This window comes from Phacochoerus africanus, chromosome X (genome assembly GCF_016906955.1).
Source record: "Phacochoerus africanus isolate WHEZ1 chromosome X, ROS_Pafr_v1, whole genome shotgun sequence".
In the NCBI taxonomy this organism is placed as follows: domain Eukaryota; kingdom Metazoa; phylum Chordata; class Mammalia; order Artiodactyla; family Suidae; genus Phacochoerus; species Phacochoerus africanus.
The window spans coordinates 102,675,124-102,747,083 of NC_062560.1; the positions used below are offsets into that span (position 1 = coordinate 102,675,124).

The following is a 71,960-nucleotide window of genomic DNA, read 5'->3' on the forward strand; positions in this document are numbered from 1 at the left end:
AGTGCTCTGAAATGAAAGCATCTCTCACTGTACAACTGTGCTTGACAGATGGAAACTCTGCTTAGAAATGTGATGTGCTAAGGGTTCTTCCAGGAACCTGGCGAAGGAAGGATCTGGGGTCATTGTCTGGACCATTTAGGTCAAGGAAACCCTCTGGCCTTAGCCAGTGAGCCTGCTGGCCAAGCCTGCTGGCTACTTTGCAGAGGCTAGCTGTTAAGGAGGGGAACTTTGGGCCCTGGGCACCATACTGCCATCATCAAAGTCAAGGAGTAGTTGTTCCTCCGGCTTGAAGGACTGCCCTCCAAGGTCTAGCCCAAACCCCATCTATTCCGGGCTGCCTTCCCTGATCTTCGTAACCCCAAATGAGTTCCTCTTCCTCTGCAAGCTTCAAAGATGACACCCTACACCAGGAAGCATTCATGGGCAGCCTCAGACCCCACATCAGCCTAGAGTTTCCTCATCCACGACCTCAGAGTCCTCAAGGTCAGTAATGCTGGAAGGAACTGGGGTTCTACAGTGCACTCAACAATGCCTGGCAATGGCAAACAACTCAAGCTCCACTGCACATGACCTCCCATAGACTCCCTGAAAACTCAGCCAATCTCTAGGTAGGGAAGTACACAACGGCTCTTCGATGGCTCAGGGGACACCCTCCCCTCTCCCACACACACAGTTGTGTAAATATCCCACAGAAACAGATGCCATAAACTAGCCCCTCCCATGGCAGAAGCAAAGACTACCTCCAGAGTGCTACCTTCTCTTCCTTCCTTTGGGAAAAGGAGGACCCCGTCCACAAGATTGGTTCTGTTCCCTGTCACCAATCCGGCAGTTTTACTGGAGCAGGCAACCAGGAAAGGGAGCTTATAAAAGCAGCTGCTAACATCTGTGCACAAGGACTGGGCATATAGTTTTAGAGACTTGATTCATTTGTCTTTGAACCTGCTATCAAATTCAAAGTCTCTCCTTTCTCCCTCCTCTCCCGCCTCTGTAGCCACTGCTTCATTTGCAGTCCCATTGGCCACTTCTGGCTCCAGTCTGTTGCACTGTTATGCAGATTGGTTTTTCTCCAAAATTGGCAGGAAGGGTTTTCTCCTTTAGTCTCCTTTAGTCTTTTGAGTATGAGTTCATACAGATTTCTGCCTTTGAGATCCTACAGGATTTTGTTATTTTATCCCACCCAACAGCTGGCATTCCAGAAGGCAGCCTGGGCTATGGTCAAAATCCACTGCAAATATATTAAGTATATGGCAAACCGCAAATTACCCAGAATGCTAGGGAATGAGAGAGATTCTGGAGAATGGAATATTTGTTACCTGTGTTTGTATTACTCCAAATCCCTTTTTGTCTTCCACTCTTGGTTTTTCCCCCACCTTTATTGAGATATAATTGACACACAACATTATGTAAGTTTGAAGTTGTACAATGTGATTTATACACGGTATTCATATATCCTGCAAAACGATTACCACCATACTGTTAGCTAACACCTCCCTACATCTCATAATTGCCATTTCTTTTCTATGGTGAGAATACTTAAGATTACTCTCTTAGCAACTTTCAAGTATATAATACAGTGGGTTTTTTGTGGCCACACCTGCAGAATGTGGAAATTCCCCGGCCAGGGATCGAATCTGCACCACAGCAGCAACCCAGGCCACAGCAGTGACAACACTGGATCCTTAACCTGCTAAGCCACCAGAAAACTCCTATAATTCAGTATTATTAACCACACAATTACCATTCCATACATAAGATCCCCAGAATTTATTCATTTCATAACTAGAAGTTTGTGCTCTTTGTCCAACATCTCCCCAATTCCCCCACCCTCCCATCCTCTGGTCACCACCATTCAACTCTCTGTTTCTATGAATTTGGCCTTTTTAGATTCCATATATAAGTGAGCTCATACAGTACTTGTCTTTCTCTGTCTGACTTATTTCACTTCGCATAATGCCCTCTGAGTCCATGCATGTTGTCACTAACGGCAGGATTTCCTTTTTTCTCATGGCTGAATAATATTCCATTGGGTATATATACCATACCTTCCTCATTCATTCATCTGTTGATGGGACACTTCTGTTGTTTCCATATCTTGGCTATTTGAATAATGCTACTCCCTACTCTTGGTTTTTGAAAGCTTGCCAACATGACTATGCCCTCTTTTTGGCCTTAGTAAGACAAGACCAGTTCACCTATTCTTTGTTTGGTTTTTGAGGTTTCCAAGGACTTCAAGATTCTCATACTTAATATCAGGAATCATACAAAAAGCAAGAGTGAAGGAAATGTAAGAGATAAAGCTCAATGGCTACTGAGACCATGTTATTCCCTATATATTATATTTTGCTTTTATTAAAATCCAAAAAGGGAATGAGTTTCTCTTTTCTTTGTCAGTGCTCTCTTTCTCTTCAAATGAGAGTATCAAGGGAGACTCTTTTAAGGGAGAGTCTTGATTAGTACATTCTAGTAAATGAAGTCTTTATTTTAAACTAACCACTATTGAAGCTGTCTTCATCAGAATAGCCTAGGCTTGGAATTATGACTAAATCTATCTATCTAAGCCATTGGGCTGGTTTTCTTGGTTATGAAGATACCCAGAATCTCAGTACCTGCAACATTCTCAGTCACCAGGGTGTCACTGGGGGTAGGGAGCAGATCTGTGTAGGATCACAAATTCCACTTAGGCCTTTGTAGCCACCGAAGGCTCCAGTGGGGTTAACGAAACAGACTAAAAATGCTATACAACATTCTTGGCTGTTTCTACTAATTTTTCTTTTGTTGGATCCCACATTGGCTGCAGGAGTTATATATGTCTGGGAAACTGACACTGCAAAGTTCTGGCTTGTTCTCTGCCCTGATGCTAAGGGATAAATATAGATCTCAACCACTACAGAAATTTGGCCAGGATTCCAAGGGGCGTGTATGTGAGGGGCAGTGCTGATGGGGCCATTCTGACATGTGAGCTAGAAAAAGGCTTCTTTATGTCCAAGACCCTCTTTGGGAGTAGAGGTAAGCAGGAGCTTGGCCTCTAAAATCAGAATGCATAATCCATATTTAAGGGGCTGGTGGACTGACACAAATAAGGAATATTGTAGGTGGCTTGGTCAGGGTTGGGGGGGGCAAAGGGAATCTTTCCTGACACCCTAGAGCCTTTTGCATGACATCAGCCTTATGAAAAAAAGAAAGTTATTCTTGGCCATCTCCCTTCACCCCCAACTCCCACCCACGCCCCACCCCCTGCACACACTAATATCCAACTCTCAATTGAAAAGAACACAACTTAAGATTTCCATTGGGCCCATAGTATCTCAGGCGCTAGAGAAGGGCGGGGGCGGGAAGAGACATGAAGTTGGAGGGGGTGTGAGTCGCTCATCCTCGTGACCAGAATACCTCCCCCTCCCTGTAATGATGAGCTTGCTTTTCCAAAAGGGCTTTCCTTTGATTCAGGGAAGGGGCCAACCAATGAGAGAGGGGCATGTTAGATTATTTTGGGGAAGGGCTCATGCCAGGAGGGTTCACTTTTACTAGGCGCCAAGTATCCCCAGCAACCAGTGTCTCCTGTACCAGCAGAAGCTCCAGAGCTCTCACCCACTCGCCTGCCCCTGCCGCACCTTTGCCCACGGAACAGCCATGAGAAGGCAGCTCCGGTCCAGACGGGCTCCGGCCTTTCCTTACGGTTATGGCTACAGACTTGTGAGTCCCAGGGAGCAGAATATTTTGCTGTCCCTTTTCAGTGGGGTGGGGTGGGCATTGTCTAGGTCTTGACTTAGGGCTGCTTCTCTTTAGGATGGGCAGGCACAGTGAAGTTTAAGGAAGCTCATAGTTTCAAGAACGAGCAGTGATTCCCAGTACCCCATCGCACCCTAAAATGCTGGAGTGAAGGAGGAAGCCCCACTTCCTGTGCAACAAAGATAAGAGAAGGTGAAGCTGCCAGAGAATAAGGGGTTTTCTAAAAAATTTTCTTGGGAGTTTAGAATTTGAACAGACCTTTTGGAGCCTAGGAGTAGAAGTTTCATTCTGACAGCAAGAAATTCAGCCAAGAGAAGGGAAGGGGAAGAGGAAATGAAAGGCTCTGCCTGCCCAGCTGTCTCAGTCCCTTTGGATGGTAGCTTCTTAAGAATCCAGCTGCTCTGTTTCTAAAGCAGAAATTCCAAACTAGAGCTAAAAATCATGGAATCCTAGATAGAAACTGGGAGTAGTCCTAGACATCATCTTTCCAGAACCCCTCATTATGGGGCTCTGGGGCTCAGAGCACAGGAGTGACTTGCAAGTTAGTAGAGGAGCCAAAGTGAGAATGCACGTTTCCCCGCTTCTAATCTTGTGCTTGTTCCATTATACTTGCAGCATGCAGCTCCCTAACCCTCTGATCCTCTACTACCCATTGCCTCCCTGCCGGCCACCCCACCCTGCCTAACATCCCCCCTTCAATGTCACCATTCATCCCCAGGATGCATTACAAATTTCTTTGCAGTCAAAGTTTCTTTGCATTTACTTTGCTATATAAATCATTAATATATGCCACATGTAGTGCCTTTTGGCAGGGAGAAATATTCTGAAATCTCCCCCAGAGAGGGTTGTGATCTGAGCCCCAGGAGGAAACAAAACTTAATCCATTTTTTCTTGGGAAATGGCCACTTGCATAACCAGGGAGCTAAGTGAAGACTGTCAATTGCCAGGAGACAATACCCAAATGCTTCTAACCCCATATCAACCTGCGGAGACCTTCTCTTAACTCTCCAGTCAGAATTGGCAGAATCTCTATTTTGACATTCCCCAAAGTCCCTTTCAGCTCTCAGAGCAGTCACAGTCTGCAGGGTATATATAACTATTCCTTACTTAGTTTCTTTTCTCTCCAATGCCGCTAAAGTGTTGTGTATAATTTCAGTTATTTGTCAACTGGTTTGGATTTTAAATGCATCAAGGGATCTTGAACTTTATATGGAATATGCGATGAAATTTAAAAAGAAATTATTTGATGCAGTGAATAATCGTGTGCTAATGTCTCTTTTAAAATTAACCAACCACTCGAATGTTTACAGGGTGTTACTCAATGCAGGGCACAAATTTATCCTTCGGGTCATACTGCTTGTTTATGTATTTGTTTATATGTTTATATATTTAGAGTGCTCAAAATGGAGCCGCCTTCTGCCCTTCAGACGCTTCCCTTTTAGGGGAACATGACAGCCCCAGCACACACCCACTACCCTACCCCGGCACACACACGCACATACTCAGCCACATGAGGCCACTGCCACTTTAGGAAACTGACCAAAACAGACCCTCGCATGACCAAAGGATTCCCTCCTGGATTCCGCTAAAACAGTCGCTTGCACAAAAATGCCTTTCTTGTTCAATGCAAGGATCTCCTATACCTGGAAGCTGGGAAAAGATATTTGAAGTTCCTGAAGCTCAGGCACTGTGAGAGCCGAGGGGAAATTCGCTCTGAAAAGGTTAATTCTTCCCGGGAGGGTAAAGCTTTAATGACAAGCCATCTTTAATGGGATTATCATGAAAGCTCATATCTACAAATAAAATCAGGCTGAGGCCACAGGCAGCTGTCTCCTCCGTGGAGCAGAGGTGGAGTGCAGGCAAAGAGGCAACAAGGAGAGAAAAGGAAGTTGTTCAGAAAATACAAAGAGAATATAAGTTCCTCCATGTTGAAATACGACACTTCAAATTCTCTGAGACTCTCCAGTTGCAGCAGATTCTCTGGGGGCCGTGATGACTGCCCACCACAGCCCACGTGAGCGCTGAGGCTAGGGCAGCAAGCTCTGTGAGAGCACTCTGCCAGAGTCCTGGTTCAGGAGCTTTAAGTCAGGCAGTTATCGCTGACATTTGTTCCGTACCCACAAGTTACCTAGCTGTGGGCTCCACAGCCACCAAGGAGTTAGAAAATATGCACCCTCTGGAGTTCCCATTGTGGCTCAGCAGTAACGAAACTGACTAATATCCAGGAGGATGCAGGTTCGATCCCTGGCCTCACTCAGCCGGCTAAGGATCCGGCGTTGCTGTGAGCTGTGGTGTAGGTCATGGATGTGGCTCAGATCTGGCGTTGCTGTGACTGTGGTGGAGGCCAACAGCTGTAGCTCCGATTTGACCCCTAGCCTGGGAACTTCCATATGCCGCAGGTGTGGCCCTAAAAACAGAAAGAAAAAGAAAATATGTGCCCTCTCCTCTGGGTGCTCAAATGTGGTTCTGGAGGTCAAATGGGTACATGTGTTCACACACAAGGGAAAGAGATTTAAGAACATTTATTAATCCATTCACCATTGAGTGATGAGATTTATTTTCCTAAGCCTTACCCTCTGAGTCCTTGTCAGAGTTAGAAATCCTCAATTATAAGTGCCTACAATTTTTTGGAAACACAAAATCTAACACATTGTTGTGCTCAGTAAATCTGCTAAACCACCTCTAGGCACTTGTGCTCGGCATGATAGGGGAGACACATCACTGTCCAGGTTACAAAAGGACACGGGTTCCGAGGCTGTCAGCTCTATCATGAACTTACTGCGTGATTCTGGCTAGATCCTGTCCCCTCTCTGGGCCTCACATGGACAAGTGAATCTTCAAGGTCCCTGTCAGTTCTGATATGGTGCATAATATAAAGCTGCACATTTGAACAAATTAGAGAGCAATTCAAGAGTGCTTATAATCAAGAGCTAGACAGCGCTGGGCAGGCTGAATGCTGAGAGTAGAGCCTTGTCATTTTGTATCACTTTTACTGATTCTGAACAATCTAGTTTTCTGACCACCCCACCCCCCTCATGGCAGCACTTTTAGCTGAGTGTCCTCTAAATGGCCTTTGAGGAATCAAGCAGGGAGGGGGCAGCACGGAACCCCTGGCCTCTATCATTTGACACATCCAACCCCAACAGGTGCACAGGCCCTGCCACTCTTCAGATTTGGATAGCAGAGAGCAGGGCGGGTGGCCTCATTTTCTGCTGCTGCAGTGAGCCTTGGCAGGCCCACAAAGAGCAAAGATCCAACTCTCCAGCCCATGGCTGGAAGGCATTGAAATACCATTTGGCGAAGTCTGGGTTTTTCTTTTTCTTTCTTTTTTTTTTCTTTAATTTTCTTAGAACCACTCAGAGAAGATTACAGTTTCAGATCTCAAGTGATGGCTGCAATCAGTCAATCAACAAATATGTGCTGAGCATTTACTACGTGCCCAGATTTTTGCCTAGGGTATGGGGTTGGGGCTAAGGAGTATGTTTCCATCCCAACCCTCGGGTGGTCTGTCCAACCCGGTTAAGGCAGGAAGAGGTTCCAGCGTGGGCAACAGTCAGAGAAACAGCAAATGACCCCTCCACCCAATCTCTTGTTTCTTCTGGGAAGACAGTATAAGTTCTGGGGAGGGGTATGGCAGCCGGCGTTTCCTCCTGATCTGTGTCCCAGGCTATTTTTAGTCACAACTTAGGTTGGTGAGGTTGAGCAGCTGAAAGTGTACAGGATGTCAGGACAAAGCTGGCTGGGACTGAGAATTTGCCATCACCGACACAAGTGTGTGAAACTACTCCTTCCTCCAGTTGAGTTCAGCTCTGCCCTGAGAGGCCAAAGTTAAGCGGGAAGCCAAGGCCTCAAGACAGAGTAGTGACATGAGCAGTCCTGGGGGAAGAGCTCAAATACCTGAAGCTGAGAATAAAACTTTTGCACCTCTATGGAAAGAATATTGGGTCAAAGGGGTCATAGAAAGGATATTTCCTGCAAAAGAACAGAGAGAAAGAAAATCTGCCTCTTGTAACAACAGGTATGTTTATGGGTAAGTGGACATCTGAAGCCTCTCCAAATACTGAGTCGCTTTCCATTTCTTTTTGGCTGGTGGGATGCGCTACTGGAAATTTTCTTTTCCAAAAAGGGGATTGTGTTTTGTCACTGTTTCAGGATGACCAGGATGAAGTGAACCAAAACTACTTAGCAGATGAAGAGGAAGAAGCAGAAGAGGCTCGGGTGATGGTGGTACCCGATTTGGAGGAGGAGGAGAAAGAAGAAGAGGAGGAGAAAGAAGAGGACGAAAAGGAGGAGGAAGAGAGTCACCATCAGGACACACGCAGTGCCTGGTGGCAGAAACTGCAGATCGTGAATGAATACCTGTGGGATCCGGAGAAAAGGATGTCTCTGGCCCGAACAGGTCAGAGTCTGAGTAAGTCCCAGTTGTCCCAATGCCCCAGTCGGGTGTCCTTTGCTTTGGGCTTGGTGTCCAGGACTCCTTTACCATACGCTGGATGGGCTTGTCGGCAAACTTCTCCTAGCATTTCATGTAATGGGATCAATGCCTAAGGAAATAATGGGCAGAGCCCAACAAACTCCAAGTGGGTGAACAAACTTGACTGTATAGCCGAAATCCACTGGGCTGAATATCATTTGCAGTGCAGAGACAGTAAGAATGAATTGAAAAAGTGCAGATTTTTTTTCAGCCCCAGCCCTGATAAAAAAATAAAAAAAAAACCTTTAGGCTCATTATTATCCTCTCTGAGCCTCAGATTCCTCAACCGCTAAATGAGGGAAACAGTATCTGCCTGGCCCCTCTCACAGGATCAGCCTCAGGTTCTAATAAGATGTTAAAATTGCAAAGTCAAAAGTACTCTTCCTGGAATATGAGGCTCAAGTCCCTGCTAATCTGACCAAGGGTTTGTAAACCTCATCATTTCACCTTGTAATGTCAGAGGAGAGCCAGGGTTGCCCCTGGCCCCAGCTTATGGGTGCTTTATGCTCCCGTGGTGTATACAGAGAAACAGGGTAAAGGGATCATTTCCAGAGATTTAAGGCTGAGCCCCCATATTGCATGGTCAATGGCAGAATTGCAGTCCCTAGCATTTCCTCTTTGCAACACATGCTGCCACCACTTTTACCTCACAACTTCCCTAGCACTCCTCTCCCAGGGTCCTACTCACCTCTTGAACTATTAAAATGCTGATCCTTCTCAAGAGATTTAGCTTGGGGTACAATTCACACTCACCACACTCTCTGCACATCCCAGAAAAAGAGCAGCTGCTGATTTGGAACTCAGTGAACTCATAGGAAAAGAGAAAAATAGATAATTCTATGGCTGAAATAAGAGTCCCCCAGTGCCAAGGGTCTAAGTTGCTCAAGTCGATGGTCATCCCTCCTAAAGGCCCCCTTGGCTGAGAATTCTCTCCTTTGCAGTTTCTGTCTCTAACTCAGCTCAGTCCGGGTGAGACAGCCAGCCCTGCTTCCTGGAATTAGGAATAGCAGGTGTGGGGCTCTGAACAACACCCACCTCCTTTCACCCCTCTTCAGTTCCCAGTCCCACCCCTGCCCATCCCTCGAACTCTCAACTGGAACAAATGTACCATTCAAGGAACATTCCGACATTCTGGAAGCTGCAGACAAATGCTGGACACTCACGGGGGCTCCGAAGGGGGCACAGCTGTTTCTCCCTTGCCTAAAGAGGACTGGAAAAACAGGCCTTGTGAAATGCAAGTGTGACTCTGGGACAGGGAGCCCTATGTTAACCCTTAAACAGCCAGCCATTGAAACTTCAAAAGATGAGCTCGTCCAAGCTGTGCCTGTGGAGAACAATCCACAGGCCAGTAAGTGGGGATGAGGGAGGAAGGTTTAAGTGTCCAGGGAAGATATGGCAGTGGGGACACTGCATGGCAGGCCATATCCTGGTCTTTGGGTAGCGGGCCTAAGGAGAGTCCAGAAACTCAGGCTTCTTCTGCTGGCTTGCCCCTACCTAGGCAAAGGGCAAATAGTGATGTTAATGCCCAGGCCACCACATGCCTTGCCACCCTCTTGCCTGAGAACTATGTGCCACGTAAGCTCTCACTAACCCTGTCCCAGCCTGGACCTCAACATAACCAACATAGTCACCCAGCCTATGACTATATTCTGGGCTTTCCCTCTGATAGCTGGGTATTCTTAGGAGCGATACATTATTTTATTGGGTACTGACAAGAACTATACGAGGTAGTAATATTATTATCCCCATTTTACAGATGCAGAAACTGAGGCTTAGAGAGGGTAAGTAACTTATCTAAAGTCACACAGTCAATAAATAGCAGCACTGGGACTCAAATCCAGACTGGATGAACACTGGAGTTCATTCTCTTGCCAGAACACCACCCTGTTTCATGAACTCTAGCAATGAGCAAGGCCCTGATGGGTAGGGCCTCAGGACCTGATGGGGTGTTTAGTGGACAGAGTGAAGAGCTGGGACTGTGGGTACCTAGTCCATGCAAGTTATAATGGTCTATCCAAGCTTGGGTGGGGCATTCAGGAGAGAACCCTGGCTTACCTAGAGGAGCAGCCCAAGTAAAACTTGGACATTCAGAGCAGAAAGGACCGGAGGGATGAGTGGGGTTTTGCCAGGAGGTGGGTGTAGCTGAGATAGTTAGCACATCACAGACTCCAGGGCACAGACTGCTGGGTAAAGCCGAGAGGACTCATTGCTAATGCCATTCTCCTATCTACAGCTTCCTGGCCACACATCCTGGGCAAGAAAGGAGATATGTCTAAGTGAATGTACCTGTCCTCTATTGCTTTCCTTGCATCTATAAAACTGAGCCTTCTGGCCCCCCAGGACGGCTCCAGCTGTTGATCTGTGGCAGGATGGGTATGGGGGTAGAAGAATGGAGGAGGCGGCACAGGGCACATCCCGTCAGGACAGCTGGTGGGCAGCAGCCAAGTATCACAGACACACAAGGTGCTGCTGTTTCTTCTCCAGGGACTCCGACTGAACCAACATGGTCATGTTCCAGTTCTGCTTTAGTTCATCTTATAAAACATAAAGCACCACTTCGTTAGCTTACTAATAATTTTTTTCCTCTTTTCCTGCACTCCTTTTTTTGGTTAATTTTATTTGGTTCATTGTTCAATTAAAAATTAATATTTGGATTTGATCTTTTTACTTTATTTTTTATTTTTGTCTTTTTAGGGCCACACCCGCAGCATATGGAGGTTCCCAGGCTAGGGGTCTAATCGGAGCCGTAGCCACCGGCCTACACCACAGCCACAGCAATGCGGGATCCGAGCCACGTCTGTGACCTACACCACAGCTCACGGCAACGCCAGATCCTTAACCCACTGAGCAAGGCCAGGGATCAAACCTGCAACTTCATGGTTCCTAGTCAGATTCGTTAACCACTGAGCCACAACAGGCACCCCTGATCTTTTTATTTTATTTTTTTATCTTTTTAGGGCCACACTCACAGCATATGGAGGTTTCCAGACTAGGGGTCAAATCGGAGCTGTAGCTGCTGGCCTACACCACAGCCACAGCAATGCCAGATCCAAGCCGCATCTGCGACCTACACTACAGCGCATGGCAATGCCAGATCCTTAACCCACTGAGCAAGGCCAAGGATCGAACATGGGTCCTCATGGATGCTAGTCAGATTCGTTTTAGCTGAGCCACGACAGGAACTCCTGGATTTGATTTTGAGTACAGCAAAGTTATGTGTTTTTTTTCCAGTTTCTGGTTCATGACTCAGTTCAAATCTGTAGTTCCATCATGTCACTGCTGTGAGCCAAACTAGATATTATTTCCCAAGAGGGCCCCAAGGAAGACTAGAAAGAGCTTCTCAGCAGCAATCTTTTGCTCATTCACTCATTCTATGCTGCCTAATTCTGGGGCAAACCTAGTCCTAATCCAGCCCACAGAGGAGGAATTCACAAAACTATGCTTCTGGTCCTATGGCAATATTAATATTAATAATAATAACAATGATGAAGACTGCTATTTATAGACTTCTTGGTACTTGCCAGGCTCTGTGCTATGCTATTTATATGCATTATTCAATGTTAAGAAGTAAGTGCTGTTATTATCCTCATTTTACAGATGAGGAAATTGAGGCCCAGAGAGGTAAGTAGCGTGTTTAAGATTAAAAAGGAAGTGATAGAGTCCAGACAGGATGTAAGGAAAGGCTGAGTTTCAAATATTGTTAGGGATATAGATCAGAATATGAGGTAAGTGCTAAATTTACCCCCATTTTACTCAGGGTGCCAAGAGGTTCTATAAGTTGCCCAAGCTCACAGGGAGCAGGTGTCAGTAACTAAGTACACTTTCTCCCTCCTCCCTCCCCCATCCTGGGTTAGGGTTTTTTTTTGTTTTTTTTTTGTTTTTTTTTTTTTGCCTTTTTGCCTTTTCTAGGGCCGCTCCCGCAGCATACGGAGGTTCCCAGGCTAGGGGTCTAATCAGAGTTGTAGCTGCTGGCCTACGCCACAGCCACAGCAACTCGGGATCCGAGCCACGTCTGCGACCTACACCACAGCTCACGGCAAGACTGGATCCTTAACCCACTGAGCAAGGCCGGGGATCGAACCCGCAACCTCATGGTTCCTAGTTGGATTCGTTAACCACTGCATCACAACAGGAACTCCTGGGTTAGTGTTCTTTTTAAAAGGCAGAGCCACTTGGAGCTCCAGTCCTGACTCAGCAGAAACGAATTTGACTAACATGCATGAGGACACAGGTTCGATCCCTGGCCTGGCTCAGTGGGTTAAGGATCCGGCGTTGCCATGAGCTGTGGTGTAGGTCGCAGACGTGGCTCGGATCCCGCATTGCTGTGGCTGTGGTGTAGGCCGGCGGCTATAGCTCCGATTGGACTCCTAGCCTGAGACCCTCCATATGCCGCAGGTGTGGCCCTAAAAAGACAAACAAATTTTTAAAAATAAAATAAATAAAAGGCAGAGCTACTTAAACTTTTGCCAAAGGTGAATAAGATTTGAAATACATAGGGTGAAACCTCACTTTGCCTTCATTAGAGGCAAGTTTAGTGGAAATGAATCAAAAGTTTGAATTACGGGCTATGTGAAAAGAAATGCTGTTTTCATCACTTACGAATACATATAATCACCGGCACCCAGCTGCTAGGACTCTTTAGGGCACCTGCTTTAATGAATAATGAAGAATTATTTGTACTTAGGACATCAACCGTTGCCCAGAGGACTCCCAAACAATTTGCCCTCTGCGGTAATTTAAACTCCACTCCCCTGTAATCTTCTTCATGGTCATCATTTGCTCAGCAAGCCCTCCATCGGACATGCTGTAAAGGTAAACTGCAATCAGACTTCTGACACAGTTCTCACCAATTCCAAACTTGTGGAATCTGAATAAGCAAGGACATACTGAATCTGGGGACTTAAGAGGGGGAAAAAGTCATGTCACATCTTTGGTTGGACCTGTTCACGAGTTCGAATATGGAGGCAGCGCTTGTTGGCCAGCACTGACCACCCTCATCTCTGATTGTTCTGCAGGCCTGCTCTTAGTCATTTACTTCTTTTTCTATGCCTCCCTGGCTGCTGTGATCACCCTCTGCATGTACACGCTATTTCTGACCATCAGTCCTTACGTGCCGACCTTCACCGAGAGGGTGAAGCCTCCTGGTGAGTGCCCAAATACCCTGTGCTGTCAGAGCTTGCTGGACAGAAATCTGCTTGCACAGCATGTTCAGCCTCAATTAACTGTGGCTCTTCCCGGTAATAACTTAGGGATTCAATTATTAAGAGTAAAAGTAAAATGGTACTTGGCAAATTATGGTCCTTTTCATTTTGATGGCCTGGGGGGAAATGGTTTCATGGGAATCAATACAAAAAAAATTATCCCAAGAATGGGTTAATATATCCAAGACCTGTTTTCATTGCCAGGAGTTATGATCAGACCCTTCGCCCATAGCCTTAACTTCAACTTCAACGTTTCTGAACCTGACACTTGGCAGCATTATGTGATTAGCCTAAATGGCTTTCTCCAGGGTAAGTAAGTTCCTCTCAATGGTGAGAATCTCTTTGGAAAGGTGATGGATGGGAATTCAAAATTTAAAATTCACTTGGCGCAGAAGTCCCAGTCTTACTAACACAGCCCATACTGATTTTTCCTTACCTTGCATTCCCCCTCGGCACCTGCAGATACAATTAAAACTGTTCTGGTTTGTATTGTATGTTGCCTTGAAAGCATGTAAGTCAACTCTCCAGCAAAATAAGTTCACTGGAGCAGAGGACTTGTTCTCTCTTCCCGAACACCCTATAGCACCTAGTTATGTCCTGCGCACATCCAGATGGCTCAATAATGATCAATTGTAAAAGATAATTCTGGGGGGAGGGAGTGGTAAGCAAAGAAGAGAATTCTCCAGAAGTAGAAGATTCCTGCCTCCTATACTTTCTCAAGGTAAGACGACTCATTTATTGAAGATGATCCATCTTATGGGAGGAGAACAAGGGTCTTTATTTACATAGCAGTCCAAAAGGGAGTTGGGAGAAAGAATCTCTGCGTGGCAGTCATTCCAACATTTTGATAGCAAGTGTTTTCAAGATGCTTATCTCTACAGCATCATCAGATACACTTTCAGGGACAAATGAATAGCTTTTGGGGAAGCCCTTACACTAAGGTAGCAGCTTGGTTTTTACACCAGATAAAAACTGAGGTAGCAGCTTGGTTAAGTTTAAACCTAGAGCACACAGGCTCTGTATTTACCCAGCTATCAAAGAGGAGTCCCCGTGGGTTTCCACTGTTGCATCTGTTATTTGTGGGAAAAAGCTAGTTAGACTGGTTTGAGTGTCCCAGCCTGGCTGAAGTGGGGTGATGGGAGTAGCCAGCAGAATGTGCACTGAACTAAGAGGATTCTCTCATGTGATGGGAAGTGTTGTTTAAATGCATAAATGTTGTCACTGAACTTTAACTCTACATAGCAGAGTCTATTGTCCCCATTTTACAAATGGGGGAACTGAGGCTCAGAAGGGGAAGAAACATGATCAAAATCTCTTGGCCACAGAGTGTTTAAACCCTTGTTTTTGTTCTTGACATCCTTGCTACTCCAAGTGTGATCCAGGGACCAGCAGCATCAGCATCACTTGGGAGTTTGTTGGAAAAGCAGAATCTCAGGCCTCACCCAGACCTGCTGAATCAGGATCTGCATTTTAACAAGATCCGCAGGTGATTTGTATGACCTTTAAAGCTTGAGAAGTGCTGCTTTTCATAATTCGTTGCCATATGAGCAGGAGTTAGACACTCAGCTTTGTATTGGTAATGCTCAGGGTTATCTTGTTAAGTCTGAGCTTCAGATTCCTCACCTGTAAAATGAAAGGGGCTGGGTTCTGAGTCCGTGTAGTTCCATTTTGGCTCCCTAAATATTTTGGGTCTCGTATCCAGAACAATACCTTCTTTTCTTTCAAAATGCTTGTGAGCTATTGCAAATGTATTGCCAGAATTTCCACAGAGGACATCCCTCCGAGAAGGTAGTAGATGGAGAAATAGTCATTCTAACCCAGTGATAGAGGTGGGGAACATTAGGACAAGCATTGGGCTTTTTGGTTCCTAAGTGTAGACAATATGCCCTGTTTAAAAGGAACACATCTCTGAAATAGATGTCCCAGAGTATCACTTTCATTCCCACGAGGACAGGGATTTTGCAATAAGGGTCATGCCCATGTCACATTATTTTTAATGGAACTACCTCAAGAAGAACAATGAGCACGTGATTAGAGCTTCTATTTAGAAAGTTATTATTTGAACATAGCTCTTGTTCTAAAAAAAGAGAGAGATTAAAACTAAATCTTGAATGTAGCTTTGTCAAAGGAAAAATAAGGGCTTAGCCATAATGGGAACAGATTTAAAATTCCCTGTTGTTTCCAATATCAAACCCAAGTCACAATCTGTCTACATGAAGATCTAGCAGTACATTTGAAGTTTAATCTCTGGAGGATCATAGGTGCACAATCTCCTCTGAAAAACGGAGCTACTTGGAATATGAATGCATGGGGGCTGGACCTAACAGATTTAACTGGGTTCCATCATTTAGAACCAAATTGGAAATAATGCAGTAACTGCTAAAGCTCAGTACTACAGCATCTAGTAGCCCACAGAGAGCCCTCTTCTCTCCTTGATATGTGTACCTTGGACACATGTCACATTCATTCTATGAAAAGGGCCACTAACCCTGAGTGCCTCATGTCTCAGGAGACAAGATCTCACCCCTCCCCCTCCCAGTGGAGACCCTGGTTGCCACTGCTGCCTCTCTTTCAACGTAAGCTTCTATTTTGCAGAGCTAACTTCCTCCTGTAAAGAATGAGGAGCTGGTTTATCTCCTCCTCTTCTTCCCCCCCCTTCCTCTTGTCCCCCAACACACACTTCTCCCTCTCTTGCATCCAATGTCTCTCATTGACCTCCGAGAGAGATGTCTCCTAGGTTGAACTTAAAGAGACTTAACCTAGGAGCTTTGCCCCCTTCTACATACCATGCCTTGATATGATTTACTCTCTCTCCCAAAATCTGTCTACCATATGCCTATTTCTCTCCCAGAAGTAGAAGAGGCAGCCCTCCAAGTTTACAAGTTACCATATCAGAAAAAAAAAAAAAAATAGAAAACAGAGAAAATTTACAAAGCAACCACATACAATCCTGGAATGGATATCAAAGAAGTTCCAAGGGAATGAGAAGCAAAGGGACAGGCAATCAAAGGAGACAAGGGGACTAGCCCCAAAGGCTTCTTGGAGGGATGTTGCTGACGAATGGCCTTGGGCACCCAATGCCAGGTCTCAGGGCCTAGGACCACCTGAGTGGGCTTTCAGAGGAACACGGGCAAGCTGGAGAAAGAAAACTAGGGAGGAGAATTACTGAAAGCGCTTATCTAATGTGATCCTTTGCCACCCACACATACTTTAGGTTATAATGACAGTCTTCAAGAGGAAATGAATGTAGATTGTCCCCCGGGCCAGTACTTCATCCAAGATGGTGATGAGGATGAGGACAAGAAGGCCTGCCAATTTAAGCGCTCCTTCCTGAAGAACTGCTCTGGCCTAGAGGACCCTACTTTTGGCTACTCTACTGGACAGCCCTGCATCCTTCTAAAGATGAACCGGGTACACTGGCCCTTGACACTCTGGCAATGATAGTGGATGATCTGGGTAGGAGGGCTCTGGCCACACCATTTCTCTTGGACTCCGTCTTCATACACTGAGTTTGGCCATTTTAACCAACAGCATCAGTAATACAAACAACCTGACCAACCTCTCAGGCAATACTTCTCCCTGAATACTTCCTAACTTTTTTTTTTTTCCTGGTCTTTTTGCCATTTCTTGGGCTGCTCCTGCGGCATATGGAGGTTTCCAGGCTAGGGGGTCTAATCGGAGCTGTAGCCACCAGCCTACACCACAGCCACAGCAAGGGGGGATCCCAGCCACATCTGCGACCTACACCACAGTTCACAGCAACGCCGGATCCTTAACCCACTGAGCAAGGCCAGGGATTGAACCCACAACCTCATGGTTCCTAGTCGGATTCATTAACCACTGAGCCACGACAGAACTCCTGAATACTTCCTATCTTGATTCTTCTCTCACACCCCTAAACCTGCCCTTTGATGCCTCTGTCAGGAATGAGATCCTGAGCTGCTTGGAACAAGGGACTGACATGGGGGTGGGGTGGAGGACAATTCTTCTATGACAAATGCATTTTCCTTTTCTCCTGCCATGCCTTAGGTGTGGTAGAGCCTTACCACATACACTCCTCCTGAAACCAGTAAGTTCTTTACATCTTTAGGGTAATCTTGCTGCAGTTACCACTGTATGAATAGCAGGCACAAATACAGTAAGGAGTAGGCTGAGGTGCACAGCTCTAAAGATAATTTGCATTTTCTGCTTTTTGTAACATTTCTGAGAGGGCAAAATAGATCAAGCTTATGCATAAGGATGGGATGACTCAAGGGGAATTAGAAAAGCCCCATTTTTTCTGTCAAATCTGTTTTATTATATTTAAAAACAAAACAACACTGGCTTTCTTTTGCTAGATTGTTGGCTTTCGCCCTGAGCTTGGAGATCCTGTGAAAGTTTCCTGCAAAGTTCAGGTAAAGTACCCTTTTGAGTAAGCACTGTTAACACATCTGTCTCATGCAAAAAGGTGAGTCATCCTTTCCAAGGGCTTTACCGTGAACGGTTGGCTAAGGGTTAGGGAAAGAGTTACTCTTTTCATGACTATACCTTCCTTTATACTTTCGGGCCTCCCTATTTCCAGAAAGCATTGAAATCATGTGTGTGTGTGTGTGTGTGTGTGTGTGTGTGTCGCACGCGCGCGCGCACACACACACACACACACAGGCTGGTTTATACCTGTGAAAGGGAAAGACTGAACCTCAGCTAAGGGCCACAGCAGGGAACAACAATGTGCCAAGTCATTAATTGGGATTCTGTTTACACTTTTGCTTTTAGCTCTAATTACTTGTTTCTTTGAACTAAACAAGCGGCTTTCATTAACGTCATTAGTCCCTGCTTTTGAAACTGAATTTCACTTTTTGCAGCAATGACCAGTGGCACTGGGTGTTGCAATAACAAATGACTACAAGGGAAGCGAAAACAGAACTCCATTAATATGCTAATTAACTGTCCTTCAAGGGACCATTAACTCCTATCTCATCTGTGCCAATTAGCTCCTTTGTAGGAAAAAGCCCTAGATCTTGGGTTTGCTTCTTAAGCCAGCAGTAGCTCCCCCGTGTTTGATAACATAGACTGCACCCCACCCCCACCCCCGGCCCTGGACAGTTGTCTTGCAAATGTGTGAAGCCAGGTAATCCCATTCTCAGTACTAGAAATGTAGCTCAAAACTCCAGCCTTGATGGTGGCATATCAGAAAGCAGCGAAAGGCAGCATTTATTCAGCCAATGGCTCACATTTGGCCGGAATTTATCGATAGCTTATTAAGTACCAGGTATTCTGCTAGGTGTTGGAGATGCCAAGATAAAATATGATTCTGCCTCTGAAAGGTGCTATGAAAGGTGCAGTGGGGACATTAAAGAAGGAAAGTTAGTTCCACATGGGAGGTGGTGACACTTGAAGACGAGCTTCGAAAGGTCAGGTAGTGCTTGCCAGGTGAACAAGGGAGGAAAGACATCCACTCTGTTTGCATGTGTATATATACACACATGGGAGGTGTGACTACAAACTAGAAGAACTGATTCCACAGACCATTCACAAAAAATGAACTTCATTGCTTTTTAGAATATATAAATAAACCATCAGACAGACTCAGTCTTAAACTAGCATATTAATTAGATTGAGTCCTGCTTATAGTTCCCTAGTGGAAGCCATCCATTTTTCAGCTTACATAGAGCTTTGCTAAGAACTGTTCTTTTAAAAAAGTATATTAAGAGTCTGTAGACATTCTATAATAATCAATACAGGTCAAATCCACACCACTTGTGGAAATCAAGCTGGATGAGGTAATTACCAGAATAAATTAAGAAGAGCCCTGTTTATGCTAAGATCAATGATACTATAATGACAGGAGTAATCAAATGACTTCAGTGAGTGATTTGCTGGTAGTGATGCGCTATTTGTCCCTTACTAGCCCCCAGGCCTCTGTGTTACATAGGCAGAATGGGCAGTCCCCTACATGACAAAATATGATGAGGGTAGACTTGTTTATTTAATCATTCCAATCCTGGGCCCCTTGCCTATCCTCCTGACTCCACCTCCCGTAACTAAGTACTTCAGAGAATGTGGTAAGAGACATGCATTTAGGTGAACCAACTAGAGGCTGTGTCCCTACACATCAGGTCCCTGCGCACCTGGTCTAACCTCTACTAGGACTGAGCCCACCACGTGTGCGTTGTTGTGGGGTGGGGTTTACTAACCATGTTCCAGCTGACACCTGCCTCAGCTCCCAAACCCAAGACTGGGTGCCAGGTGCAGGAAGCTTCTTTGGAGAGGAGCGGGCATGGTAGACCCTCTTGCCAGAGCAACACCAGGCACTACAAGCCCTCCTTTGGAGCCCTTCCGTCTGGGTCCCCTAGGAGCCACCACAGAGCCATGCTGAGAACCTTCAGCCTCTGTGGTCTGGGCCTTTTATTCAGTATTCTTTGAACTGAAAAGTCAAAGCACTTTCTCTCCCTAGAAACATTCCTCTGGGAAGAAGTCTGGAATGAGCTATGCCCCGTTCTGGTTTCAAGGTCTTCCTGAGACATTTGGTTGTGGGCCGCACAGTGATTCTTGGGACATAGGCCCCTTTAGCTCAGGCTCCAACTCATCGAGTGACCCAGCACCTGACATGTCCCTGCTTTGACTTACAGAGAGGTGATGAAAACGACATCCGATCCATCAGTTACTACCCAGAGTCAGCTTCTTTTGACCTCCGCTACTACCCTTACTACGGCAAACTAACTCACGTAAGTCTGTAATCCCTTCTGTCTTAGAGACAAAGGAAGGGCTGGCTGGGATCTATGAGAAAATTAGGGAGTAACAGGTAGTAGCAAAAGAATGAATAGCTGCTGACCAAGACTAGGAGTTCCCTCTACCACTTCCTATCCCAACCACTTCTTTTCAAATCTGAAGGAATCTCAGATACAGTCTGGCCTAATTCCTTTAGTTTACAGATGGAGACATTAGAGTTCAGAGAGAGGAAGTGACTTGCCCAAGGTCACATAGCTAATTAGAGGCAGAGCCAGGAGCAGACAAATCACTTGCCATTGCATTCAATTATGCCCAAATAATCACTTTCCTATTTCTCCCACTTGGACACTTGGGGGAGTAGGAAGCCTTCATCTCCAGCATGGAGACTGGATAAACACTAGTCTTGCTTTGATTCATGGTCTGATATCCAGAAAATCATATCACAATGAGTCAAACTGGTTTTCCCCAGAGGACAATCAGACAACGGACACTGACTTATGAAAGAATCTTGTCATTCCCCACTGTTCCGGGACAGAAAGAGTATGTCAGTTGCTTTAGCTATTTGTGACTTGGCATCATGGGATTCATTCAGTTCCTTTCGTGGAGGTTATTCCATCCTGCCCTGAATACGTGATCACTTCCATTCTATTGCCCCCCCAGACATACCCTCCCCTCCTCACATAGAATTCATTGTTTTTCCACCTACAGGTTAACTACACTTCCCCGCTGGTGGCAATGCACTTTACAGATGTAGTGAAGAACCAAGCAGTGCCTGTACAGTGCCAACTGAAGGGCAAAGGCATCATAAATGATGTCATCAATGATCGTTTTGTGGGTAGGGTAATCTTTACCCTGAACATAGAAACCTAATAACTTCAGGGGGCCACTCCTACAAGTTCTGTTTCTGTTTTATTTCATGTTACCTGAATTCTTTTTCTTCAGTCAGGACACAGCCAAATGGACACCTAGGACAGCAGATCATCTTTCCTTGCCTTTGACATATGTACAAAATGATATTGTGGAAGCTATTTGATTTTTAAAGGTAGTCTCTCCTGATGATGAATACATTAATTTCCTTTCCCCTTCCTTAAAACTAAAACCCATTCTTGCTGCTATAAGTCTCACTTCTATGAAGTATAGAAGTAGTCTCTACTTCTATGTAGTGTAAACACAGTATCTGATAAAATTCACAATAGCCATGGAGAATTTCCATAATGATTAGAAATTTATCATGTTTTCTAAAAATTTGTTGTTTTTAGAGGAGAGATCCCTCCCAGCCAGGCTGATGACTCACCCTTTTTGTTAACCTTCCTGGCAAGGTCCTTCCCTGAGAATCACTAACCAGACCAATCCAGAAGACACCTAAGGCCACCATGCCTAGAGAACTCTATATCCAGGGGTGCTTGTGAAACTGGGTGCCTCGAATGGGCGACTAAATACGGATTCAAAGATTAGGTTATCTTCAACTGGGAAATAAGTCAGTGATAACTGGATATTGTTCTGGTATGGACCAGAACAGAGCCCTTCCCTATGACTCTTTTTTGGGAGGTGAGGCCCACTACAGTAGGGGAGAACACCCACCATGTGGGTGTGATTGGTCTTTGATTTCTTGCTTTATGGTCTAATCATCCAAAAGGAAACATTCCTGAAGAAAGGTTTGTCTCGGCTTCAGGCACAGGGAAAAACAAGGAAGACCATCTCCACCAGCTAATAATTCTTCTTGGGCTATTTGTTTAACAGTAGTGTGATGTTCTTTGAGATCACCAGGCATGGGTGTGTTGACACCCTCTCCACTCCCCCCCACCACCACCACCACAGCTCTGGGTCTCCCAAGGGATATGGGGTAAGACAGAAAGCTCCTGCCAGGCCACCCTAAATTCAAGACCCATTAGCCTGCCACCTTTTCATTTGCTTAAAAAATGATATGAGGCAGATGTTTATCCAGGTTGTGGATCAGCCAGGCCGCTTTGTCTTATCTTTTGGCCATGTGACCATTCCACTGCTCCTTAACACCTCCACCAGGGGGAGGGATGGGACAAGGAGAAAAAGAGGGCATCAGCGAAGAGCACAGTGTCTCAGGGTCCAAAGTAAGCTTACAATGCCACCTAGAAGTATCCAGAGTCTGAATTTCCTGTACGATGTTTATCTTCTCCCAAAACAGGGAACTGACAGTCTGGTGGTGAAGACAAACGAGTAAAGAAGTAACTAGAATATAGTGTGACAAGAGTTATAAAATTAGTATGTGGAAATGCTATGGGAACATGAAGAAAAATAACTCAAGCTGAGGAAGTAGCAGAGGAACTTTCACATGCAAAGTCACAATTGTGTAAGACCATGGTGTCTGGGTAACTGTGAGCAGTTCATGCAACTGGACTGTAAAGGGCTCAGGGCAATGGCAGGGAGTGGCAGTGGACTGCATTAGAAAGGCATAGAGGCACTGAAAGAAGACTTTGCATTTTATCCAGTGGGTGAAAAGGAGTCATTAAAGCCTTCTAAGCAGGGAAGCTCTATGATCATATTTACATCTTAGAAAGAGCATTTTGACAGCCACAATGTGAAGGGTGAATTGGAGAGGGGCAAGACTGAAGAATGGGCAGTGAAAGAGAAGAAGGAGTCAAGAGTGACACCAAGGTTTTGAACCTGCCTAGAACCAGTGGGCTGGTGATACTGTTCATTAAGACAGGGAATACACGAGTGAAGCGGGACCGGAGAGGAAGATGTTGAGATCAATTCTGGACATTTTAGGCTTGTGATCTCTATTGGTCAGACATCGATGTGGAAATATAAGTGGGGTTGGGAAGAAGGAAATCTGAGAACAAAAGCAACATTTGCTTAAGTGAACTCTCTTAAGAAAGTCTAAGCTATTTAATCACGGGAATTTGAGCCACTTATGTAAACACGCCACAGCAATCTGGTCTCTCAGGTAGTGCTTCTCTCTTGGCTTATGGTAGAAAGGACTGCTGCTGCTCTTGGAATCTCCTTCCCAAACACCTTCCAACTCTTACTGACAGAGTAGAGGAGGGCTGACTGCTATTAACAAGTGCACAGCAGATCTGTGGAAAATACAAAAAGCAATGAAACTGTCTCCTCCCAACCCCTTATCTTACCAAATTCGATTTTCAAAACTAACCTTTAAAAAGAAACAAACTTAATTATAACAACTTTAAAACAACCTAAAAATGGCCTCAAATAATCAAACTCTCAAGATTTAGTAGTAAAAGAAAAGATCTGGAAAGGATATTAGAGAGCATTTAGTGAAAGCAACCTGCATTGCATCTGACTCCAGGTCCAGTGCTCTTTCTACTCTGAGCTGCTGCTTACCAGGAAGTACCATCTTTTTAAAAATCAATGAATGACACCCCAAATATTTTAAAACATATGTCAAATCTGAGTTAAAATAGTTAATATTTCACAGGAATTCAACTACTGGTGCTATATTTTATACATAATACATTATCCTGTTAAATACATTGACTATTAAATGGACAAGGAATCATGAATTTTTGTCATTCGGTATTTTTCATTCAATAGAATCCATTTTGTCCACAGTTTCAAAGCAGTACTGAATAGTACTATGATAGTTGGGGATGTCAGCTGGGACATTTAAAAATAGCTCTATTATATGGAACTAGATACTATAATACAGTCATTAAAATTGGATTCTAGTGATTCAGTAAACTTCTAATGGATTAATTTAAATAGTCCCCATACTGTGCAGTACCAGGATTTGATTTGTATACCATATGTTGCAATGTACTTGGATTTACTTGACTGTCAATGAGAAGTACTACTTCCGAATGCCTCCATGGTTTTATATATGCTAGACTTAGGATTTTTTACTCTTTACCCTTCTGAAATTATTATCCTAAAGTTACCTTTTTTAGGCATATGTTTGCTGGGAATCTTCATGTAGAAAACATTGTCTTGGGGAGTTGTTGATAACAATAAATTAAAATAAGAAAGAAGTATGATTTCCTCTCTCTAGACTTCACTGATTTTCCCACAGGAGTACTGGGCAGACATATGGGTGGAAAATTTGACAACTGACAGCCTATCTCGGTTTAAGACTTTTTTCTTCTTCTCCCTCCCACCTTCCCCCCCCCCCCCCCCGGACACTTGGGATTTGGCCACAGGAGGATGAAACTAAAAGTTGTCTCATTTCCAAGAATTTTTCCTTTTGCAGCCTTCATGTTCCAGTTTCTCAGACTATTCCTTTCTTCATCAAGGTTGGGCCCTGGTATAAACTGTTCTGTGTGTAGGAGAATAACACTAAGAGAAACTTCGAGATGGCGAGAAGGAAGGAACAAGAATTCAAAGAGAAACTTGATGAAAGTCTAGCTAAGTGACTTCAGGGCACATCTGACCACAAATTTTCTCCCAGAGCAAATCGCTAGCGGTAATTGCAATTAAAGGCAGAAATATTTCCATTCCCTTGTTTGACTAAGCAGCTAGGCTGCAGTAAGAATCCCTTCTTTCCCTGGAAGCTGCCCTGGGCTAAGGTCTACTAGGCTGATATGGTTTGACTCGGGGGTAGGTCCGTGATCCCAATATATTTACCCTATCTAGGTTCTTAGTTAGAGTTGTTTTTCCTTACGGACTTTGAACATGTTAAAGTGGTTTAACCAAATCATACAGAAGTGTGATTTACAAAGTTCGTTGCAGGCTAGGAGGGAAGAAAAACTATAGAGGGATTTAAAAGGTTTAACAAGGATATGACAAACTCTCAGTCTGACAGCACAGTATCCAGGATATACTTCCTTGCAGGCTCCTGTATGGCCATAGCATCAGTTAGGGTGCCAACAAGAAACGCAATGGAATGATTGGAAGCAGACTTATTTACAAAGATATTACTTATAAATATGTAGATATACAGAACCACAAAGAATAGCACAATAGCTCAGGCTAGTATAAGCTAAACTCTTACCATCCCTAGACCCTAAGGAACAGGGATAGGAAGTGGTTCCCAGAACCCAGAAGGACTGAGTCCTATACAGTTGACTGCCTTGAGAAGAGTGGTGACCTTGCTAGAGGACTAAGCTAGCTCAAGGTGACCTTGTAGGTAGGGAAACAGGAAAATAAATACCTTGATTTAATTTTCCTCCTTCCCTCCAATCACCTGCTGATAATTCCCATTGCCCAAACACAACCAAAAGTCAAAGGGCAAAGAAGCCCACCGATGTGGTCCATATAGGTCAGCCTCCCAAGGAAGAAAGTAGGGTGGAGAAGAGTAGAAAGTACATTTGGAGCAGCAAAGAGGAAATATCTAGCACAGCCACCAAATGGAGATTCTGAGGACAGACTCCTTGGAGCCTGGTACAATGCTGGAACCATCTACCGAACTAATTCCAGTGACCGGGGCAAGTTTATCCTCATACATACTCTGCTCTATGGCTGTGAGGTCAGAAGCAGTAAGCTTTTCCATTATAATAATTCTTTTCTCTATTCGTTAATATTCGTTCCCTTTTCAAATCTCCCCCTTCATACTTTCCTAATTTGATATCCTTTAGTATATCATTTAGAACTCCTTTGCTTGTAAGTGACAAACAAACAAACGAATTTTTTAAAAACCCTCAAACTGGAGTTCCCTGGTGGCTCAGCAGGTTAAGGATCCAGTATTATCAATGCTGTGGCTCCAGTTATAGCTGTGGAGAAGGGTTCGATTCCTGGCCAGGGAACCTCTGCATGCCACAGATGCAGCCCCCCCCAAAAAAAAAAATTCTCAAATTGACTTAAGGATAAAAAGGAATTTATTGAATCACATAACTAAAAAGTCCAAGTTACTTTGGTTTCAAGCATAGCCAGGTCCAGGAACTCTAAGATGTCATTAGGAATCGGTCTCTCTCCAACTCTGCTTTCCATCACACCAACTTCATTCTCAGGCTCTTCAAATCGAGATATGCAAGATGGCTGCCAGCATTGCCAGACCTACATCAATAAAGGCTAATTCCCACTTGAAAAGATAGCTTCTCTTTCCTGATAGTTCAAATAAAAATTCTTTCTCTTTAATTTTTTTATGAATTTTTTTTGGCCAAATCTGCAGCATGTGGAAGTTCCCAGGCCAGGGATCAAACCTACGCCACAACAGTGACCAAAGCTGCTGCAGTGACAATGCCAAATCCTTGACCCACTGAGCCACCAGGGAACTCCTAAAATTTTTTTTATTAGAGTTTATTTACAATGTTACGTTAATTTCTGCTATACAGTAAAGTGACCCAGTCATACATATATATACATTCTTCTTCTTTTTCTTTTTTTAATTTTTCTTTTTTATTTTATGGCTGCATTTCACCGCATGCGGAAGTTCTAGGGCTAGAGATTGAATCTGAGCTGTGTGACCTATGCCACAGCTGCACCAATGCCAGATCCTTTAACCCACTGCACCAGACCCAGAACCAAACCCATGCCTCAGCCATGACCTAACCTGCTGCAGTTGGATTCTTAACCCACTGTACCACAGCAGGAACTCCACATTCTTTTTCTTATATTATCTTCTATCATAGTCTATCTCGGGAGACTGGATATAATTCCCTGTGCTATACAGCAGGACCTAACTGCTTATCCGTTCTAAATGTAATAGTTTGCATCTCCTAACCCCAAACTCCCAGTCCATCCCCCCTCCCCCTCGGCAACTTCTTCCCCCTCCCCCTCGGCAACCACAAGTCTGCTCTCCATGTCTGTGAGTCTGTTTCTGTTCTGTAGATAGATTCATTTGTGCTATATTTTAAATTCCACATATAAGTGACATCACATGGTATTCGTCTTTCTCTTTCCGACTTCTTCACTTAGTATGAGAATCTCTAGTTGCAGCTCAAATAAACATTCTGAGTCTCTCATCGGCTTGAATTGCCTGTGTCCATTCATAAACCAATCTCTGCTGCCACAGGGAGAAACTTCTCTAGTTGGCCAGGCTTGAGTCACATGCCCACCTCTGGAGTTTGGGGTGACATCAATACCACTCACCATGCCAGGAATGAAAGTCAGGGAGAAAGTCAAGGAGGAGTGATCCTTCTGAGGAAAACTAGGTTGATGTTACCAAACGAGGGTGTATGGATAGGAAGTGGAAGAACAGACGGCCGCTACATTTTGTTAGTCAGTGTCCTATCAAATCCTATACCTACTTATGGTTGTATCTGAACTTTTAGAATAAAATCTTTTCAAAATTTTAATATCTCCAGGAGTTCCCATTGTGGCTCAGCAATAACGAGCCCAACTAGTATCCATGAGGATGCAGGTTTGATCCCTGGCCCCGTTCAGTGGGTTAAAGATCTGGCATTGCCGTTAGCTGTGCTGTAGGCTGTAGACTCAGCTTGGATCTGGTATTGCTATGGTTGTGGTATAGGCCAGCAGCTGCAGCTCCAATCTGACCCCTAGCCTGGGAATTTCCATATGCTGCAGGTGCAGCCCTAAAAAGACAAAAAAATCTCCAAAGAACAGTCCTTTTACTCTACTCTGGCATTTTGTCAACATCTTTTGCTTGGAAAAAAGGGAAGATGGAAAGAGAGAGAAAGAAACCACCTTGATTTATTCTACTTTGTCTTTACCAAATAAAATTCTTTAATTCAATCTGCATTCAAAGTTTCTTCCCAGATAGAATGATAAAACCTTAATAAAACAGTTAACTTGAATCATAAAAGTATTTGACTTCCATCAGAGCAAACACGTTCACAAACGAGATGCTGGATGAAGGTGACATCCTTTCCCTCCTCTCAATCTTCTGGCTGATGATATCATCTTGTATATAGAAAATCCGAAGGCATCTACTAAAAGACTATTACAGCTAATGAACAAGTTCACCAAAGTTGCAAGATAAAATACCAGTATAAAAAACCAGTTATTTTTCTCAGAGTTCCCACCATGGCGCAATGGAAACGAATCCAACTAGGAACCATGAGGTTGCGGGTTCGATTCCTAACCTTGCTCAGTGGGTTAAGGATCTGGTGTTGCTGTGAGCTGTGGTGTAGGTCGCAGATTCGGCTTGGATCCTGCATTGCTGTGGCTGTGGCGTAGGCCAGTGGCTGTAGCTTCAATTCGACCCCTAGCCTGGGAACTTCCATATGCTGCAGATGCGGCCCTAAAAAGCAAAAGCAAAAAAAAAAAAGTGCCAATTGTTTTTCTCTACACTAGCAGTGAGCAATTCAAAATGAAATTAACAAAACACTTTCATTTAAAATAGCATTAGGAGTTCCCGTCGTGGCGCAGTGGTTAACGAATCCGACTAGGAACCATGAGGTGGCGGGTTCGGTCCCTGCCCTTGCTCAGTGGGTTAACGATCCGGCGTTGCCCTGAGCTGTGGTGTAGGTTGCAGACACGGCTCGGATCCTGCGTTGCTGTGGCTCTGGCGTAGGCCGGTGGCTACAGCTCCAATTCAACCCCTGGCCTGGGAACCTCCATATGCCGCGGGAGCGGCCCAAGAAATAGCAACAACAACAACAACAACAACAAAAGACAAAAGACAAAAAAAAAATTAAAAAATAAAATAAAATAGCATTAAAAAAACAAAATACTTAGGAAAAGATTAACAAAAGAAATATAAGACTTTTAATCTGAAAACTATATAATATTGTTGAAAATTCAATTAAATTAAAGGACTAAATAAATGGAAACACACCAGTGTTCATGGATTAGAAGATTAATAGTGCTAAAACAGTAATACTCCCTAAATTGATCTACATTTTCAATATAATCCTTTCAAAATTCCTGCTTCCTTTTTTCTTCAGACATTAAAAAGTTTAACCTAAAATTCATATGGAAATATAAGGAACCCAGAAAATCCAAAATAATCTTGAAAAAGAAAAACAAATCTGGAAGACTCATACATCCCAATTTCAAAACTTACTAAAAAGTTAGAGTAATTAAAACAGTGTGGTATTGTCATAAGGAGAGGCAATGGGATAGAACTGAGAGTCCAGAAATAAACCCATACATCTATGGCCAAATGATTTTTCAAAAGTGTGCTATATCCATTCAATAGTCAAAGAATAGTCTCTTTATCAAATGGTGCTGGGACAATCCACATGCAAAAGAATGAATTTGGACCCCTACCTCACACCATAAACAAAAATTAACCCTAAATGGATCAAAGATATAAATGTAAGACCTAAAACTATAAATTCTTAGAAGAAAACATAAACTTAAATCTTTGTGATATTGAATTAAACAATGGTTTCTTAAATATAATGCCAAAAGCACAAGTGACAAAATAAAAATAAGATATATATGATGTCATCAAAATTAAAAAATTTTGTGTCTCAAAGGACACTATCAAAAAAGTGAAAATACAACCCATAGAATGGGAGAAGATATTTGTAAATTATGTATCTGATAAGGGACTAGTATCCAGACTATATAAAGTTCTCACACCCAACAATAAAAAAAAAACAATTAAAAATGTGCAAAGAACCTAAATAGATATTTCTCCAAAGGAGGTATACAAACGGCTAATAAGTATATGAAAAGATGTTAAACATCAATAGTCCTGAGGGAAATGCATCAAAACCACAATGAGATAACATTTCACATTCACAACAATGGTTATAATTATTCTTTAAAAAAGAACAATGAGGAAGTTCCTACTGTGGCACAGTGGGTTAAGAATCTGACATCAGTGGCTTGGCTTGCTGGGGAGGTGTGGGTTCCATCCCTGGCCTAGTGCAGTGGGTTTAAAGGATCCAGCATTGCCACAGCTGTGGGGTAGGTCACAGCCTGCAGCTTGGATTCGATCCCTGGACTGGGAACTTCCACATGCCCCAGGCATGGCCATAAAAAAAAAGAATAAGAAATGTTGAGGATTTGGAGAAATTAGAAATTTTATACACTGTTGGAGAGAATACAAAATAGAGATGCCATTCGAAAAATAGTTTGGCAGTTCTTCAAAAGGTTAAACACAGAAGTTCCCCAGTGGTTCAGCAAGTTAAGGATCTGGTGTTGTCACTGCTGTGGCACAGGCTCAATCCCTGGCCCAGGAACCTCCACATGCCATGGGTGTTGCAAAAAAAAAAAAAAAAAAAGGTTAAACATAGAATTTATCAGCAATTCCACTCCTAAATGAACACCAGAGGTAACTGAAGACATGTGTCCACTCAAAAACATGTACACAAATGTTCACAGCAGCATTATTCATAACAAAAAAAATGGGAACAACCCAAATGTACACCAACTAATGAATGGATAAACAAGGTGTGACAAATCCATACAATGAAATATTATTCAGCCATAAAAAGTGAAATACTGATCCATGCTATAGCACGGATGAACCTCAAAACATTAGGCTAAGTGAAAGGAGCCAAACACAAAAAGCCACATGTATTTCACTTATATGACATGTCCAGAATAGGCAAATCCATAAAGACAAAAAACAGACCCATGGTTGCCAGGGGCTGGAAGGAGAGGGAATAGAGAATGACTGTTAATGGGGATGAGAATATCTATCTATCTTCCTATCTACCCATCTCTATATGGAGAGAGGGAGAGAAATTTCTGGGTTATATGATAACTTTATGTTTAACTTTCTGAGGAACTGCCAGACTTTTTTTCAAAGTAGCTGGACCATTTTACAGTCCCACCAACAATGTATGAGGGCTCCAATTTCTTTACATCTTTGCCAATACTTTTACTGTCAATTTTAAAAACTATAGCCATCCCACTGGGAGTGCAGTGGCACCTCATCGTGGTTTTGATTTGCATTTTGCATTTACCAGACGACTAATGATGTAGAGCATTTTTTTTTTTCTTGAGCTCACTGGCCATTTGTATATGTATTTTTTTGAGTGATATCTATTCAGATTCTGTGCCTATTTTTAGTTGGGTTGTCTTTTTACTCTTGATTTTTTAGAGTTATATATTTTGGATACTAGACCTTTATCAAATATAAGATTTGCAAAAATTTTCTCCCATTCCACGGGTTGTCTTTTCAAATTTTTTTTTTTTGGTCTCTTTTTAGGTCCGCACCTGCGGCATATGGAGGTTCCCAGGCTAGGGGTTGAATTGGAGCTGGCTGCCAGCCTACACCACAGCCACAGCAACTCCAGATGCAGGCTGCATCTGCGACCTACACCACAGCTCACAGCAAAGGCCAGATCCTTTAACCCACCAAGTGAGGCCAGGGGTCGAACCCACATCCTCATGGATGCTAGTCAGATTCGTTTCCTCTGCGCGACACCAGAAACTCCCATTTCTTGATAGAATCCTTTGAAATACAAAAGTTTTTAATTTCGATGAAGTCCAATTTATCAATTTTTTGTTGTTACCTCTGTTCTTGGTGTCATAGCTAAGAAAATCTTTCTTAACTAAAGGTCATGAAGACTTACTCGTCTATCTTCTCAGTGTTTATAGTTCTAGCTTTTACATTTAGATCTACGATCATTTGATGCTCTGGTTTCTCTTCAGATAACATTTACATCTATGATCATTTTGAGTTAACACACTTTTTAATTACTATATCTTTGTAGCAAGTTGTGAATTCGGGAAGTGGGAGTCTCCCAACTTTGTTCTTCTTTTTAAAGATTTGGGTTTTTTTGTTTTTCTGCATTCTTTTAATTTCCATATACATTTTTGGATCTGCCTGTCCATATCTGCAAGAAAGTTTCTATTTCTTTTTTTTTTCTTAAAGTTTCTATTTCAATGGTTGCTTTAGAGTTTATACCAGGATTTCTCAATCTCAGCATTATTGACATTTTGGGCCAGGTAATTCTTTGTTTGCGGGACTGTCCTGTGTCTTTTGGAATGTTTGGCAGCATCCCTGGCCTCCATCCAATAGATATCAGTAGTATTCCCTCAGTTTGGGAAACCAAAAATGTCTCCAGACATTGCTAAATGTCTTCTGGAGGTCAAAATCACCCCAAATTGAGAACCATTGGTTAGAGTCTTTATTTTTTTATTTATTTATTTTTTTTTGGACTGTGCCTGAGGTATGCAGAAGTTCCTGGGCCAGGGATACTGATAATCATTGTCTTATTGCATTTTTTTTCTAGAGTCTGGCTGAAAATCATCAATTTCACTGATTTCCTTAAATATCAGCTTTTGATTTCACCGGTTTTCCTCTGTTCTAAATTTATTGTTTCCTACTTCATTGATTTCTGTTCTAATTTTTACTGTTTTTTCCTTATTACCTTAATTTGCTCTTACATTTTTGATTTCTTAAAGTGTATGCTTAGATCACTGAATCAGTAACTTTATTGTTTTTTCATGTAAGCCCTTACGTCTATAAATGTCCAAGTGTATATATATATATATTTTTTTTTTTTGCTTTTTTTGCTTTTTCTGCTTTTTCTAGGGCCACTCCTGCGGCATATGGAGGTTCCCAGGCTAGGGGTGTCATCGGAGCTGTAGCCGCCAGCCTACACCACAGCCACAGCAACGCGGGATCCGAGCCGCATCTTCGACCTACACCACAGCTCACGGCAACCACAGATCCTTAACCCACTGAGCAAGGTCAGGGATCGAACCCGCAACCTCATGGTCCCTAGTCGAATTCTTCTTTAACCACTGTGCCACGACGGGAACTCCTGTCCAAGTATATTTAGATTTAAACATGTTTATATTTCCCTCTTAGTAAGTTTATGCTTTAGCTACACCTCAAAAATTCTAACATATTGCCCTTTTTATTTTATTCCTTCAAAACACTTTCTAATTTCCCTTTTGATTTCTTCCTTGATTCATGAATTATTTAGAAGTGTACAATTTAATTTCCAGATATTTGGGGACTTCCAGATATCTGTTATTGGTTTTTTTTTTCCTTGATCTTTTTAGGGCTGCACCTGAGGCATATGGAGGTTCCCAGGCTAGGGGTCTAATCGGAGCTGCAGCTGCCAACCTACACCACAGCCACAGCAACGCCAGATCCGAGCCGCGTCTTCGACCTACACCACAGCTCACAGCAATGCTGGATCCTTAACCCACTGAGCAAGGCCAGGTATCAAACCTGCATCCTCATGGATGCTGGTCAGATTCGTTTCCACTGAGCCACGAAGGGAACTCCTATTATTGATTTCTAATTTAATTCCATTGTGGTGAGAAAACATACTTCATATTATTTAAATAATTTAAAATATATTAAGACTTGTTTTATAAGTCAGAGTATTGTCTATCTTGACAAATGCTCACTTAAAATTTGTATTCTGATGTTTGTGGTTGTAGTGTTCTATAAATATCAATTAAGTTAATTAATCATACTTTTCAAGTCTACATGTCTACTGATTTTCAGTCTAATTCTTTAACAATTATTCAATTATTAAGAGAGGGGTGTCGAAATCTCCGGCAATAATTTGTTTGGATTTGTCTGTTTTTCCTTTCAGTTCTAAGTTTTAGCTTCATGTATTTTGAACCACTATGATATTAGTTACATAAAGACTTGGGATTGCTATGCCTTTTTGATGAATGGATCCCTTTATCATTATGAAATGACTTCATTTTTTCCTGGTAATATTCTTTGCTATCTACTTTGTCGAAGTTAATGCAGCCATTTGAACTTTATTTTGATTAGTGTTAGCACGGTGTAATTTTTTTCCTATTCTTATACTTTAGCCTATTTGTGTCTTTACATTTTAATTTTTTTTTCTTTTTAGGGCCACACCTGCAGCAATGTGGAAGTCCCCAGGCTATGGGTAGAATCAGAGCCATAGCTGCTAGCCTATGCCACAGCAACGCCAGACCCAAGCCACATCCGCAACCTACACCACAGCTTGCAACAACACCAGATCGAATCGCACCAACTAAGTGAGGCCAGGGATCGAACCGCATCCTCATGGATACTAGTCGGGTTCTTGACGCACTGAACCACAATGGGAACTCCTGTCTTTACATTTTAGGTGGGTTTATTGTTGACCACACATAGTTAGGTCTTTCAACTTTTTATCCTGACAATCTCTACCATTTATTTGCATTATTTAGACCACTTACATACAATTTGATTAGTGATATGGTTGTATTTAAATCTACCATCTTGCTATTTGTTTTCTGTTGGTCCCATCTGTTCACTGTTGCCCCTTTCTACTTTTTCTGTCTTCTATTGGAATTTGTTTAGTTTTTTAACTGATTCTACTTTATCACTTCTATTGACTTATTAGCTATATTGCCTTGTTTATTTCTTACAGGGGGGTTAGACATTACTTTAAGGTTTTGTAGTAGATATCTTTAACTTATTATTCTCTACCTTCAAGTCCTATCACACCAATTCATGTATAGCATAGGAACTTTAGAACAATTACCTTCTATTTCATCTTTGTGCTATTATACATTTTTCTTCTACATGTGTTATAAATACTACACTATCTTGTTATCATGTTTGCTTTAGCTAATTATAACCTTTCTGTTAACATGACTTTAAAAAACAATTTTATTTCATTTTACTCTTGGCCATGCGCACAGCATGTGGAAGTTCCCCAGCCAGGGATGGAACCCACACCACAGCTATAACCAGAGCCACAGCAGTGACAACGCCAGATCCTTAACCCACTGAGCCATGAGGGGACTCTTTAATATGACTTTTTTTTTTGTCTTTTTATCTTTTTAGGGCCGCACCCACAGCATATGGAGGCTCCCAGTCTAGGGGTCTAATCGGAGCTACAGCTGCCGGCCTATGCCAGAGCCATGGCAATGCCAGATCTGAGCCATGTCTGCGGCCTACACCACAGCTCACGGCAACACCGGATCCTTAACCCACTGATCGAGGCTAGGGATGGAACCCAAAACCTCATGGTTCCTAGTTGGATTCGTTTCTGCTGCGCCATGACAGGAACTCCTAATATGACTTTTAATGGCTAAATAGTATTATGTACTACCCAGAATAGGGATGCATCAAAATTTATTTAACCAATTCCAAATTGTGAATTAAGGTTATTATATATCTTTCCTTGATGTTAAAAACTACATAGCAATTAACATTCTTGTGGTAAAATCTCTGCACACTTCTGATTATCTCTTTAGGACAGTTCTCGTGGCAAAAAAAAAATATGGAGTTCCCGTCATGGCTCAGTGGTTAATGAATCCGACTAGGAACCATGAAGTTGCAGGTATGATTCCTGGCCTTGCTCAGTGGGTTAAGGATCCAGCGTTGCAGTGAGCTGTGGTGTGGGTTGCAGACACGGCTCGGATCCCGCGTTGCTGTGGCTCTGGCGCAGGCCGGTGGCTACAGCTCTGATGAGACCCCTAGCCTGGGAACCTCCATATGCCGGGGGAGCAGCTCAAGAAAAACACAAAAAGACAAAAAAAAAATTATTTTGGGAGTTCCCGTCATGGAGCAGAAGAAATAACTCTGACTAGGAACCATGACGTTCCAGGTTTGATCCCTCACCTCGCTCAGTGGGTTGAGGATCCAGCGTTGCCGTGAGCTGTTGTGTAGGTTACAAACACAGCTGGGACCTCGCATTGCTGTGGCGAAGGCTGGCAGCTGTAGCTCCGATTTGACCCCTAGCCTGGGAGCCTCCATATGCCATGGGTAAGGCCCTAAAAAAATAAATAAATTTTTATCTTATTGAATTTTAATTAAAATTTATCTTATTAAAATAGCATACTCGATAAAGTGCGCAATAGCATTATGTCTGAAAACAATGTATAATTGTTCATTAAAAATACTTAATGATAGAGTTCCTTCCTACTGTGATGCAAGAGGAACAGTGGTGTCTCTGTAGCACCAGGACGCAGCATGATCCCAGGCCTAGCACAATGGGTTAAATGATCCAGCATCGCCACACCTAGAGCTCGGATCTGGATCTGATCCCTGGCCTGGGAACCACATATGCTGGCTTATTTCACTTAGTACAGTATCCTCCAGGTTCATCCATGTTACAATATGTGACAAAATTTCCTTTTTAAGGCTGAATAATATTCCATTGTTATGTATGTACCACATTTTGTTTACCCACTCATCTGCTGATGGACATTTGGGTTTTTCCACCTTTTGGCCATTATGAATAATGCTGCTATAAACACAAGTGAACAAATATCTTTTATATTCTTTTGGGTATAAACCCAGAAGTGGGATTGTTGAATCATATGCCAGTTCTATTTTTGATTTTTTAAGGAACTTCCATCTTACTTTCCACAGCAGTTGCACTATTTTACAATCCCACCAACAGTGCAAGAGGGTTCCAATTTCTCCACAGCCTTGCCATCACTTGTTATTTTCCGTTTTTGTGATAGTGGCCATGCTAATGGATGTGACGCAGCTCAGAGATCTGTGCTTTTTTAAGGTTGATGTCTAGAGTTTTACTTTGTTCCTTTAATTGGGCCATGTTTCCCTGTTTCTCTGTATACTTTGTAATTTTTTTGTTAGGGTTTGGGCATTTGAAAAACAATCACTTCTCCCAATCTTTAAGTGCTAGCTTCATGCAAGGGAAGACCTTCACCAATCATCCCTGCTGGAGGTTCTAGGACCAAACCTTTTATGATCTTTTGCTCCCCCTAGTGTCTTCTTGCAGAACTACAGGTTTAACATGCTGTTTCTTCTCAGTGGCTTCCAAACTCTGGTGCTGGTCCCATTAGTGTTCTGATTCAGGCAAAACAGAAACTAATCCCTCTGGCAGTCCTAGACAAGGCAGAATGTACGACATATGGCCCATTTTCATTCCCTCTGGAGGGAATAGCTCCAGAATGGAGAGTTTGCTCCTGCTTACTCTGTACTATGCTGCACAGGGGGAGTGACATGAATGGATTGAACCAAAATGCCACGAATTTTCTTACCCCCTTTCACTGGAAACCCTCTTGGTTTTACAAGGGCCTAATTGCTGTAGCTTCTCAACTGGTCTCTAGCATTCTCACAAGGTATTCTGGTCTGTGTATTATTGTTAACTCAGTGTCTCTGTACAGAAAGGAGGGCCTATAGCTTCCTAGATCACATTTTGCTTCCTTTGCCCATTTTTTAATGAGGTTTTTTAAAACTTATTCAGTTGTAGGAGTTCATTATATACTCTACATATCAACCCCTTATCAGATAGATGACTTATAAATATTTCTCCCTTTCCATGGGGATTCTTTTTCACTATGCTGATTATGTCCTTTCATGCACAGAAGTTTTAAGTCTTGATGTAGTGCAATTTTTCATATATTTTTAAAATTCTGTTACCTGCATTTTGGTGTCAGATCCAAGAAATCATTACTAAACCCATTCTTTCACTTTTAAACTATTTGTGTTTTTATACTTACAGTGTGTTTCTTGCAGGCAACCTGTAGTTCAGCCTTGCTTGCAAATCCACTCTCTGAGAATCTCTGACTTAATCGGGGTGCAACCTCAATGACATATTGCCCCATTTATTCTTTCTTTTTTCTCTTTTGCCTTATTTTTGATTAATTGCATATCATTTATTATTTCATCCTTTTGCCTTTGTTGGTTTTATTAGCATTAGCTCTCTTTTGTTATCTTAGGGGTGTTTTAGAATTTACAGTATACATTTTTAAGTTATCACAGCCCATCTTTATGTGATATTATACCAGCCCACATACTGCATGAGAATCTTATAACAGTACATTTTCATTTCCTCTCTTCTGCCCTTTCTGTTATTATCATGCATTTTATTTTAAATATATTATAAATCCTACACAAGACTATTAATATTATTTTAAAAGTTAATTATATTTTAGAAATTTAAATAAGAAAAAATCAAATATGTGTGTATATATATACATGCATGTATATCCTTGTCATAATCATTTCCAGTGTTCTTTATTCCTCCATATAAATCTACATTTCCATCTATCATTTTCCTTCTGCCTGAAGGAGTTCCTTTAGCACTTCTTATAGTATGGGTCAGCTAATGATAACTTATTTCAGCTTTTGTATAGCTGAATAAATGTTTATTTTACCCTCTTTCTTGATATGAAAAACAAGACAACAGGCCCCTGATGGAGTCACCTATGCTAAGACCCACATCACCAAACCAAGACTTCACTTATAGTTTCAGCTTCCCCAGAAATGGAATCTTAAACCAGTCAATCAAGAATTACCTGATGAGGGAAGTTCCTATTGTAGCTCGGCAGAAACAAATCTGACTAGTATCCATGAGGATGCAGGTTAGATCCTGGCCTCGCTCAGTGGGTTAAGGATCCAGCGTTGCCATGAGCTGTGGTGTAGGCCACAGATGCGGCTCAGATCTTGCATTGCTATAGCTCCAATTCGACCCCTAGCTTGGAACCTCCATGTGCTCCAGGTGTGGCCCTAAAAAAAAAAAAAAGACAAACGAACAAACAAAAAAAGAATTACCTGATCAGCACTAAGGTAATATTCCTGATATACCACTGCCATCCCTAAAAGAAAATGATCTTGCCAAAACCAATCTTCTTTTTGCTAGTATAATTTCCTTGTTCCTGCTACCTTCTGCCTATAAAAGTCTTTCATTTGTACAGATCCTTGTAGGTCCTTTCTATCTACTAGATGGGATGCTGCTTGATTCATGAATCATTGAATAAAGGCAATAAGATCTTTAAGATTTACTCAGTTGAATTTTAACAATATTTTCACTGGGTATAAAATTCTAGGTTGACAATCATTTTTTAATTTCAAGACTTTAAAGATTTTGCTCCTCTGTCATCTCACATTATTTCTGATGAAATTTACAATCATCCTTTTGTGTAATATATATGTCTTGTTCTGGTTGCTTTTTAAAAAAATAGTATTATATTTTAACTCAACATATCCAAAATTTCATTTCAACATGCAATTAATATTTTAAAACTTATTAATGAAATACTTAACCTTCTTTTTTCTTATTAGTCTTCAAAATCCAGCACTTATTAGTCAAGACTAGTCACATTTCAACCATTTAATAGCCATTTGTGGCTAGTGGCTACTGTATTGGACGGCTCAGACCTAGATGGTTTTTGCTAGGCTGAGAACTCATTTTTCAAGAAGAATAAAGAAAAAAAAGATGAATAAAAAAATCTTTTCTTGCCTCCTAATTATTCACAGCTATAATAAAATAACAGCAAAGTTCAGGATCAGAAACTTTTATTATTACAAGATATCGAATATAGTTCCCTGTGCTATATAGTAGGTCCTTGTTGTTTATATATTTCATATATAGTTTGTTCTAGTTGCCTTTAAGATTTTCTCTCCCACTCATTGGGAGTAATTTAATTATATATGCCTTGGTGCAGTGTTCCCCAATTTTCTTCTTTTTTAATTTTTTTTTTTTTTTGTCTTTCTGCCATTTCTTGGGCCGCTCCCTCGGCATATGGAGGTTCCCAGGCTAGGGGTCTCATCGGAGCTGTAGCCACCAGCCTACACCACAGCCACAGCAACACTGGATCCTTTAACCCACTGAGCAAGGCCAGGGATCGAACCTGCAACCTCATGGTTCCTAGTCGGATTCGTTAACCACTGCGCCATGACGGGAACTCCTTTTTTTTTTTTTTTAATTTTCTTAAGGTGTGATTAAGTTTCTTTGAGATTCTTGGATCTGTGGATTTATAGTTTTCATGAAATTTGCAGAAATTTTCAACTATTTTCTGTACTCCCTTCATTTGAAAACTCAAATTACAAAAATACACTTTTCCCACAGCTCACTGATGCTTTGTTCATTTCTTTGGATGTGTTTTCTTCTAAGTGTGTCATTTTGAACAGTTTCCATCCCTACATCTTCAAGTTTACTATTTTTTTTTTCTTTTGCAATATCTAATTTGCTGTTAGTCCCATCCAGTATATTTTTATTCCAAACTGCACAGTTCTCAACTCCAGATATTTTATTTGTCTTTTTATATTACACATGTCAACTTTTGAACATATGGAGTTATAGTTATAACTGTTTCAACAGTTATAATAACTGTTTTAATACCCTTGTCTGCTAATTCCAATATCTGTCTTAATTCGGGGCTGCTTTTGACTGGTTGATTTTTTTCATCTCATTAGGAGTTATGTTTTCTTGATTCTTTGCATGCTTAGCAATTTTTGATTGTATGTCCAACATTAAGAATTTTAAGTTGTTGGGTACTAGTTGTTTCTGGAATCCTACAAATATTATTGAGCTTTTTACCTCAGAAACATTTAGGTTACATGGAAACAGTTGGATCCTTTAGGATCTTGCTTTTATGATACTCTAGTGGATTGAGAGCAGTGTTCAGTCTGAATCTAAGTATCTCTACTACTGAGGCAAGAACCTCAGTATTCTATTCAATGTTCTGTGAATTATAAGGTTTTACTAGTTTGGCTAAAGGAAACAGGTACTAATTCCATGTCTATTTGTGTCCCAATCCTTTTACGTGGTTAATTCCTTAGCTGTGAGTAGTTTCTTCATGTGTATGAGTACATCAGTACTTGAGCGGACTCTTGCAGGAATCGTGTGTGTATGTGTATGTGTGTGTGTGTGTGTGTGTGTGTGTGTGTGTGTGTGTGTGTGTGTTTCTTACTCTGTCTTGCAAACCCTAGCTGCCTTAGTCTCCCCAGTCCATCTCCTCAACAACTCATGGAGTTTTTCAGGTTCCACCCGGGTTCCCCCTCTTTAACTACTCTCCAGACAGTATGCTGACCAAACATGGAACTTACCTCTTTGGTTTTCCATTTCTCAGGAATCACTGTCCTTCAGTACATGGTATCTACTGACTTGAAAACTATTATTCCATATCCATTGTCCATTTGTAAAAGTGTAGTTCTTTGGTGGGAGAGCAAATCTAGTCTCTATTATACCACCTTGGCCAGTAGTGGAAATCTATCTCCTTTTTTGTTAAATTTTACTTCAAAGTACATTAGTCAGACTTCAAAGTAGCAGGATTACTGTGTGTATGTGTGTGTGCGTGTGCGCGCACACGCGCGCATGCACGCATGCACATGCACATGCATGTGAGTGTGCAGGTGAGTATGTGTATGTAATTTTTAAGGGATTTGTTACAGAGATTTTACCTAACGTAATTGTGGGAACTAGTGAAGAAGTCTCTATATGGCTGTTATTCTCACAGCTTATCTGATGCTGGAACTTGAAGTTCACAGTGCAGACAGCCAGGAAGGCAAGATGGCCATAGATGTACAGCAAAAGAAAACAGAAATAAGCTGGAGTGCACAAGCATGAGCTCGCACTCCCAAGGATGAACTGAAACCTCTGCCAGTTCTTGTTTTCTCTGACCCTGATGGAATGGGTATCCTGAGGAGGCCAAGACAGTTTGTCACAGAACTAAACTCACACACCAGACCCAGCAGTCAGAGTAGTTAAAGGAGAATACAGGGGAAGATGGGGCAGTTCCAACCCAGTCACTGTTTTGTGCCAATGAGGTAAGTCAGCAGAAATATAGCAATGTCTTCAAGCTACAAAATAGCTATTCTTCACTTCTGTCCTCGAAGTCTCCTGCAATAATCTCTCCTGTGTTGTACCCTAGCTGGAAGTATAAAGGAAAAGGAATTCTGGGAAATGTAGCTGAACCTAAAGAAATTAACCCATTACATGTGGAGAAAAGGGAACCCTCCTATACTTATGGTGGGAATGTAAGCCAGTACAACCACTATGGAGAACAGCATGGAGGTTCCTTAAAAAACTCAATGTAGAACTACCATATCATTCAGCAATCTCACTCCTGGAAAAATATATCTGGAAAAACCATAATTCAGAAAAGATATATGCACCCCAATGTTCACTGCAGCACTATTTACAATAGCCAAGACTTAGAAGCAACCTAAATGTTCATCAACAGAGGAATGGATAAAGAAGAATGTGGTACATATATAAAATGGAATATTACTCAGCCATAAAAAAGAAGGAAATAATGCCATCTGCAGTAACATGGATGTACCTAGAAATTATACTATTTATACTAAATAGTATATAATTTTGTTGTTGTTGTTGTTGCTATTTCTTGGGCCGCTCCCGCGGCACATGGAGATTCCCAGGCTAGGGGTCGAATCGGAGCTGTAGCCACCGGCCTATGCCAGAGCCACAGCAACGCGCGATCCGAGCCACGTCTGCAATCTACACCACAGCTCGCGGCAACGCCGGATCGTTAACCTACTGAGCAAGGGCAGGGACCGAACCCGCAACCTCATGGTTCCTAGTCGGATTCGTTAACCACTGCGCCACGACGGGAACTCCTATATAGTATATAATTTATACTAAATTATACTAAGTCAAACAGAGAAAGAGACGTTTCATATGAGATCACTAATATTTGGAATCTCACACAAATGATACAATAGAACTTACAAAACAAAAACAGACTCAAAGATTTCAAAACAAAACTTATGGTTACCAAAGGGGAAATGCGGCAGGGTTTGGATTGACATATACAAACTACTGTATATAAAATAGATGGGTAACAAGGACTTAATACATAGCACAGAGAAATTTACTCAATACTGTGTAAAAACCTGACGAAAGAATCTGAAAGGGAATGGACATATGGATATGTATAACTAGTTCACTTTGCTGTACTCCTGAAATTAAGACAACTTTGTAAGTCAACTATATTCCAATAAATTTTTTTTTGTCTTTTTAGGGCGGCACCCGTGGCATATGAAGTTTCCCAGGCTAAGGGTCAAATCGGAGCTATAGATGCGGGCCTAAACCACAGCCACAGCAATGCAGGATCTGAGCTGTGTCTGTTACCCATACCACAGCTCATGGCAATGCTGGATTCTTAACCCACTGAGCGAGGCCAGGGATCAAACCCATGTCCTCATGGATACTCAGCATTTCCGCTGAGCCAGAACGGGAACACCTGATACAATTTTTTAAAAAAAGAAATTAACCTGGAGTTCCCATCATGGCTCAGCGGTAACAAACCCGACCAGTATCCATGAGGATGCAGGTTCGATCCCTGGCCTCACTCAGTGGATTAAGGATCCAGTGTTGCTGTGAGCTGTGGTGTAGGCCTCAGATGTGGCTGGGATCTGGCATTGCTGTGGCTGTGGTGTAGGCCAGCAGCTGTAGCTTCAATTTGACCCCTAGCCTGGGAACTTCCATATGCCGCAAGTGAGACATGAAAAAGCAAAAATAATAATAATAATAATAATAACCCATTATAAACCTACCACATGAAGTACTTTATAATTTAAGTCATTTAGGTGAATGAAGTATTTCCTCCATTTCCATTTATCCCCATTTATTCCTACTTTTTTTTTTTTTGCTTTTTAGGGCCACACCTGCAGCATATGGAGGTTCCCATGCTAGGGGTGTAATCAGAGCTACAGCTGCCAGCCTATGCCACAGCCACAGCAACTCAGGATCAGAGGCACATCTGCGACCTACACCACAGCTCACGGCAACACCAGATCCTCAACCCACTGAGCAAGGCCAGAGACGGAACCCGCAACCTTATGGTTCCTAGCTGGATTCGTTTCCACTGTGCCATGACGGGAACTCCTATTCCTACTTTTTAAAAAATTTTACTTTTTTATGTTTCCTTTGTATCCAGCAACCTTGATGATGTTACTAATTTTATCAGTATTTACTAGCATCTCTTGGATTTTCTGGGCATATATTCATACCAGAAAAAATTATGATTCTTTTTTCAATATTTATTATGCTGAATCATTTTATTCCTTCATTGCATTTATTATAGTATCTAAGAATATATAGAAAAATAATTGTAATAGCATTCCTGTGCAATTCTTGGTTATTTTGGAAATGTTTTTAGTGTTTCATTCTTTAGAGTGATATTTATGTTAGTTTTTAGTAAGGAGCCTTTAGGTCAGTTTTTCTCTTTCTCTTTCACCTTGTGTTTTTTATTAGGGATAGTTACCAGATTTTATGAAAGCATTTAAAGTATACTATTAATGGGCTCTGATACTCCTTTTTTTTTTTTTTTTTCTTTTCCGGAGCCGCTCCCGCAGCATATGGAGGTTCCCAGGCTAGGGGTCTAATCGGAGCTGTAGCCACTGGCCTACACCAGAGCCACAGCAATGCGGGATCCAAGCCGAGCCGTGTCTGCGACCTACACCACAGCTCATGGCAACGCCGGATCGTCAACCCACTGAGCAAGGGCAGGGACCGAACCCGCAACCTCATGGTTCCTAGTCGGATTCGTTAACCACTGCGCCACGACGGGAACTCCTGGGCTCTGATACTCTTAATTCATTTTGTTATTAATCACAAGTATAGATTTATTTATATTGAACTACCTTTGTATTCCCTGAATATATCCAAAATGATAACAAGGGATCATATCTTCAACATTATATTTGAAGCAGGAGATGGATGGGTCCCAGGCTGAACAACTGTAATCTGTTCCCTGCAGACAGATAACTTGAAGATAAAAGCTACATCCTACTTGGATAAAAGATAGAGACCATCTATTTCTCATTCCTGAGGTCAAGGAGACATGGGGAACTACACACTCTCGGAAAGGCTCCTCAGGGTCAGAGAAAGGAGGGGCACTTAGTACATCCTGTCAACTTCCCAGAGACCACCACCACAGGGTGGTCTTCTCTTGCTTTGACTTGTTAACTGACTCATGCCTGCTAGCTAGCTTGCCCTTTGAGTTGTGCTGCATTTGCTGATTCCTACTGAGCCTCTGTTATGGATTTAACTGCTTTAAGTCCAGACATGTCAATAATCAATTGGTATTTAAGGACAGGAGTATGGGAGCTGGGCCCTCCTTAAAGTGACCCTGGGTTGTGTCTTGGCCCAGACTTATCTGTGTGTCTCATAATGAATCATCTGTCTTTTTTTTTTTTTGTCTTTTTGTCTTTTTGCCATTTCTTGGGCCGCTCCCGCGGCATATGGAGGTTTCCAGGCTAGGGGTCTAATCGGAGCTGTAGCCGCCGGTCTACGCCAGAGCCACAGCAACGTGGGATCCGAGCCGCGTCTGCAACCTACACCACAGCTCACGGCAACGGCGGATCGTTAACCCACTGAGCAAGGGCAGGGACCGAACCCGCAACCTCATGGTTCCTAGTCGGATTTGTTAACCACTGCGCCACGATGGGAACTCCTGAATCATCTGTCTTGATTCCAACATAAGCTATGATTAATACTAGGCTCAGGGGAAAGAGACCATTTGGTTGTGTCTCAACCAGGCCGTAGGCTGTTCTACAGAGCACTCATGGGAAAGAGTGCACCCTGTGTAATATATACGTCCATTGGATGGTTGCTCATACGGAGGAAGATCATTCACTATTTGAAAAGGAGTTACTATTTGAATTTTAATTATTAAATTCACATTCTTAAAGGCAGAGGGCTCACTAAGACCTACAAAATACCTTTTTTGCTGTTGCTATTGCTGCTGTCGTCTATGCCATAACAAAGATGCTGATCCTCAGGGTTATAGGAAAAATCACCCATAGCATCCTCATGGCACACAGCAAAAGGGTAAATTCAAACCCAATATTGGGGATGTAATGTACAACATAGGGAATATGGTTTATAATATTGGAATAACTTTGTATGGTGACAGATGGTAACTGGACTTATTGCAGTGATCATTTTGTAATGTATAAAAATATCAAGTCACTGTGTGTATACCTGAAATATAATACCGTAAGTCAATTATACTTTGATAAAAAAATTTTTTAATTAGTAATGTTTCGGTCCAAAAAAATGATAATCATCCCCATCAGTTTGGAGGAAAAAAAGCCCAACTTAAGCCTGAAGTCCTTAAGTTGCATAAAGCAATGATTGCCATGGGAGAGGCCCTAACGTTAATGATGCTTATCGGAGGCTCTCTGGAGGAAGAAATTTATAAATACGAGCAGGCCAGAGAGAACTTCACCAAAGTATATCCTATAGTGAGGGCAAAGATGCACTGACTCAATGGATAATAAGTAAAAACTAAATCTGTAAAAGACAAAAAACTAAAGCTGTGACACTTACAAATTGGCTTTTATTTATTTATGTATTTATTTATTGTATTTTCTAGGGCCGCCCCTGCAGCATATGGAGGTTCCCAGGCTAGGGGTCTAATCGGAGCTACAGCTGCCGGCCTACACCAGAGCCACAGCAATGCGGGATCCGAGCCGAGCCGAGTCTGAGACCTACACCACAGCTCGCGGCAACGCTGGATCCTTAACCCACTGGGCAAGGCCAGGGATCAAACCTGCAACCTCATGGTTCCTAGTCGGATTCGTTAACCACTGAGCCACGATGGGCACTCCACAAATTGGCTTTTAAAAATGGGACCAAGAGTTCCCGTTGTGGCTCAGCAGGTTAAGAACTCGACTATCATCCATGAGGATGCCGATGATCCCTGGTCTTCCATATGCTGCAGGTGCCACCCTTAAAAAAAAAAAAAAAAAAAAGACCACATGGACCTTCTCCCCTTGCCATCCCCGTTAAAGATCCTAGGAGTTCCTGCTGTGGCTCAGTGGAAATGAACCTGACTAGTATCCATGAGGACGCAGGTTCAATCCCTGGCCTCAATCAGTGGATTAAGGATCTGGTGTTGCCGTGAGCTGCGGTGTGGACTGCAGACGCAGCTCAGATCTGGTGTTGCTGTGACTGTGGCATAGGCCGGCAGCTACAGCTCCAATTCGACCCCTAGCCTGGGAACTTACGTATACCCAGGGTGAAGCCCTAAAAAAATAAATAAATAAAAGGTAGCTAATAAGACCCAAAGTAAATTTAAATGGGACTTCAAGAATTGAAACTCATCATTCAGGACCAATTTAAAGAAAGAGTGATTGTTACCACTGCTGCTCCCTTTAACAATCCAATTTGGCCTGTTTTTTTAAAAAATGAGGTAACATTGGTTTATAATATTGTATGTTTCATGTATACAACATTATATATCTATCTATATATACCCTACAACAAATTTAGTTTCCGCCTATCACCATACCACTGACCCCCTTCACCAATTTCACCCTCCCCATTCTGCCCTTGTCCCTTTCCCTCTGGTAACCACTATTCTATTTGTTTTTGTTTAGCTTTTTAAATTTAGTTTGTTTGTTATCTTCCACGTATGAGTGAAATCATATGGTATTTTCTCTCTCCTTTTTTTTTTTTTTTTTTTTTTAGGGCATATGGAAGTTTCCAGGCTAGGGGTCAAATCAGAGCTGTAGCTGCCAGGCTAGGCCACAGCCACAGCCACACCAGATCCAAACCAAGTCTGTGACCTACACGACAGCTCACAGCAACGCCAGATCCTTAACCCACTGATCGAGGCCAGGGATGGAACCTGCATCCTCATGGTAATGAGTTGGGCTCATTACCACTCAGCCACAATGGGAACTTCCTATTTTTCTCTTTCTGACTTATTCCACTGAATATATAACACCCTCAAGATCCATCCATGTTGTTGCAAATGTCAAGATTTCATCTTTTTTTGTTTGTTTGTTTTTGTTTTTGTTTTTGTCTTTTTGTCTTTTGTTGTTGTAGTTGTTGTTGTTGTTGCTGTTGCTATTTCCTGGGCCGCTCCTGCGGCATATGGAGGTTCCCAGGCTAGGGGTCGAATCGGAGCTGTAGCCGCTGGCCTACGCCAGAGCCACAGCAACGCGGGATCCGAGCCGCGTCTGCAACCTACACCACAGCTCACGGCAACGCCGGATCGTCAACCCACTGAGCAAGGCCAGGGACCGAACCCGCAACCTCATGGTTCCTAGTCGGATTCGTTAACCACTGCGCCACGATGGGAACTCCAAGATTTCATCATTTTTTAAACTAAATTTGGCCTGTTCTTAAACTTGGAAGGAATGAATGGTGCCTTAGAGTAGATCGTTGCAGCCTCAATGCTGTGGTCCTATTCATTAAGGCAAAATTATTGAAATTACTGACTCCATCCAATCATCAACTGGTAAATATTTTTCTATAGTTTGACTAATATGTTTTGTTCAGCCCCTATTTGGAAAGCCTCTCTCAGAGTTCCCCTGGTAGCACAGCAGGTTAAGGATCCTGTGTTGTCACAGCAGTGGCTCTGATCGCTGCTATGGTACGGGTTCAGTCCCTGGCCCTAGAACTTACATGTCCAAAAAGGAAAAAAGAAAGAAAGAAAAAGACTCACTCACAGTTTGCTTTCATCTCCTAAGGTACATGATACACCTTTACCCGACCATCTATAGAGTACCTCAACAGCCTTGCCATCATACACAATCTTTGCAGACCTGATCCTTTTTTTTTCTTTTCCTTTTTTGGCCATCCTCAGGACAAATGGAAGTTCCCAGGCCAAGGAATGAATCTGAGCCAGAGCTGCAGCCCCAGTTGCAGCAAGGCTGGATCCTTAACCCACTGCATTAGGTGGGGATCGAACCGGCCCCTCCACAGAGAGTCAGATCACTAACCTACTGTGCCACAGCAGTAACTCCTTTGCAGACATGATCTTAACTGCATCCAGCTTTCTCCGGGGCACAGGATTGGCTTTATATTCATGACATCCTCCTCTGAGGATATTCACTAAGCACACTTATTCAGGACATACAGATATTCACAAGGGAGCTCCAAAAAAGGGATGGGCCATTGCCTCACATAGTGAAAAACCCCATCTCTATAAATTCCTGAAAGTTATTTGGTAAATGGAGGGCCCCTCTGTACCTAACACTGTCGAGAAACAGCTAATGGAGTTCCCGTCGTGGCTCAGTGGTTAACGAATCTGACTAGGAACCATGAGGTTGTAGATTCAATCCCTGGCCTTGCTCATTGGTTTAGGGATCCTGCGTTGCTGTGGCTCTGGCGTAGGTCGGCGGCTACAGCTCCGATTGGACCCCTAGCCTGGGAACCTCCATATGCCGCGGGAGCAGCCCTAGAAAAGGCAAAAAGACAAAAAAGAAAAGAAAAGAAAAGAAACAGCTATTAACCCTCTCAACGTTGCTCCACAATCTTAAAACAAGCCCACTATCTTTTAGGTCTTTTGAGTTCTGGAGGTTACATATTCCTCATTTACAAAGTTTACTTTGGCCCATTTATACAGTTATTTGCAAATCGGCCCACCATGAATGGGACCCTTCCAACAAAGGCTCTAGATTCTGTCAAAACTGCAAAACAACAGCCACTCTTATCAGTGCCCCTCAACCAGACTCCTTTCATAACAGAAGCTTTAGCAATTTTTCTCATGCCTCCTAGAGCCTCTGGACCACCCATGCTGGCCGCAGGTCAACTGTGGGCTTCTAAAGCAAAAAAAACTGCCCTCCTCAACCCTCTGCTGTATGCCATTAGAGCTGCAATTGCTGGCCACAGCCTGAGCTTTCCTGTAAATCAAGGTCCCACAGGCCCTAAGCCCATGACTCCCCACACCCAGCTTCCCACTATGCATTGTGTCAGGGAGGCAGCACCCACAAGATTGTCACAGCCACCAAAGCCTCGTGTGCTACAGAATAGAACCAAACGTAGACCCTCTGGGATATTCCATCTGTAGGAGAAGTAGCTTCCCCCGTCCTTAGTTCCTTGCCAGATGTCATGGCACTGGAGGAGGTCACCCCTCTACCAGACCCCTTGGCTACCTGGGGAGCCCCTTGGGATCAAATGAGTGAACAGTAGTGATAGTACACTTCACAGATGATGTTGTCTCCATCACGTGTGACTGAAGTTTGCTGGAGAGCTACTGCTTTTTATCCCTTAATCAGCACATCTCTGATGAAGGATAAGACCCAGAGGGCAACACAAGTGGCCAAACTTCAGCTATCTTGGTACTGTTTTCCCCGGCCACAAATCAGCCCCATCTGCCCCATTTTACAGACTCAGACTGTTGCCAATGGTCTGACTACCTGATCCAGCCAATGGCAGCAACAATAATTCCTTGTCCAAGGTTTCCCCTTTTGGGGTAAAGAACTCTTGCCTCATAGATACCCCAAATATAAATCAAGGTCATACATGCTTGTACATATATTGAAATCACAATACAAGGCCTTACCAAGACACTCTTCACCTCCTTTGGAATCCAGACGTTACTGATAGTGACTAAGACACTCATTTTGCTTCTCAGAATACACAACACTGGGCTCCTGAACGCGACATTCAATGGAACCTTCACCTTCTTTACAGGCTACAGGCTTCGGGCCTCATAGAATTCCTTAACTGCTTATTTAAATAAGCTCAAATTTGGAGTTCCCCTTGTGGCTCAGCTGTAACGAACCCAACTAGTATCCATGAGGATGCAGGTTTGATCCCTAGCTCTGCTCAGTGGGTTAAATGACCTGGTATTGCTGTGAGCTCTAGTGTAGGTTGCAGACTTGGCTCGGATCTGGCATTGCTGTGGCTGTGGCCTAAGCTGGCAGCTGTAGCTCCAATTCAATCCCTAGCCTGGCAGCCCTAAAAGAAAGAAAAGAAAGAAAGAAAGAAAGAAAGAAAGAAAGAGAGAGAGAGAGAGAGAGGGAGGGAGGGAGGGAGGGAGGGAGGAAGGAAGGAAGGAAGGAAGGAAGGAAGGAAGGAAGGAAGGGAGGAAGGGCGAGCTCAAATTCAATTACATGAAGCATGGTACATTTTTGTCATCACTCAAATATCAGGGGTGAATTATAATGAAGAACCTGACTCCACTTTTGGATTTTTTTTTTTTTTGGCCACACCAGCAGCATATGGAAGTTCCTGGGCCAGGGATCGAACCCATGCCATAGCAGCCACTGAAGCCACTACAGTGACAATGCCACATCCACAATGCCAGTGCCACAAGAGAGCTCCCACTTTTTGACGCTTGACTGCTGACAGCTTTTTGGCCTCAACCCTCATTCTCCCCTTGTGAGGCCTTGTGCCCCTCATCTGGGATAGCTAATAAGAAAGCCTCAATGGAGTTTCCGTAGTGGCTCAGCAGAAACGAATCTAACTAGCATTCATGAGGACACAGGTTCAGTCCCTGGCCTTGCTCAGTGGGTTAAGAATCCGGCATCGCCATGAGCTATGGTATAGGTCACAGATGCAGCTCGAGTCTGGCATTGCTGTGGCTATAGTGTAGGCCAGTTGCTATGGCTCCGATTCGACCCCCAGCCTGGGAATCTCCATATGCCGAGGGTGGCCCTAAAAAGCAAAAAAAAAAAAAAAAAAGCCATAATGCTTCCTCCTTTGGTTCTGGCAGGAGTTTCAAACTACAAGCCCCTTCCCATACACAGGAACTGTCACCCCAGCCCCGACCCTAACTACAATTAAAATCCCAGTCAATCTCCTTTCTTTGCTCTCTCAAGCCATTTAGGGGGTTTTGTGTGTTTGCTTGTTTTTGCTTTTTTGGCTGCAGCATACAGAGGCTTGCTGTGGGATCTCAGTTCCCAGGCCAGGGATTGAACCCAGGCTGTAGTAGTGAAAGTGCTGAGTCCTAACTGCTAGGCCATCAGGGAACTCCTCCTCAAGCCATTTTTGAACCAACTTAGGAGACCCAGCTGTTCTTCCCGGAAAGCCCCATTACAGAAATAATAAACATTTTCATACCCTCTTACTGTGTGTATCATGTCTTCAGCCTTGATGTCTGAATCAAATCTGGGGTGGGGTCTCAGCCTGTTTCTGCATGACGGTCACAACATATGTCTGCCACGTCTCTCCTCATGATCTCAGAGTAACTACTGCAGCTCCAAACAATACATCCTCATACTAGCATCCCAAGGACGAAGACTCATGGTAAAAGGTTTTCACTTTACAAGTCCTCTATCTAATCACAAAGGAAAATCCTTCCCTGAAACCCCCAGCAAATTTCCTGATATATCGCATTGACTAGCACAGGGTTACATGCCTTCCCTAAACCAATTATGAGACACTAGGCTTGACACACCACTGTCTAAGCAATATAGAGGTTCTGTTAGCAAGGAAGAGAGTAGGATTTGCTGTTGGTTATTATTATTTTTTATTTTGTCTTTTTTTGCTTTTTCTAGGGCTGCTCCCATGGCATATGGAAGTTCCCAGGCTAGGGGTCGAATTTGAGCTGCAGCTGCTGGCCTACACCCCAGCTCACGGCAACGTTGGATCCTTAACCCACTGAGCAAGGCCAGGGATGGAACCCGAAACCTTATGGTTCCAGTCAGATTTGTTAACCACTGAGCCACGATCAGAACTCCCAGGATTTGTTGTTGGTTATTAACCAATATCTGTCACAGGAATGTTGATACTGATTTTTTTTTTGTCTTTTTGCTATTTCTTGGGCCGCTCCCTCGGCATATGGAGATTCCCAGGCTAGGGGTCTAATCGGAGCTGTAGCCACCGGCCTACGCCAGAGCCACAGCAACGCGGGATCCGAGCCACGTCTGCAACCTACACCACAGCTCACGGCAACGCCGGATCATTAACCCACTGAGCAAGGGCAGGGACCGAACCCGCAACCTCATGGTTCCTAGTCGGATTTGTTAACCACTGCGCCACGACGGGAACTCCATGATACTGATATATTTTGTGTAGAATTTTTCAAATATTTTCTGTAGAATTTTTGCATATAGGTCAGTATATTTATATTATTTTAATTTGTTCACCATTTTTTTCTGATTGGCTATTAAATTTTCACCAGCTTCACAAAATGAACTGGGGAACTGTCCATCTTTTCCTATGGTGTGGAATATATATTTTTAACTTACAACATGCATCTTTAACTTATTACAATATACCTTTAAGAGTTATTATACTCTTTCATGTGTATAATGCAAGAATTTCATGACATTGAATTGCTCTTGGATATTAACGAAAAGTAACATAAAGAAAGGTTGGGGAGTTCCCTTCGTGGCGCAGTGGTTAACGAATCCGACTAGGAACCATGAGGTTGTGGGTTCAGTCCCTGCCCTTGCTCAGTGGGTTAAGGATCCGGCGTTGCCGTGAGCTGTGGTGTAGGTCACAGACATGGCTCGGATCCCATGTTGCTGTGGCTCTGGCGTAGGCCGGTGGCTACAGCTCCGATTCAACCCCTAGCCTGGGAACCTCCATATGCCACAGGAGCGGGCCAAGAAATAGCGGAAAAAAAAAAAAAAAAAAAAGAAAGGTTGGTACAATCTCTTTGCAGCTGTATTTATAAATGCTATGGGTCAATAGCATTATTTTTGGTAATATATTTTTCTCATTGGATATTATATTATAATGGCTATACGAAATGATCTGGGTAGATTTTTTTCCTAAGGCTGAGATGGCATACATCATAATTACCTGATTTTAAAGGTTAAATAGAAATGAGCACAAGAGTTCTCTTGTGGCACAGTGAGTTAAGGATCCGGTGTTGTCACTGCAGTGGCTTGAGTCACTGCTGTGGTGTGGGTTCAATCCCTGGCCTGGAAACTTTCTCATCCTGCAGGTGCAGCCAAAAAAAATTAGCCCAGAATCATTTTTGTGCTTTTAATAATTGACCATACTATAACTATGCTTCTATAAACTGGCATGTCCCAAGATTCAGTCCTCTGTTTTCTACTCTTCTCTCTCTCTAAGGGATCTCATTCAAATTGACAGTTGTTAAATACCATAAATTCACTAAATGTTTATTTCCAACCCAATTTCTCCCCTGTGCTCCAGACCTGTATATCCCAGAAGACCTGCTTGATATCTCCACTCTGGTAACTAACAGACATCACAAATCACATCTCTGAAACAGTACTCTTGTTTTTTTCCTTGCTTCTGTCAGACTTCTCTATCTCAGAGATGATACCACCATCTGCCCAACTGCTCAAGCCTAAAAAGTAGGAGTCATCCTTCTCTCCTTCCTTTCAATCTTTACAACCCCTAAAACCATAAACTCTGAGAAGAAAACATAGGCAGAACATTCTTTGACATAAATCATAGCAATATTTTTTTTTGGATCTGTCTCCTAATGCAAAGGAAACAAAAGCAAAAATAAACAAATGGGACCCAATTAAACTTAAAAGCTTTCACACAGCAAAGGAAATCACTGACAAAATGAAAAGACAACCTATGGAATATGAGAAAATATTTGCAAACGATATGACCGACAAGGGATTAATATCCAAAATATATACACAGTTCAACAACTCAATATCAAAAAACAACATGATTAAAAAATAGGCAGAAGATTTGAATAGACATTTTTCCAAAGAAGGTATACAGATGGCAAGCAGGCACATGAAAAAATGCTCAACATCACTAATTATTAGAGAAATGTAAATCAAAACTACAATGAGATATCACCTCACTCAGGTCAAAACGGCCATCATCAGAGTTCCCATTGTGGCTCATAGAGTTAAGAACCTGACATAAGGATGTGGGTTTGATCCCCTGGCTTCACTCAGTGGATTAAGGATCTGGTGCTGCCGCAAGCTGTGGTGTAGTTCGCAGATGTGGCTGTGGGTGTTGCTGTGGCTGTGGTGTGGGCCAGTAGCTGCAGCTCCAATTTGACCTTAGCCCAGGAACTTCCATATGTTGCAGGTGCAGCCCTTAAAAGAAAAAAAAAGGAGTTCCCCTTGTGGCTCAGTGGTAACGAACCCGATTAGTATCCATGAGGATGTGGGTTCGATCCCTGGCCCTGCTCAGTGGGTTAAGGATCCAGCATTGCCATGAGCTGTGGTATGGGTTGCAGACTTGGCTCGGATCTGGCATTGCTGTGGCTGTGGTGCAGGCCAGTGGCTACAGCTCCAATTCCACCCCTAGCCTGGGAACTTCCATATGCTGCAGGTGCAGCCCTAAGAAGCAAAAAAAAAAAAAAAGAATGGCTATCGTCAAAAAGTCTACAAATAATAAATTCTAGAGAGAGTGTGGAGAAAAAGGAACTCTCCTACACTGTTAGTGGGAATGTAAATTGGTGTAACCACTGTGGAAAACAGTATGGTGGTTTCTTAAAAAAACAAAACACAGGGAGTTCCCATCATGGCTCAGTGGAAATTAATCTGACTGGCATCCATGAGGACGCAGGTTCGATCCCTGGCCTCGCTCAGTGAGTTAAGGATCCAGTGTTGCTGAGAACTGTGGTATAGGTTGCAGACGTGCCTCAGATCCCCCATTGCCGTGAGCTGGGGTGTAGGCCGGCAGCTGCAGCTCCGATTCGACCCCTAGCCTGGGAACCTCCACATGCCATTGGGGTGGGCCTAAAAAGACAAAAAAAGAAAAAAATATATAGAGTTACTATATGATCCTGCAATCCCATTCCTGGGCATATTTCTGAAGAAAATGCTAATTAGAAAATATACCTGCAACCCAGTATTCACAGCAGCATTATTTACAATAGCCAAGATATGGAAGCAACCTAAGTGTCCATCGACAAAGATATAGGAATATATGGTGTATACACACACATACACACACGCAAATACTACCTAGCAATAAAAAGAATGAAATTTTGTCATTTGCAACAACATGGGTGGACCTGAAGGGTATCATACTTAGTGAAATAAGTCAGAGAAAGCTAAATACTATGTACTATCACTTACATGTGGAAGCTAAAACATAAGACAAACTAGTGACTATAACAAAACAGAAACAGATTCACAGATAAAGAGAACAAACTAGTGATTATCAGTAAGGAGAGGGAAGGGGAAGGGGCAAGATAGGAGTAGGGGATTAAGAGGTACAGACTACTATTTTTAAATAAGCTACAAGGATATATGGTATAGCACAGGGAATCTAGGCAATATTTTATAACTATAAATGGAGCAAAATCTATAAAAATCTTGAATCACTGTATTGTACACCTGAAACTAATATAATATTGTAAATATATAACCAGATAGGACCTGGGCTGTCATTGGGCATATAGACTGTTAAAACTATCATCCACCACCACCACTATTATGACTTCTATTAGAGCAGCAATTAAATAATCATTGTAATAAGAATTAATATATTCCAAACATTTTGTATATGTTACTATATTTAACCTTCACAACCCTAGAAGGTAGGTCCTATCTTTATCCTCATTTTACAGCTGATGGAATTGAAGCCCAGCGAAAAAATAAATTAATTAAAATTATAGGAGTGAAAAAGCTCATCCAAGGAGGATCTACATACAGAAATAAAAGTGAAGGGGCCTGAAGACAAAACTGGGCAAATAGTAATTTGGGGGCTGTGGGCAGAATGAGAACAAATAGGCAAAGAAACAGAACATCGGTAGAAACTGATGTCACAGAAAGCAAGACAGGATGGAGTGTCAAGGAGGGAACGGTCAGGAGAATCAAACTCTTGAAAAATCATGTGAAAACTAACTTTCAAAATATCCATTCGCTGCTGTACTGAGGTAGGGACTGCTGGTAACGTTATCAGAGAATTTTCACTAAAGATTTGGGGGGTGAAAACCAAAGTGCAGCAAGTTGATGGGTGAAGGGAGCACATTGACGTAGGCATAGTGTAGATTACTCCCTAACGAAAAGAGAGAAAAGCCAAGACATAGGTTAGAGGGAGGAAACTATGTCCAGCACAGAAAGAGGGAACTTGAACAGGTTTATACCCAGTAGTACAGGAGCCGGGGCGGAGGGCAGAGGTGCAGGGCAATAGGATGTAGTGACATCCAGGAGGAAATGGAATAGGAGGGACTTGGATAGATACAGGTTAGCAAGGAAAACTGAGGGGCTTCATGGTTCACTCATTTGATTTTCTTTCCTTCCCCCCCCCCCCCCCCGCCACCTGATATTCTTGGTGAGACGAACACCAAGGTCCTGTGCTTAGGATGCGGAGGGAAGACAGACAGCCTGAGACCGTCTAGAAAGTGGGATATAGTAGCTGAGAGTTACGCGAGAGGGGCTGAACCTCCAAAGCCCCCCACCCCATACGCCCACTCACCCGACTCCCAGGTTCGAAATTCGGTTCGAAATGTGTTTGGCGTATCCAGGTGCCGTCCTTCTGAAGCTCTTAGAGAGGAGTCATTTGGCTGGCGCAAAGCAGTCACCCAGCCAGCCCGCCCTGTAGGAGGCGTTGTGCCAAGAAAAGTAGGTCCCAGCAGACCCGGGAGGAGTCGCCCAACTTGCCCGCCAAACAGGGGGCGCTCAGCCAGCAAGGTTGCTCCCAACATGCCTTGCGGCGTGACTCCGAGCCCCCATCTCCAACCTGCTAGCGGGTCGCGGTGGTGAGCTGGTCGCTTCACTCTTTGTGGGGAGAACTCGTGGGTGAGGGGAGGAGGAGGCCGAAGAGGAGGCCAGGACTGAGATAGGACTGCAGGAGGACTGAGCTAGGAGGAGGGGGAGAGGCAGATCGGCCGGCGGCCACTTCTTAGCCCAGGCGCGGCGACTCTGCTGCCGACTAGGCCGCGGCGGCCATGGCCGTGGATTTCAGTGACCCCAGAAGCGGTTTTCGCCACAGCGAGGTAGTCATGTTCATCAACGAAGAGGTGCTCACTAACGGCGGCGGTCCAAACTTCTACCTGACCTTCCGCTCGCGGCCCTGGAACGAGATCGAGGACGAGCTGCAGTCCATCCTGGCCGACCTGCAGGTACCGCGCACGGTCAAGAGGGCCTGCGTCTGGAGCGCGCTGGCCTTGAGCGTGCGTGTGGCCACGAGGCAGCGGGAGCAGCAGGCGCGCAGGGTTCGGCGGCTGCAGGAGCAGGTCGGGGAGCGCGAGACCGCCGCGTGGGCTCTGGCGTCGCAGCTGCAGCGCCTGCGCGAGGAGCGTGAGGAGATGATCAAGCAGTTGCGTAGCACGCGCAGTGACCTGCAGCAGGCGCTGAACGAGCGCGAGGTGCTGCGCGGGCAGCTGCTCCGGGCCGAGAGGCAGCCCCTTGAGGCCGCTCCCCGGTCCCGATCCCAGCAGTTCGCGGCTGACGTGTGGCCCTTGACCGCAGAGGAGCGAAACAAGTTGCTGATCGCGACATCTCAGCGTAGGCAGATGGTGGAGGCCCAGAGGGAGGAGTCCCAGAATGCCCCAGCAGGAGGCATGCTTTACATGCCGGGCCCCCCGAGTCCCTGGGCCCAGGTTGTTCAACCCCCTCTGCCAATGCCATTACCCATGCCATTGACCCTGCCATTCCCCCTGCCATTCCCATACCCACGGCCTCCCCCACCTAGGGTAGTCTCAGAGGCAGAAGCAGCAGCAGCAGCTGCAGCCGCAACCACAGCTGCAGCAGCATTCCCACCCCAGATGCCTGGTAGGGGGATCTACCCACCTGGCGTGTGGCCTGCAGCGTCCCAGGAGGAGGTAGCCCTGCCGTGGGACCCGAGGATCCAAGGCCAAGAGGAAGCTCCTGTGAGACCCCACTTCATCAGCCCCTCAGGGTACATCTGGAACCAGGAAGACCCAATGAAGCCACAACCTCAGGAACTGATGCCCAGGCCAGCAAAAGGTAAGAAAGCCTTTAAACCCCAGCAAGAGGAGAAGCCTGCCCCAGGCCTCAGGAGGAGGGATTGGGTCTGCCTGTGGTGTAGAATGTGATTAATTTTTCCCGACACCAGGCTTTTGAGAAATGTAAGAAAATCTAGATACTAAGTGGGGTGGGAAGACTTGACCCAAAATAAGCTCCTCACTGAATTCAGGGGTAAAGAATGGAGACATACTCCAAAGAGAAATCAATTTCTGGAGCCCCCTTTCTGATCAAAAACTAACTCTTTTATTTACTTTATAGAGAGAAAATTTGAAAATCCATCAAACAAAAATTTTCATTATCCTACCATGAAGCAATTACCTTTTTTTTTTTTTTTATTTTTAGGGCCGAACTCTCAGCATATGGAAGTTCCCAGGCTAGGGGTTGAATCAGAGCCACAGCCACACCACAGCGATGGCAACACCAGATCCAAGCCGTATCCATGACCACAGCTTGCAGCAACACCAGATCTTTAACCCACTGAGTGAGACCAGGGGTCAAGCCTGAATCCTCATGGATACCTGTCAGGTTCTTAACCCACTAAGCCACGATAACTTTGCAATTACCATTTTTAACACATTAATATATCTGTTTCTACATGTGGATCTCTTTCCCCCGTTTCATATTATACTTGTATATGTGTGTATATAATATATATTGTTTTAAAGATGAAATTCTATGAAGAATATGTTAATCTTTTATTTTTTTGTCTTTTTGTCTTTTCTATGGCTGCACCCGAGACATATGGAGATTCCCAGGCTAGGGGTCTAATTGGAGCTGTAGCTGCCGGCCTACACCACAGCCTCAGCAACGTGGGATCCGAGCCGAGTCTGCAACCTACACCACAGCTCACGGCAACGCCGGATCCTTAACCCACTGAGCGAGGCCAGGGATCAAACCGACAACCTCATGGTTCCTAGTTGGATCTGTTAACCACTGAGCCACCACAGGAACTCCAAGAATATGTTAATCTTTAAAAGGAAAATTTCTCCAATTGCATTTAGGTTCACAAATGGGAGACTCGATGGCTGCTATGGATTGGTTGCCACCCTCGAGAGGCTGATGTGACCAAACGTTCTTTTTCTCCTTTCTGTATTCTCCTAACCTCCTCTCTCCCATAATACCAGTTCTTTGGCTGAGGATAACCATGCTTTTATTTATTTATTTATTTTTGTCTTTTGTCTTTTTAGGGCCACACTCGCGGCATATGGAGGTTCTCAGGCTAGGGGTCAAATCAGAGCTATTGCCGCTGGCCTACACCACAACCACAGCAATGCCAGATCCAAGCCTCGTCTGCAGCCTACACCACAGCCACTGAGCAAGGCCAGGGATCGAACCCACAACTTCATGGTTCCTAGTTGGATTCATTAACCACTGAGCCACGACGGGAACTCCCGATAACCATGCTTTTAAAAGATACGTTTTATTCTAGGAACACTGCTTTTCCTTGAGAATGGTACTGTTAAGCTATATACTACAGCAATGTCCATATTTATCCCAATTAGTTTTTATGACATTCATTGGTGAAGTCCTGTTCTTTGTGTCTCTAAGCTCCAGGACCTTCGTGTGAAGCTGAAGGTTCATCTCCCAGTGTGTGAATCATCACGAAATACCCTTCTGGCTCTCAGCAACCTTCACCTCAGTGAGATCTCAACTGGCTGGAGCTAAAAAGAATATGAAGGAGTCAGAGGAAAGGAGATATTCTGGCATACATCTTGGGAAAGGGAGGGCAGACAGATTGTGTTAAACTTAGTGCTTCTGTTGGGGAAAATAGATTGACATAGCAGAGTTTCAGAGGGGGTTGGGAGGGTAGTATTAAATTTGGGGGGTTATAACAAGTTTGTCAAATTGTATTCATTAATTCATTGAATAGTTATTGTCTAGTATGCTCTAAGAACTGCTATTCTGTGTTATTATCTGGTGCATGCATAAGTCAATTGGATGAGTTTGGTTAGATGACAGGAGAGAACCTAATTTGAGATACAGATTATATCAGGTGTGACTTCTTTGCCTTGCACATAGTGTGGCTTTTGGACAAACCCAACTGAAATAAAGTCAAGATCCATGTCTATGATTATGGGGGTATGTCTAAGATTTTCTTGGAAGGGCTTGAATGACTGAACTGCTCATCCCGTTAATCCCAGTGGAAATGAATGGGCGGGGGCATGTATTGGCAAAGCAGCCTCACAAAAGTACAGGCAGGACTTTTTCTGTACTCCTGCTGATCCCCCCCTTGAGAGGGACAGCTGTTTTCCTGGTTGTCTGAAAGACCACTGGGTTGTCTTTAAGAAAGACATTTCCTGGGAGAGTGTTGGCTGCACACTCAAGCCCTCAGCCTCAGGCTGCCCCCATCCCAAGCCCCCTTCCAATCAAGAGCAGATGAAGAATAAAGTGGATTTCCAAGAACAGGCATAGTGCTATGGATGGTGCTTCCCTTGGAAGGACCTACTGGATTAAAAGTACAACTGGACTAGGACAAGCACTCTTGAGATCACCCCTGGGCCCATTCTCCTCCACTTGATGTGTTCTCTGCAGCCTGTCTGCTCCCCTGAGGCAGCTGCTGCAAGCCAGGGGGAGCCAGGGGGGAGCCCAGGGGGTGGGAAGTCAGATCAGCCTCCAGTCTGAACAAAAGGTGTCCTTGAGTTCCCCCAGAAGATCCCAGCTCACCAAGCTCAACATTTGTCAGAGGTTTTCTAATTCTAACGAGTAATAAAGCGTGTGCACTTACCTGCTGTGTCTTCTGTGTGGTGTGTCTCTCAGGGCAGCTTCGCTCAGAAGCGGCAGTTTAAATGGGCATCTTCCCCCATCCCACTGAGGTGACAGAAAGTTCAGTCTCATTTGCGATTTAGGGGCCCCTCCTCTTCCTGCGAGTTGGGTAACTCACAAGAATGGGAGGGCAGAATGTACTCTACCGGGTCTTATATTCCTTGTCCCTGCTCCCCTCACTGTCCAAGTCCACATGGTCCCTTGAAGGTGGGCTTCTCTGCTAGTCCTGGGGGCACGAGAGGTGAGGTGAGGAGAGGGTTTCTGCCCAGCCTGGAAGCTCTAATGCCTGGTATCCAGCCTCGTTATAGGCACCAAGAAGCCAGTTCCAGAGTTCCCATTGTGGCTCCGTGGTAATGAACCCAAGTAGTATCCACAAGGATGTGGGTTCGCTCCTTGGCCCCACTCAATGGGTTAAGGATCGGCATTGCCTTGACCTGCGGTATAGGTGGCAGATGCAGCTCAGATCCGGTGTTGCTGTGGCTATGGCATAGGCCGGCAGCTGCAGCTCTGATTCAATCCCTAGCCTGGGAGCTTCCATATACCACAGATGCGGGCATTTAAATTAATTTAAGAAAGAAACCATTTCCCCGAGGCCCTTTATCTCCAGCAGAAATTTCCCTCCTGCCTTTCTGTCCTAAAGGCACTGTCCCCTCCCTCCTGTGCAGAATCCCATCAAGATGCTCAGGATCCTGGGAAAGAGCCAGGCTATTAAGACAAATGTTCCCTGAGGCAAAGAGGGGTAGAGTCTGGCTACCTGCTTGGCTAAGAGGCAGGGACAGAGAACCCACCAGCATTCTCCCTTCAAAGTCCTGACGACCAGGAGGCCTTGGCTCCTTGGAAGGGCGCTGGGGAGGAAAGGGACCACCAGAGACATCAACCCAAAGCTAGGTTTTCTGGGTTGGAGGCTGGTTTTGTGATACTCTTGTGTATTGCTGATAGCTCCCTGGAATTTTGGGAGGATGGGACAGGAATGTTATAGCACATTTTTTTTTCATGGCCAAACCTGTAGCATGTGGAAGTTCTGAGCGGCAGCTGAGGCCTATGCCACAGCCACAGCAACAGTGGATCTGAGCTACACTGCAGCTTGCAGCAACGCCAGATACTTGACCCGCTGAGTGAGGTCAGGGATCGAACCCACACCCTGAGAGAGACAGCATCAGGGTCTTAACCCTCTAAGCCATGGTGGGAGCTCCCTAGAATACATTTTAATCTTGCGGTCCTTAATGCATGGTTTCTGAATCAGCAGCATCAGGATCACCTGGGAATTTACTACAAAGGCAAATTCTCAAGCTCCACCTCAGACCTCCTGACTCCAGAGGTTGTTGGGGTGGGCTGGGGGTGCAATAGCACCTAACAGGAGTTTCTGGTGCTTACTGAAGTTTGAGAACCTTTGTAATCCATACTGTAATATGAACACTTTACATGGAAAACACATGGATCTCCTAATGGTTCATTTAGGGCTTCACAACACACTCTGATGTGCTCTGGAATGACTATGGATCTGTGTGAAAGCAGGCTGCCTGGGCATGACTCTTCCATAGCTCAACGCCATCACCTATTTCAGGGTTGAATTTTTCATAGCACCCTGCATGAATCTTTGGCCGGAATCATTGAGGTTGGCCGTCAATTATCCCTTCATTCTAGGCTGGGCACACGCAGGTCAAGCAGCAAGAGCCCGGGCTTTGGAGCCAAAGAGACCTGGGTTCATACCGCTGCTCTGCCATCCACTGGCTGTGTGACCTCAAACAAGCTACTGAATTTCTCTGATCCCCAAAAAGTGTTGTCTCCCTTCCCCTGCCCTTAGGGTTCTGCCCTATGATGGGGAAATGGGTATAAAGGATACCCACTGTGTCTCTTCTCATACCACTCACTGAGTGCCTACTATGTGATACTGTATGGCCATTTATCCTATCAGTGACTGTCACAGCTCTGTAAAGTTAGGTATAATAGATACCTCTATTAATAGTTTTTCAAGGATATTTTACTCCTATTTTTATAAATGTGGCAACTCAATAAGTTACCCAAAATCATTCAGCTTGGAGTTGGTGAAGCCTGGGTTCTAACCCCAGTCTGCCTGACACCAAACTCCATGCCCTTTCTACTCTATCACAGAGCCTCAACCTTTGCCTTTATCAATTAATAGCAGTAATTAATTGATACTGCTATCCCCAAGTAACGCATTGATTACTTCTATTTACAACTTAAGTTTTTAAAATGCAAAAATGGAGATTTGTAGTAAATAAGATCACTAACAAAAATTCATACAATTAAGATGTAATCTTTTCCTTAGGCTGCATATGATTTTTTAATAATATGCTGTGTTTAAAAAACTATAAAGTTTTAGTCAATAACTTGATGGATATAACTGACTATAATGGAAGGACTCTGAGTCATAGAGGCAGTCTGGTGGAGGCTAGTGAGTGGAGATGGCAAGAGTCAGACTTAAAAGAAGGTGCTGGGAGTTCTCGTTGTGGCCAGTTAAGAAGCAGACATAGTGTCCGTGAGGATGTGGGTTCAATCCCTGGCCTTGCTCGCTAGGTTAAGGATCAGGCCTTGCAGCAGGCTGTGGCATAAGTCACAGATGCAGCTCAGATCCTGCGTTGCTGTGGCTGTAGTGTGGCTCCTATTCAAACCCTAGCCGGAGTTCCCATCGTGACTCAGTGGTTAACGAATCCGACTAGGAACCATGAGGTTGCGGGTTCGGTCCCTGGCGTTGCTGTGAGCTGTGGTGTAGGTTGCAGACGAGGCTCAGATCCGGCATTGCTGTGGCTCTGGTGTAGGCTGGTGGCTACAGCTCCAATTAGAGCCCTAGCCTGGGAACCTCCATATGCCACGGGAGCTGCCCAAGAAATCGCAAAAAAAAAAGGCAAAAACAAACAAACAAACAAACAAAAACCTAGCCTGGGAACTTCCATAGCCACAGGTGTAGCCCTAAAAAGAAAAAAAAAAAAAGAAAGAAAGAAAAAAACAGAAAAGGAGGTGCTGGAAGAAGAGTGTGGATGTGGCTCCTAGGGGCGTCAGCCTGGTGAAAGCTGCAGAAACAGATGCAGAAGGCAGGGCAGTGTTCTGTGGTTGACGCATTCCCCGCCCTACCTCCACAGAGCCCTTTGCCATCAATGCGTCCACTCCCATTCGTCATGCTCCGCTGCAGAAGCAGTGGCTCCGGCCCCACCCTTCCTGTGGGGGCCTCTTCAGGCAGCAAGTGCAAAGTGTAAGGAGGTGGAGAAGCGCCTCTCAGGTATCACAGGAGGCAAGAAAAGACCAATCGCTGAGAGGTGCCTCTGCATCTCTCTGCAGGTGAGAGAGCAATGCCTGATGCCTGGCAAAGGCCAGCTAGTGAACAATGTCAAATAAACCAAGGTTTCTTTGGTAAAAACAAGTTTTAAATGAGAGCAGAGCCCGCATATTTGGTAGGCATGGAGACTTTGTCCTCTCACAGAACCAGCTCTTATGAGCAGGATGTAAGAATGAACCAAGCAGATTCAAAACCCACTCTCTTGGGAAATCATTTTCCTGAGGCCCTTTCTGATCATCAAAGTAAACCAGATTCATCAAAACAGAAGTAGGAAAAGCAATCAAAACTATGCACAATCCCGAAACCTGGAGGTGACGGCTGTTTATATTTTAATACACACACACACACACACACACACACACACACACGCACACACACACAAAGGATATATGGTACATAGTTTTTTTGTAGCCTCCTCGACTCTAAAAGTAGTGGCTCCAATATGGACCTCTTTGTGGTGGGCTCTCTGCCCAGCATGGGGGGAGGTATAAGGATTGGGAAAAGTACTTCTTGGATGGCAGAGGAGCAGTTATAGATATAGGTAACAGAGAATTAGATTTGTTCACCAAAACAGAATAATGGTACCTATTTCTTTTTGACATTTGTTTTTCACTTAACAGTAAGAAATGCACACTGTCTCATATTTGAATTATTTGAGAATGCGATTTTTTTGGCCATGCCCAAGACACATGGAAATTCCCGGGCCAGGGATCTAATCCATGCCATAGCAGTAACCAGAGCCACAGCTGTGACGACACTGGATCCTTAATCCACTGAGCCACCAGGGAACTCCGAGAATGTGATCTTTATGTCAGTGTTTCAATTTACTTAACCAGTTCTATCTTATTGGGAATTTAGATTGTTTCCAAATTTTCATTTCACTCTCAACACTATGTTACTGTGCAGAGTTTTCTGGACCATGCCTAAGAGTGAATGTAATCATTAAAAAAATAACCAGTTTGAGAGTTCTCCTGTGGCTCATCAGATTGGGGATTTGGCATTCTCACAGCAGCAGCTTGGGCCACTACTGTGGCAAGGGTTCAACCCCTGGCCCAGGAACCTCCACATGCCACGAAATGTGGGAAAAAAAAGTTTGAAAGATAACCTGTTTTTTATTTATACACACACACATTTCTTTTTAGGGCCGCGTCTGCCACATAAGGAAGTTCCCCGGCTAGAGGGTGAAATGGAGTTGCAGCTGCCAGCCAAAGCCATAGCAATGCAGGATCTGAGCCACATCTGTGACCTTCACCACAGCTTGCGGCACAGCATGCCAGATCCTTAACCCACTGAGTGAGGCCAGGTATTGAACCTGGATCCTCATGGATACTAGTCAGGTTCTTAACCCACTGAGCCACATAGGAACTCTTGATTTGTATTTCTTTGCTCATTAGAAAGATGGTATTGGAGTTCCCGTCGTGGCGCAGTGGTTAACGAATCCGACTAGGAACCATGAGGTTGCGGGTTCGGTCCCTGCCCTTGCTCAGTGGGTTGACGATCCGGCGTTGCCGTGAGCTGTGGTGTAGGTCGCAGATGCGGCTCGGATCCCGCGTTGCTGTGGCTGTGGCGTAGGCTGGCAGCTACAGCTCCGATTCCACCCCTAGCCTGGGACCTCCATATGCTGCGGGAGCGGCCCAAGAAATAGCAACAACAACAACAATAACAACAACAAAAAAGACAAAAAAAAAGAGAAAGATGGTATTTTTTTCAAATTACTTATCCATTTGCATTTCTTCTGTCATGATTTAGCTATTTATACACATGTACTCATGGAATATCCATCTTGTTTTGTATTTATTTGATAGTAAAGATATTAACCTAACCCTTTGTCATACTTAAAATTTCAAGTATTTTCCCTTGTTTGTAGTTTAATTTGGGTGTGATGGCATTTTGATAGTCAGAAGTATTAAATTTTTATGTATTGAAATCTTCTCCACCATCATTTTTCTCTTATTCTTAGGAAGGCCTTTATTTTGAGATAAGATACAACAATCTACATTTGATTACAATTTTTAAAAATGTGACTCTAATCATCCTTGAGTTTATTTTGGCACTTATCGCGAGGTGGTTCTCAATGTATTTTTTCCACAAAATAATTAACTTAATATCTCAGTGTCATTTTTTCCTTCATTAAAAAAAAAAATTTGGCTGAGCCCGTGGCATGCATTAGTTCCTGGGCCAGGGATAAAACCCATACCACAGTTGTGGCCAGCCAGAGCCACAGCAGTGACAATGCTGGATCCTTAACCAACTGAGCCACCATGGAACGCCTCAGCATCATTTTCAATGTTCTATTCTTTCCCTATTGGTCTGAAAAGAACATCTGTATCAAATGCCAAATACACAAAGTATGTGTGTTTTCCATTAAATTGATGGTCTATTAGATATAATATTTGATCCTAGCTTTATAACACATCTTAATAAATACAGTACAAGTTATCACTCTTTTTTTCTAAACTTTCTTGGTAGTTGTCATCTGTTTACTCTCAGTCGAAGCTTTATAATTTAACTCTACCCCTTTGAGTCTCAAACGTACTTCCTTCAATTGGATTCTGTGCAACTTATCCAATTACTACATAATTCATTCCTCTTTTTTTAAACTAGTTTGAGTGGAGTGCTATTCCTTAAGTCTTAATCTCAGCCCTATTCTCTCTTTTCACTTCCTCCTCCCATGATCTTGTCTAAACATTTGACATTTATCATCTTTAGGAAGCAGATACCAATCTGTATCATTTTTTTTTGTCTTTTGTCTTTGTTGTTGTTGTTGTTGTTGTTGCTATTTCTTGGGCCGCTCCCACAGCATATGGAGGTTCCCAGGCTAGGGGTTGAATCGGAGCTGTAGCCACCGGCCTACGCCAGGGCCACAGCAACGCGGGATCCGAGCCACGTCTGCAAACTACACCACAGCTCACGGCATCGCCGGATCGTCAACCCACTGAGCAAGGGCAGGGACCGAACCCGCAACCTCATGGTTCCTAGTCGGATTCGTTAACCACTGCGCCACGACGGGAACTCCTATCATTTTTTTAAAAGTTCACATTGGGAGTTCCTACTGTGGCTCAGTGGGTTAAGAACCTGACTAGTATCCATGAGGATCCAGGTTCAATCCCTGGCCTCCATCAGTGGGTGAAGGCCATAAGCTGTGGCATAGACTGCATGCAGCCTATATCTGGCATTGCTGTGGCTGTGGCGTAGACCTGCAGCTGCAGCTCTGATTCGACCACTAGCCTGGGAACTTTCATATGCTGCAGGTACAGCCCTAAAAAAGAAAAAGAAAAAACACCTCACGTTTATTGCTTACTATGTATGTTTGCTGGCATTCTTATTTAATTCCCTTTAAAACACTACAAGATAGGTAGTAGTACCACCTCCATCCTACAGATGGAGAAGCCTAGGCTTTGAGAGGCTAAGTAACTTGTCCAAGGTCAGAGCGCTACTGTGTGTAGGAAGAGCCAGGATTCAAATCCTTTTCTGATATACCTGCTGTGCCATGCTATGTAACATTTAAAAGAAGGAAACACAAGGAGTTCCTGCTGTGGCACAACAGTATTGGGGGCCTCTTGGGAGTGCTGGGATGCAGGTTCGATTCCCGGTGCAGCCCAGTGGGTTAGGGACCAAGCATTTCAGCAGCTGCTTGCCTGGGGAACTCCTTATGCCATAAGGTGGCCAGAAAAAAAAAAAGGAAACACAAATATTAAATTTTCTGTTTTAAAATTGAAAATTATGGAGTTCCCATTGTGGCTCCCTGGTTAATGAACCCGGCTAGTATCCATGAGGACACGGGTTCGATCCCTGGCCTTGTTCAGTGGGTTAAAGATCCAGCGTTGTCGTGAGCTGTGGTGTAGGTCGCAGTCACGGCTCGGATCCCATGTTGCTGTGGCTCTGGTGTAGACCGGTGGCTACAGCTCCGATTAGACCCCTTGTCTGGGAACTCCATATGCCATGGGAACGGCCCTAGAAAAGGTAAAAAGACAAAAAAAGAAGAAATTGAAAATTATAGCAACCACAGATAAAGACTTCTGTTTTGGTAATTGAAATGACACAGGAAGCAGCATGTCATACTAAAAGGTAGGTTGTAATAATAGAGTGCTTAAAGGTACTGGCTCTGAACCCCAGATGCATTCAATAGATTAATGGTAGGTGTTGTAATTCACGTACAGCACACTCCACAGTGCCTGGAGTACCATGTGCTCTAAGATAAACACTTCTTCCACATCTTTGAAATCAGTAGAGGACTCACCTGTGGCATATGGAGGAGATTCCCAGGCTAGGGGTCCAACTGGAGCTATAGCTGCTTGCCTACACCACAGCCACAGCGACTCGGGATCCCGTGTCTTCGACCTACACCCCAGCTCACGGCAATGCTGCATCCTTAACCCACTGAGCGAGGCCAGGGATCAAACCCACAACCTCATGGCTCCTAGTCGGATTTGTTTCTGCTGCGCCACAATGGGAACTCCAGAGGCCTCACAATTTAATTGGCAGTATTTATCTTACAATTGATGGCGTCTTAGATTTGATGAAATAAGGCATTAAGCACTTAACTGTTTAGCTATTATACATGATGACCACTCATCTAGCAGCAGGTGTTTATTTTTATTTATTTATTTTTTTTGTCTTTTTGCCATTTCTTGGGCTGCTCCCGCGGCACATAGAGGTTCCCAGGCTAGGGATCTAATCGGAGCTGTAGCCACCGGCCTACGCCACAGCCACAGCAACGCTGGATCGGAGCCGCATCTGCAACCCACACCACAGCTCACGGCAACACTGGATCCTTAACCCACTGAGCAAGGCCAGGGATCTAACCCGAAACCTCATGGATACTAGTCAGATTCGTTAACCACTAAGTCACAATGGGAACTCCAATCAGCAGTTATTTATTCAGTGTAAACTACGTGCCAGGCACTCTTCGAAGGACTGGGACAGAGTAGTAAACAGTAATTCCTGCTTTCATGAAGTTTACCTTCTAGTGGGAGACATACAGGAAATACAGATTAACAAGTGAAATACATAGGATGTGAGATGGTAACAGGTGATAAGTAGTAAGCGAGAGAGTTAAGGGGAATGGAAGTGGTGGGGGCAGGGGGTGCTGTGTCAGGGTGGTCAGGGGATGCAGTTACACTTGAAAAGAGATCTCAATGGGACCAGAGGGTGAGCTGCGAGGATAGCTGGGCAGGATCTTTACAGGTGGAAGTAAGAGCAAGTACAAGGGCCTTGAAGTGAGGGCACCCTTAGGGTCTTTGAGGATAACATGAGGGCCAGCATGGCTAGAGCCGAGGAAGTATCGGAGAGCGGATGAGGTAGGGAGGGAGTGTTGCGGATTATGGTTGGACGCTAAGTACATGGATAAGGACTTCTTGAAATCCTCTCAAAAAGGCTCTAAATCTAAGAGTAGGAACTGCGTGCTGGGCTCAGAACCACCTAGCAAGGATTGCTGAGTGTCAATGCTACAGTGCACTTAAAGTGGGGGAACAGCTTGGGGGTAGGGATGGCATTAATTTAGGTAAAGGGAGGAGAGAGACAGTTCCATTTAGTCTCAAACACACTAATGCACAGTCAAAATGATTCATGGGCAGAACAGTTTGAGGGCAGAATGATAATGATACGTGATCAGAATAACTAGATGAAGCTACTCTGGAAAAAAAAATGTGATATTCAGGGCTTAACATTACAAATGAGGTACAGCATAAACTGGCCTTGGTTTGATCTTTCAAAAGGCACGCTGCCACAACATTCACCCTCGCTTCAAGTAGGCTGGACAAAACTCAAGTTATTTGAAGGATACTGAAGAACACTTATGGGGTGACTATTTGCAGGACAGAAGAGTACAGATGTCAGATTTCTGTAACCATTCAATATCAAGCATATAGTTTTTTACAAAATCCATGGTTTCTTGGAGTTCCCGTTGTGGCTCCCTGGTTAGTGAACCAGACTAGTATCCTTGAGGATGCGGGTTCGATCCCTGGCCTCGCTCAGTGGGTTAAGGATCTGGCGTTGCCGTGAGCTGTGGTGTAGGCCGCAGATGCGGCTCGGATCCCGCGATGCTGTGGCTGTGGTGTAGGCCGGTGGCTACAGCTCCGATTCGACCCCTAGCCTGGGAACCTCCATATGCCGAGGGTGTGGCCCTAGAAAAGACAAAAAAGAAAAAAAAATCTATTGTTTAAAAAGAAAAAAAAAATCTATTGTTTCTTAGAAGCCAGGATACACAGTGGTTAAGAGCACAGTCTTTGAAGGAAGAAAGAGCTGGGCTCAAATGTCAGTTTTGTCACTTAACCTTTGTTAAGTAACCAAGCCTCAGTTACCTCCTCTGTAAACTGGGAATGATACCGTCCAATCTCAGAGTCGCTGGGAGGATTAAATGAAATGTGTGTAAAATGCACAGCACTGTAACTACTCAATAAAACAGCTGTATTTTCCTAATAAAAATGCCTTGTATACCAAGGTATCTCCTGTCATCTCTTAAAACAGAGGGACTCAAATTTACACTGCCATCAAAATAAAATCAAAGAGAAAGCAAAATGTTTCCTTAGAATTCTAAAGGCTGTAAATTCTAACATTTACAATATACACATTGAACTTAAAAGGATGGACCGCCAAGTTGAATTTTTATTTATTTATTTGCCTTTCGTCTTTTTAGGGCCACACCCTCGGCATATCATGTGGAAGTTCCCAGGTTAGGGGTCCAATCGGCCGGCCTGCGCCATAGCCACAGCCATGCCAGATCCCAGCCACGTCTGCGACCTACACCACAGCTCACGGCAACACCGGATCCTTAACCCACTGAGCGAGGCCAGGGATCGAACTTGCAATTTCATGGTTCCTAGTCGGATTCGTTGATACATGGCAACATGTATAGAACCACACTACTTGCTACCCATAATTTTTTTAAATTAAAAAAACATTTTTTAGACACACCCACAGCATGTGGAAGTTCCCGGGGCTAGGGATCAAATCCAAGCCAGAGCTGCAACCTATACCACAGCTGCAGCAATGCCAGATCCTTAATCCACTGAGCTGGGTGGGTCAGGAATCAAACTGGCACCTCAGCAGTGATGTGAGCCATTGCAGAGACAATGCCACTCCTGAACCCACTGCACCACAGCAGGAACCCCACTCTATTAGTAATCTTTAAGTGCCTCTCTCAGAGGCTCTATGAGGTAGAGTTGTGGAATATATTCAGCAAAGAAGACAAGACAGGTTCTATTGAAAACCCCTTCCCCAGTCCCACAAGTTCAAGGTAAGGCCATATTTTGACTGAATCAAAACCATTAACTTTTTTTTTTTTTTTTTTTTTTTGCTTTTTAGGGCTGCACCCATGGCATGTGGAAGTTTCCAGGCTAGGGGTTGAATTGGAGCTACAGCTGCCGGCCTACACCACAGCTCACTGCAACGCCGGATCCTTAACCCACTGAGTAAGGCCAGAGATGGAACTCGCAACCTCATGGTTCCTAGTGGATTCGTTTCCACTGTGCCACAATGGGAACTCCGAAAGCCACTGCACATTTAACAATAAGAAAATGAAACCCTGTTACTCAGGAACTATGGAGAGATCCAAAGTTCAAGTCCTTCTCCCAACCAAAATGTCTGTTATGTAAAAAGGAATGTACTGTCATTTAATCCAATCACATAACATTTGCGAATTAAGTTGAGTTATAAGGAATTTAAAGGAATTTGCAGACAATGGATATCTCTTCCATGGCCCATATCCTTGAGGTATAATTTGCTCAGAATGGAATCAACTTCAACATTAAGTTTATCAGCGCAGACAGACATATGCCAAAAGTACATTTATTATGAAGCTCTTATATTCAATTTCCATATTTTCAATGT

At 43.7% G+C, this 71,960-nt stretch overlaps 1 protein-coding gene across 5 annotated transcripts; it reads left to right on the forward strand.

The window, feature by feature from the left end:
- Window positions 1-3,532: 3,532 nt before the first annotated feature.
- Window positions 3,533-24,077, forward strand: ATP1B4 (ATPase Na+/K+ transporting family member beta 4). Of its 5 annotated transcripts, XM_047765481.1 has the most exons (9): window positions 3,625-3,690; window positions 3,784-3,918; window positions 7,879-8,137; window positions 13,216-13,344; window positions 13,606-13,710; window positions 16,616-16,812; window positions 17,739-17,795; window positions 20,013-20,108; window positions 20,821-24,077. In XM_047765481.1, exons 3-9 carry the CDS (start codon window positions 7,948-7,950, stop codon window positions 20,980-20,982), a joined length of 936 nt encoding a protein of 311 aa, XP_047621437.1. In that variant the 5' UTR covers window positions 3,625-3,690; window positions 3,784-3,918; window positions 7,879-7,947; the 3' UTR covers window positions 20,983-24,077. The 5 variants fall into 5 exon arrangements, with proteins under 5 accessions (XP_047621433.1, XP_047621434.1, XP_047621437.1 ...); XM_047765477.1 differs by lacking the exon at window positions 3,784-3,918 and having other exon boundaries at window positions 3,533-3,690; XM_047765478.1 differs by lacking the exon at window positions 3,784-3,918 and having other exon boundaries at window positions 3,533-3,690; window positions 7,879-8,125.
- The last annotated feature ends 47,883 nt before the right edge of the window (window positions 24,078-71,960 follow it).

Excerpts from the sequence above, each read along its gene's own strand:
- ATP1B4 (XM_047765477.1), top strand. The coding sequence starts at position 3,628 with ATGAGAAGGCAGCTCCGGTCCAGACGGGCTCCGGCCTTTCCTTACGGT. Across the intron at positions 8,138-13,215 it reads CCGAACAGGTCAGAGTCTGA|GCCTGCTCTTAGTCATTTAC; the intron begins GTAAGTCCCAGT and ends ATTGTTCTGCAG. Across the intron at positions 16,813-17,738 it reads TCCTTCTAAAGATGAACCGG|ATTGTTGGCTTTCGCCCTGA; the intron begins GTACACTGGCCC and ends TTCTTTTGCTAG.